The 67,549-nt window shown below is 57.7% G+C and overlaps 3 protein-coding genes, 1 long non-coding RNA gene and 1 other non-coding gene across 9 annotated transcripts in view; 4 read left to right on the forward strand and 1 right to left on the reverse strand.

Moving 5' to 3' along the window:
• The first annotated feature begins 1,182 nt into the window (after nt 1-1,182).
• Nucleotides 1,183-1,256, forward strand: TRNAR-UCU (transfer RNA arginine (anticodon UCU)). The gene has a single exon. It is a non-coding gene; the product is annotated as a tRNA-Arg (tRNA).
• Nucleotides 1,257-9,129: 7,873 nt separating this feature from the next.
• Nucleotides 9,130-26,798, forward strand: GLMP (glycosylated lysosomal membrane protein). Of its 5 annotated transcripts, XM_050306290.1 has the most exons (8): nt 9,130-9,333; nt 11,024-11,281; nt 14,320-14,493; nt 17,341-17,375; nt 18,055-18,238; nt 21,815-21,830; nt 21,873-22,182; nt 25,152-26,798. In XM_050306290.1, the coding sequence occupies exons 1-8, from the start codon at nt 9,259-9,261 to the stop codon at nt 25,318-25,320; spliced, it is 1,221 nt and encodes a 406-aa protein (XP_050162247.1). In that variant the 5' UTR covers nt 9,130-9,258; the 3' UTR covers nt 25,321-26,798. The 5 variants fall into 5 exon arrangements, with proteins under 5 accessions (XP_050162247.1, XP_050162245.1, XP_050162246.1 ...); XM_050306288.1 differs by lacking the exon at nt 17,341-17,375 and adding an exon at nt 16,887-16,922 and having other exon boundaries at nt 18,056-18,238; nt 21,815-22,182; XM_050306289.1 differs by lacking the exon at nt 17,341-17,375 and adding an exon at nt 17,123-17,158 and having other exon boundaries at nt 18,056-18,238; nt 21,815-22,182.
• A 1,387-nt stretch (nt 26,799-28,185) lies between these two features.
• MCL1 (MCL1 apoptosis regulator, BCL2 family member) lies at nt 28,186-37,283 on the forward strand. The gene is made up of 5 exons (XM_050306285.1): nt 28,186-28,433; nt 28,680-28,797; nt 28,830-29,080; nt 33,015-33,262; nt 35,778-37,283. Exons 1-5 carry the CDS (start codon nt 28,253-28,255, stop codon nt 35,892-35,894), a joined length of 915 nt encoding a protein of 304 aa, XP_050162242.1. The 5' UTR covers nt 28,186-28,252; the 3' UTR covers nt 35,895-37,283.
• LOC126635270 (uncharacterized) lies at nt 31,206-33,001 on the forward strand. Its single transcript, XR_007627588.1, has 3 exons — nt 31,206-31,984; nt 32,349-32,566; nt 32,786-33,001. It is a non-coding gene; the product is annotated as an uncharacterized LOC126635270 (long non-coding RNA).
• A 22,417-nt stretch (nt 37,284-59,700) lies between the features above and the next one.
• HORMAD1 (HORMA domain containing 1) overlaps nt 59,701-67,549 on the reverse strand; it is a 9,640-nt gene continuing 1,791 nt past the window's right edge. The window contains 7 exon segments of the mRNA XM_050306283.1: nt 59,701-60,558; nt 61,227-61,310; nt 61,580-61,644; nt 63,743-63,806; nt 64,159-64,355; nt 64,358-64,381; nt 65,835-65,983. Of these exon segments, the coding sequence (XP_050162240.1) occupies nt 60,478-60,558; nt 61,227-61,310; nt 61,580-61,644; nt 63,743-63,806; nt 64,159-64,355; nt 64,358-64,381; nt 65,835-65,983 (664 nt within the window). The 3' untranslated portion in view covers nt 59,701-60,477.

The following is a 67,549-nucleotide window of genomic DNA, read 5'->3' on the forward strand; positions in this document are numbered from 1 at the left end:
GGAAGGGGAGGGGGGGGGGATTTGTGACGGAGCCAGGAGGGGGATGGGGATGGATCAGAGGGATCCCGGGGAGGGATTTGTGATGGATCCAGGAGTGGATTGAGGATGGAGATGGATCAGAGGGACCCCGGGGAGGGATTTGTGACGGATCCAGGAGGAGTTTGAGGATGGGGATGGATCAGAGGGACCCTGGGGGAGGATTTGTGACAGATCCAGGAGGAGTTTGAGGATGGGGATGGATCAGAGGGACCCGGGGTGGGATTTGTGACAGATCCAGGAGTGGATTGACGATGGGGATGGATGGAGGGACCCCGAGGGGGGTTTAGGGGTGGATCCAGGAGCGGATTGAGGATGAGGATGGATCAGAGGGACCCGGGAGGGGATTTGTGATGGATCCAGGAGCGGATTGAGGATGGGGATGGATCAGAGGGACCCCGGGGGGAGGGATTTGTGATGGATCCAGGAGGAGTTTGAGGATGGGGATGGATGGAAGGACCCGCGGGGGGTTGAGGGTGGATCCAGGAGGAGTTTAACGATGGGGATGGATCAGAAGGACCCCGGGGGGGCTCCGGGAGGGGGATTTGGTTCAGGGGTGGATCCAGGAGGAGTCTGACAATAAGGATGGATCAGAGGGACCCGGGGTGGGATTTGTGACAGATCCAGGAGCGGATTGAGGATGGGGATGGATCAGAGGGACCCGGGGAGGGGATTTGTGATGGATGCAGGGATGGGGATGGATGGGAGGACCCCGGGAGGGTTCAGGGGGAGTTCAGGGGGGGATCCAGGAGGAGTTTGAGGATGGGGATGGATGGGAGGACCCCGGGGTGGGATTTGTGACAGATCCAGGAGGAGTCTGACAATAAGGATGGATGGAAGGACCCCGGGGGTGGATTTGTGACAGATCCAGGAATGAATTGACGATGGAGATGGATCAGAGGGACCCGGGGTGGGATTTGTGACAAATCCATGAGGAGTTTGACAATAAGGATGGATCAGAAGGACCCCGGGGGGGGGGGCTCAGGGGGAGATTTGTGATGCAGCCAGGAGGATGGGGATGGATGGAAGGACCCCGGGGTGGGATTTGTGACAGATCCATGAGTGAATTGACGATGAGGATGGATGGGAAGGACCCCTGGGGGGCTGGGGGTTTGGTGTCTCCTCCGCCGGCGCGCTGGCGGTGAGGTCTCTGTGGCGCAATGGACGAGCGCGCTGGACTTCTAATCCAGAGGTTCCGGGTTCGAGTCCCGGCAGAGATGAGCGCCGGGCTCGGGGCCCTTTTGTTTTGGGGGCTTTTCCCGGGAGATTCCCTCGGGAATCTCTCCCAGCAGGAGGGGGATTTGTGTGCCTGGGAATAAAGGGGTTTGTGAGGCGGGAGGGTTTTGTGCATCCTCGGTTTCTGGGAGTCGCCTCGGGCACAGCTCCCTTTCCAGGCTCCTTTTTTTGGGGTCTCTTTTTTTTTGGGATTTCGTTTTTGGGATCTTTTTTTTTGGGATCTCGTTTTTGGGGTCGTTTCCCTTCGGGATTGGGACCCACACAGGGATGGTCCCGTCCCTGGGAGCTCCTGGGGAGGAGGATCCAGGGAAAGGGAATTGGTCCAGGACCTTCTTCCAGGATTTTTCCAGGAGGATCCAGAGGGAGGGAATTGGTCCAGGACTTTTTTCCAGGAGGATCCAGAGGGAAGGATTTGGTCCAGGACTTTCTTCCAGGATTTTTCTAGGATGGTCCAGGGGGAGGGAATTGATCCAGGACTTTTTTCCAGGAGGATCCTGGGGGAAGGATTTGGTCCAGGAGCTTTCCAGGAGGATCCAGGGAAAGGGAATTGGTCCAAGACCTTTTTCCAGGAGGATCCAGAGGGAGGGAAGGGATCCAGGACTTTTTTCCAGGAGGATCCATGGGGAGGGAATTGATCCAGGACTTTTTTCCAGGAGGATGCAGAGGGAAGGATTTGGTCCAGGAGCTTTCCAGGAGGATTCAGGAGAAGGGAATTGGTCCAGGACCTTCTTCCAGGAATTTTCCAGGAGGATCCAGGAGGAGGGAATTGATCCAGGACTTTTTTCCAGGAGGATCCAGAGGGAAGGATTTGGTCCAGGACCTTCTTCCAGGAATTTTCCAGGAGGATCCAGGAGTAGGGAAGGGATTCAGGACCTTTTTCCAGGAGGATCCAGAGGGAAGGATTTGGTCCAGGACTTTCTTCCAGGAGTTTTCCAGGAGGATCCAAGGAAAGGGAATTGATCCAGGACCTTTTTCCAGCAGAATCCAGGAGGAAGGAATGGGTTCAAGACCTTTTTCCAAGAGGATCCAGAGGGTGAGAATTGGTCCAGGACCTTTTTCCAGGAGGATCCAGAGGGTGGAAAAGGGTTCAGGACCTTCCAGGAATTTTCCAGGAGGATCCAGGGGGAGGGAAGGGATCCAGGACTTTTTCCCAGGAGGATGCAGAAGGAAGGATTTGGTCCAGGACTTTCTTCCAGGAGTTTTCCAGGATGATCCAGGGGGAGGGAATTGATCCAGGACTTTTTTCAGGAGGATCCAGAGGAAGAGAAGGTGTCCAGGAGTTTTCCAGGAGGATCCATGGGGAGGGAAGGGGTTCAGGATCTTCCAGGAGTTTTCCAGGAGGATCCAGGGAAAGGGAATTGGTCCAGGAGCTTTTTCCAGGAGGATCCAGAGGGAAGGATTTGGTCCAGGACTTTCTTCCAGGAGCTTTCCAGGAGGATCCAGGAGGAGGGAAGGGATCCAGGACCTTTTCCAGGAGGATCCAGAGGGTGGAAAAGGGTTCAGGACCTTCCAGGATTTTTCTAGGATGGTCCAGGAAAAGGGAATTGGTCCAGGACTTTTTTCCAGGAGGATGCAGAGGGAAGGATTTGGTCCAGGACTTTCTTCCAGGAATTTTCCAGGATGATCCAGAGGGTGGGAAGGGATCCAGGACTTTTTTCCAGGAGTTTTCCAGGAGGATACAGGAGGAGGGAAGGGGTTCAGGACTTTTTTCCAGGAGGATCCAGAGGGAGGGAAGAGGTTCAGGAGTTTTCCAGCAGAATCCAGGAGGAGGGAAGGGATCCAGGACCTTTTTCCAGGAGGATCCAGAGGGTGGAAAAGGGTTCAGGACCTTCCAGGAGATTTCCAGGAGGATCCAGGGGAAGGGAATTGGTCCAGGACCTTTTTCCAGAAGCTTTCCAGGAGGATCCAGGAGGAAGGAAGGGGTTCAGGAGCTTTCCAGGTGGATCCAGAGGGTGGAAAAGGGTTCAGGACCTTCCAGGAATTTTCCAGGATGATCCAGAGGGAGGGAATTGATCCAAGACCTTTTCCAGGAGGATCCAGGGAAAGGGAATTGGTCCAGGACTTTCTTCCAGGAATTTTCCAGCAGAATCCAGGAGGAGGGAAGAGGTTCAGGACCTTTTTTCAGGAGGATCCAAAGGGTGGAAAAGGGTTCAGGACCTTCCAGGAATTTTCCAGGGGGATCCAGAGGGAGGGAAAGGGATCCAGGACTTTTTTCCAGGAGGATCCAGAGGGTGGAAATTGGTCCAGGAGCTTTTTCGAGGAATTTTCCAGGAGGATCCAGAGGGAGGGAATTGGTCCAGGAGTTTTCTCCAGGAGGATCCAGGGGAAGGGAATTGATCCAGGACCTTTTCCAGGAGGATCCAGGGGAAGGGAATTGATCCAGGACCTTTTTCCAGGAGGATCCAGAGGGTGGAAAAGGGTTCAGGACCTTCCAGGAGTTGTCCAGGAGGATCCAGAGGGAGGGAATTTGTCCAGGACCTTCTTCCAGGAGGATCCAGAGGGAGGGAAAGGCTCCAGGAGCTTCCCAGGAGGACCCTGGGACAGGGATGGTCTTGGGGGGGGGGGTGATGGGACCCCCAGAGCAGCCCTGGGAGGGGCAGAGTGGGAAATTCCCGGAAAATCCGGGGGATCACATGGGGTCTGGAACATCCATGGGGTCTGGAGCATCCACAGGGTCTGGAACGGGGTCTGGAGCAGCCACAGGGTCTGGGAAAGGCTCTGGAGCATCCACAGGGTCTGGAACGGGGTCTGGAGCAGCCACAGGGTCTGGGAAAGGCTCTGGAACATCCACAGGGTCTGGAAGAGGGTCTGGAACATCCTCGAGGTCTGGAATGGGATCTGAAGCACCCACAGGCTCTGGAGCATCTACAGGATCTGGAACAGGATCTGGAACATCCACAGGGTCTGGAACAGGGTCTGGAACAGCCACAGGGTCTGGAATAGGGTCTGGAGACTCCACAGGCTCTGGAACAGGCTCTGGAGTGGCCACAGGATCTGGAAAAGGGTCTGAGAGCATCCACAGGTCTGGAATGGGGTCTGGAATGGCCACAGGGTCTGGAACAGGCTCTGGAACATCCTCAAGGTCTGGGATGGGGTTTGGAGAGTCCAAAGGGTCTGGGACAGGGTCTGGAGCATCCAGAGGCTCTGGAGTACCCATGGGTCTGGAAGAGGGTCTGGAACATCCTCAAGGTCTGGAATGGGATCTGAAGCACCCACAGGGTCTGGAACAGGGTCTGGAACAGGGTCTGGAGCATCTACAGGGTCTGGAACGGGGTCTGAAGTGTCCTCAAGGTCTGGGATGGGGTTTGGAGAATCCATGGGATCTGGAACAGGGTCTGGAGCATCCAGAGGCTCTGGAGCACCCATGGGTCTGGAAGAGGGTCTGGAACATCCTCAGGGTCTGGAACAGGGTCTGGTGTGGCCACAGGATCTGGAAAAGGGTCTGAGAGCATCCACAGGTCTGGAATGGGGTCTGGAGTGGCCACAGGGTCTGGAACAGGGTCTGGAACATCCTCAAGGTCTGGAGTGGGTTCTGGAGCATCCACAGGGTCTGGAAAAGAGTCTGGAACAGCCACCGGGTCTGGGAGAGGATCTGGAGACTCCACAGGTTCTGGAGCATCCCCAGGCTCTGGAGCAGGCTCTGGAGAATCCCCAGGATCTGGAAGAGTCTCTGGAGAATCCATGGGCTCTGGAGCATCCATGGGTCTGGAACAGGCTCTGGAGAATCCATGGGATCTGGAAGAGTCTCTGGAGCATCCCCAGGCTCTGGAAAAGGGCCTGGAACAGCCACCAGGTCTGGAACAGGCTCTGGAGAATCCATGGGATCTGGAAGAGTCTCTGGAGCATCCCCAGGCTCTGGAAAAGGGCCTGGAACAGCCACCAGGTCTGGAACAGGCTCTGGAGAATCCATGGGATCTGGAAGAGTCTCTGGAGTATGCACAGGGTCTGGAACAGGTTCTGGAGCATCCATGGGTCTGGAAGAGTCTCTGGAGCATCCAGAGAATCTGGAGCAGGTTCTGGAACAGCAACAGGCTCTGGGAAAAGGTCTGGAGAATCCACAGGGTCTGGAACAGGGTGTGAAACAGCCACCAGGTCTGGAAGAGGCTCTGGAGAATCCATGGGATCTGGAAGAGTCTCTGGAGTATGCACAGGGTCTGGAACAGGTTCTGGAGCATCCATGGGTCTGGAAGAGTCTCTGGAGCATCCAGAGAATCTGGAGCAGGTTCTGGAACAGCAACAGGCTCTGGGAAAAGGTCTGGAGAATCCACAGGGTCTGGAACAGGGTGTGAAACAGCCACCAGGTCTGGAAGAGGCTCTGGAGAATCCACAGGCTCTGGAACAGGCTCTGGAGCATCTCCAGGCTCTGGAGTGGCTTCTGGAGCATCCATGGGTCTGGAACAGGGTCTGGGGAATCCATGGGCTCTGGAGCATCCATGGGATCTGGAGCCGGTTCTGGAACAGCAACAGGCTCTGGAAAAGGTCTGGAGAATCCACAGGCTCTGGAGCATCCACAGGGTCTGAAACAGGTCGTAAATTAAAAATGGAGCCGTTTTTAAAGGGTCTGGAATTAAAAATGGGTCTGAAATTCAAGGTAACCGGTTTTTAAAGGGTCTAGAATTAAAAATGGACCCGTTTTTAAAAGATCTTAAATTAAAAATGGACCCGTTTTTTAAAAGGTCCGGAATTAAAATTGAGTCTGAAATTAAAGATGGACCCGCTCTGGGCAGTGGGTGAGGGGGGGGTCTCTGTAAGACTTGGGGGTCTCCAAATCCCTGGGGATGAATTGGGGGTCTCTCTTAGACTTGGGGGTCTCCAAACCCCTGGGGATGAATTGGGGGTCTTTGTTGCACTTGGGGGTCTCCAAACCCCTGGGGATGGAGGGGGGGTCTCCAAAGCCCTGGGGGTCTCTCTTGCATTTGGGGGTCTCTAAATCCATGGGGATGGGATTGGGGGTCTCCAAACCCCTGGGGATGGAGGGTGGGGGTCTCTGTTAGACTTGGGGGTCTCCAAAACCCTGGAGATGAATTGGGGGGGTCTTTGTTAGACTTGGGGGGGGGTCTTTGTTAGACTTGGGGGTCTTCAAACCCCTGGGAATGGGATTGGGGGTCTCCAAACCCTTGGGGATGAAGGGGGGGGGTCTCTGTGACACTTGGGGGTCTCCAAACCCCTGGGGATGAATTGGGGGGGGGGATGTCTTTGTTAGAATTGGGGGTCTCCAAACCTCTGGGAATGGGATTGGGGGTCTCTGTTACATTTGGGGGTCTCCAAACCCTTGGGGATGGGATTGGGGGTCTCCAAACCCTGGGGATGAATTGGGGAGGGGTCTCTGTTAAGACTTGGGGGTCTCCAACCCCCTGGGGATGAAGGGTGGGGGTCTCTGTTAGACTTGGGGGTCTTCAAACCCCTGGGGATGGGATTGGGGGTCTCTGTTACATTTGGGGGTCTCCAAACCCTTGGGGATGGAGATGGGGGGGGTCTTCAAAGCCCGGGGGGTGAAGAGTGGGGGTCTCTGTTAGAGTTGGGGGTCTCCAAACCCCTGGGAATAAAGGGTGGGGGTCTCTCTTACATTTGGGGGTCTCCAACCCCCTGGGGATGAATTGGGGGGGTCTCTGTTAAGACTTGGGGTCTCCAAGGCCTTGGGGATGGAGGGGGTCTCCAAACCCCTGGGGATGAATTGGGGGGGTCTCCGTTAGACTTGGGGGTCTCCAAACCCTGGGGTTGAAGGGTGGGGGTCTCTCTTACATTTGGGGGTCTCCAAACCTCTGGGGATGGATTGGGGGTCTCCAAACCCCTGGGAATAAAGGGGGTCTTTGTTAGACTTGGGGGTCTCCAAACCCTGGGAATGAACGGTGGGGGTCTCTGTAAGAGTTGGGGTCTCCAAACCCTGGGGATGAATTGGGGGTCTCTGTAAGACTTGGGGGTCTCCAAACCCCTGAGGGTGAGGGTTAGGGGGGTCTTTGTTAGACATGGGGGTCTCCAACCCTCTGGGGATGGAGATGGGGGGTCTCCAAACCCCTGAGGGTGAAGGGTGGGGGTCTCTGTTACACTTGGGGGTCTCCAAGGCCTTGGGGATGGGATTGGGGGTCTCCAAACCCCTGGGAATAAAGGGGGGGGGGTCTCTCTTACACTTGGGGGTCTCCAAGGCCTTGGGAATGGGATTGGGGGTCTCTGTTAAGACTTGGGAGTCTCCAAACCCCTGAGGTTGAATTGGGGTCTCTGTGAGTTGGGGGTCCCAAAGCCCTGGGGATGGATGGGGTCTGCAAACCCCTGGGGATGAATTGAGGGGGTCTTTGTTAGAGTTGGGGGTCTCCAAACCCCTGGGAATGGGATTGGGGGGTCTTCAAACCCCTGAGGGTGAAGGGTGAGGGTCTCTGTGACACTTGGGGGTCTCCAAACCCCTGGGGATGAATTGGGGGTCTTTGTTAGACATGGGGGTCTCCAACACCCTGGGGATGGGGGTCTCCAAAGCCCTGAGGGTGAGGGTTGGGGGTCTCTGTTAGACTTAGGGGTCTCCAAGGCCTTGGGGATGGGATTGGGGGTCTCCAAACCCCTGGGAATAAAGGGGGGGTCTTTGTTAGACTTGGGGGTCTCCAAAGCCCTGGGGATGAGTTGGGGGGTCTCTATAAGAGTTGGGGGTCTCCAAACCCCTGGGGATGGAAGGGGGTCTCCAAACCCCTGGGAATAAAGGGGGTGTCTCTGTTAGACTTGGGGGTCTCCAACCCCCTGGGGATGGGTGGGGAGGGGTCTCCACGGTTGCCATGGTGACCGCGCGGGGTCCCCGCTGTCCAGCAATGCGGGGGAGGGGAGGGGTCTCCACTTCCATGGGGTGATGAATTTGGGGGTGTGTGTGTGTGTGGGGGTCTCTCCTGCCCGATCGGTCCTGGATCGGTCCCGGATCGATCCCAAGGCCACACCGGGGGTCCCGGCTCGGTCCCGTGGAGGGTGGGGGTGGGTGGGGGTGGGTGGGGAGGTCCTGGGGAGGGTCCTGCATCGTTCCCGTGGTGGGTGCGGGGTGGGGAGGTCCCGGGAGGTCCCGGAGCGGGCTGGGGTGGGTGGGGGAGGTCCTGGTGGTCCCGTGGGAGGGTGGGGTGGGTGGGGGCGGTCCCGGGGCGGTCCCCGCGTCGTTCCAGTGACCGGTCCCCGTGATCGGTCCCGTGGAAGGTGGGGGTGGGTTGGGGTGGGTGAGGGAGGTCCCGGGGCGGATCCCGTGGAGGGTGGGGAGGTCCCGGGCGGGTCCCGCATCGTTCCCGTGGGGTTGCAGGGTGGGTCCCGTGGTGGGTGGGGGTGGTTTGGGGTGGGTGGGAGGTCCCGGGGCGGTCCCGGGGCGGATCCCACGTCGTTCCCGTGACCGGTCCCGTGATCGGTCCCGTGGAGGGTTGGGGTGGGTGGGAGGTCCCGGCTCCGGTCCCGTGGTGTGTTAGGGTTGGGTGGGGGCGGTCCCAGGGCGGTCTCAGGGCGGATCCCGTCGTGGGTTGGGGGTGGGTGTGGGGAGGTCCCAGGGGGAGGTCCTGGGGCCGGTCCCAGGGCGGATCCCGTGGAGGGTGGGGAGTGAGGTTTGGGGTGGGTGGGGGGCGGTCCCAGGAGGCGGGTCCGGGGTCGGGGTGTTTGGGGTGGGTGGGAGGTCCCGGGGCGGGTCCCGCGTCGTTCCCGTGACCGGTCCCGTGACCGGTCCCGTGGCCACCCCGGGGCGGGATGCTAGGCGTGGGTTCCGCCTCAGCCCCGCGGTCGGTGCGGGGCGGTCCCGCATCAGACCCCGCTCGGTGCCCCCGGGTCCGTCCCGGGTCCATCCCGGACCTGTCCCGGGTCCATCCCGGGTCCATCCCGGGTCCATTCCGGGCCCATCCCGGGTCCATCCCGGGTCCATCCCGGGTGTGTCCCGGGTCCATCCCGGGTCCATCCCGGGTCCATCCCGGGTCCATCCCGGGTCCGTCCCGGGTCCATCCCGGGCCCATCCCGGGTCCATCCCGGGCCCGTCCCGGTGTCCCCATGGCGGGGCTGGCGCTGCTGGTGGCGCTGCTGGCGGCGTTGGTGGCACCGGCAGGGACCGAGGGGGACAGGAAGGTGAGAGGGGTTTGGGGGGACACCCGGGGGACCGGCTGTGGGATCGGGATGGGATTGATGGGATTGATGGGATACAGGGATGGGATGGGATTGATGGGATGGGATGGGATGGGATGGGATGGGATTGATGGGATGGGATGGGATGGGATTGATGGGATGGGATGGGATGGGATGGGATGGGAAGGGGACGTGGGTTGGGAAGGGCTGTGGGGTGGAGGGGCAAACAGGGAACTCCAGGCACTTCCAGAGGGATGAACAGGGAACTCCAGGCACTTCCAGAGGGATGAACAGGGAACTCCAGGCACTTCCAGAGGGGCCAAAGGGAATTCCAGGCACTTCCAGAGGGGGAAACAGGGAATTCCAGGCACTTCCAGAGCAGAAAACAGGGAATTCCAGCTACTCCCAGTGGGGGATGGAGGGGGAAACGGGGAATTCCAGGCACTTCCAGAGAGGAATGGAGGGGCAAACAGGGAACTCCAGGCACTTCCAGAAGGGGAAACAGGGAACTCCAGGCACTTCCAGGGGGATGAACAGGGAACTCCAGGCACTCCCAGAGGGGGAAACAGGGAACTCCAGGCACTTCCAGAGGGGGAAACAGGGAACTCCAGGCACTTCCAGGGGGGGAAACAGGGGATTCCTGGTTATTCTAGAAGGGGAAACAGGGAACTCCAGGCACTTCCATAGGGATGAACAGGGAACTCCAGGCACTTCCAGAGGGATGAACAGGGAACTCCAGGCACTTCCATAGGGGGGAACAGGGAACTCCAGGCACTTCCAGAGGGATGAACAGGGAACTCCAGGCACTTCCATAGGGATGAACAGGGAACTCCAGGCACTCCCAGTGGGGGATGGAGGGGCAAACAGGGAATTCCAGGCACTTCCAGAGGGGGCCGAAGGGAATTCCAGGCACTTCCAGAGGGACAAAGAGGGAACTCCAGGCACTCCCAGAGGGGCAAAGAGGGAACTCCAGGCACTTCCAGAGGGGCAAACAGAGAATTCCAGGCATTTCCAGAGGGGCAAACAGGGAACTCCAGGCACTTCCAGAGGGGGAAACAGGGAACTCCAGGCACTTCCAGAGGGATGAACAGGGAACTCCAGGCACTTCCAGAGGGGCAAACAGGGAACTCCAGGCACTTCCAGAGGGGCAAACAGGGAACTCCAGGCACTTCCAGGGGGATGAACAGGGAACTCCAGGCACTTCCAGAGGGGCAAACAGGGAACTCCAGGCACTTCCAGAGGGGGGAAACAGGGAACTCCAGGCACTTCCAGAGGGATGAACAGGGAACTCCAGGCACTTCCAGAGGGATGAACAGGGAACTCCAGGCACTTCCAGAGGGATGAACAGGGAACTCCAGGCACTCCCAGAGGGGGAAACAGGAAACTCCAGGCACTTCAGAGGGGCAAAGAGAGAATTCCAGCTACTCCCAGTGGGGGATGGAGGGGGAAACAGGGAATTCCAGGCACTTCCAGAGGGATGAACAGGGAACTCCAGGCACTTCCAGAGGGATGAACAGGGAACTCCAGGCACTTCCAGGGGGCAAACAGGGAATTCCAGGCAATTCCAGAGGGGGAAACAGGAAACTCCAGGCACTTCCAGAGGGATGAACAGGGAACTCCAGGCACTTCCAGGGGTTTTGGGAGGGAGAAGGAGTCAGTCCCACCCTGGAATTGCAGCTGGATCCCCCCTCAGGTGTCCCTGGAGTTCAATCCGGGCTGGAACGGCTCCTCGGTGAACGTCCTGCACGTGCGTGCCGAGGGCCCGGGGGACACCCTGCACTTCGTGTGGGGCAGCCTGGGGGCCCCCTCCGTGCTCCTCGTGGCCTCCCGGAGCCCCCAGAGCCGCCTGGACATCGACTGGCCCCGCCTGCTGTCCCCCAGCCCCGAGGGGGCCCTGAGGATCCTCCCCCCCGGCAGCGTCTCCTACGCCGGCGCCGTCGTCTTCACCAGGGTTTGTTTGGGGGGGGAGGCCCCGGATCGAGCCCTGAAATGGGCTGAAATCACCCCAAAACGGCCGGAAAGCGCCCCAAAATGGCCTGAAATTGCCCCAAAGTGGCCTGAAATTGCCACAAAATGGCCGGAAAGCGCCACAAAATGGCCTGAAATCACCCCGAAACGGCCGGAAAGCGCCCCAAACTTGTCCTAAATCGTCCCCCAAAACTGTCCTAAATCACCCCAAACCTGCCCGAAATCGTCCCCCCAAATCTACCTGAAATCGGCCCCCAAATCTACCTGAAATTGCCCCCCAAACCTGCCCCAAATCGCCCCTCAAAACTGCCTGAAATCACCCCAAACCTGCCCAAAATTGTCCCCCAAATCAGCCCTAAATCACCCCCCGACCTGCCAAAAATTGCCCCCCAAACTTGTCCTAAATCACCCCAAACCTGCCCAAAATCACCCCCCAAATCTGCCCCAAATCGCCCTAAACCTGCTAAAAATCGCCCCTCAAATCTACCTGAAATTGCCCCCTAAACCTGCCCAAAATCGGCCCCCAAACTTGTCCTAAATCACCCCAAACCTGCCCGAAATTGTCCCTCAAATCTGCCCAAAACTGCTCCCCAAACGTGCCCTAAATTGCCCCCCAAATCTACCTGAAATTGCCCCCTAAAACTGTCCTAAATCACCCCCCAAAACTGCCCCAAATCGTCCCCCAAATCTGCCTTAAATCAACCCCCAAATCTACCTGAAATTGCCCCCCAAACCTGCCCAAAATCACCCCAAACTTGTCCTAAATCACCCCAAACCTGCCTGAAATTGTCCCTCAAATCTGCCCAAAACTGCCCCCCAAACCTTCCCTAAATCGCCCCCCAAATCTACCTGAAATTGCCCCCAAATCTACCTGAAATTACCCCCAAAACTGTCCTAAATCACCCCCAAAACTGCCCCAAATCGCCCCCCAAACCTGCCTGAAATTGCCCCCTAAAACTGCCCAAAATCGGCCCCCAAATCTGCCCGAAATTGCCCCTCAAAACTGCCTGAAATCACCCCAAAGTTGTCCTAAATCACCCCCAGACCTGCCTGAAATTATCCCCCAAAGTTGTCCTAAATCACCCTAAACCTGCCCGAAAACGCCCCCAAATCTGCCCTAAATCACCCCCCAGACCTGCCTGAAATTGTCCCCCCAAACTTGTCCTAAATCACCCCAAACCTGCCCGAAATTGCCCCCCAAACCTGCCCGAAATCACCCCAAACCTGCCCAAAATTGTCCCTCAAATCTGCCCAAAACTGCCCCCCAAACCTTCCCTAAATCGCCCCCCAAATCTACCTGAAATTGCCCCCCAAACTTGCCCTAAATCCCCCCAAACCTGCCCAAAATTGTCCCTCAAATTTGCCCAAAACTGCCCCCCAAACCTGCCCTAAATTGCCCCCCAAATCTACCTGAAATTGCCCCCTAAAACTGACCAAAATTGCTCCCCAAAACTGCCTGAAATCACCCCAAACTTGTCCTAAATCACCCCAAACTGTCCGTCAAATCTGTCTGAAATTGCCCCCCAAAACTGCCCAAAATCAGCCCCCAAACCTGCCCTAAATCAGCCCCCAAACCTGCCCTAAATCACCCCAAACCTGTCCTAAATCGCCCCCAAAACTGTCCTAAATCGTCCCCCAAATCTGCCCTAAATCAACCCCCAGACCTGCCTGAAATTGTCCCCCAAAACTGCCCTAAATCACCCCAAACTTGTCCTAAATCACCCCCCCAAAACTGTCCTAAATCACCCCAAAACTGCCTGAAATCATCCCGGAAATTGCCATAAATCAGACCCCAAACCTGCCTGAAATCACCCCCCAAACCTGCCTGAAATCACCCCCCAGATCTACCCTAAGTCAATCCCCAAATCTGCCCTAAATCACTCCCCAAATCTGCCCTAAATCACCCCAAACCTGCCCAAAATCATCCCTCAAACCTGCCCAAAATGATCCCTCAAACCTGCCCTAAATCGCCTCTCAAACCTGACTGAAATTGTCCCCCAAACCTGCCCTAAATTGCCCCCCAAACCTGCCCAAAATTGCCCCCCAAAATTGTCCAAAATCACCCCAAACTTGTCCTAAATCACCCCAAACCTGCCCCAAATCATCCCTCAAACCTGCCCTAAATCACCCCCCAGACCTGCCTGAAATTGTCCCCCAAAACTGCCCTAAATCACCCCAAAACTGACCAAAATTGCCCCACAAAACTGCCTGAAATCACCCTCCAAAACTGCCGTAAATCCCCCCAGACCTGCCCAAAATTGCCCCAAACCTTCTCTAAATCACCCCTCAAACCTGCCCAAAATCATCCCCGAAATCTGCCCTAAATCAGCCCCCAAACCTGCCCGAAATTGCCCCCCAAAACTGTCCTAAATTGCCCCCCAAACCTGCCCTAAATTGCCCCCCAAATCTACCTGAAATTGCCCCCCAAACCTGCCCTAAATCACCCCAAACCTGCCCCAAACCTGCCCTAAATCACCCCAAACCTGCCCTAAATCCCCCCAAACCTGCCCTAAATCCCCCCAAACCTCCCCCAAACCTTCCCTAAATCCCCCCAAACCTGCCCTAAATCACCCCAAACCTGCCCTAAATCACCCCAAACTCACCCTAAATCACCCTAAATCCCCCCAAACCTGCCCTAAAACGCTCCAAACCCCAAACCTTCCCTAAATCACCCCAAACCTGCCCCAAATCACCCCAAACCTGCCCTAAATCACCCCAAAACACCCCAAACCTGCCCTAAATCCCCCCAAACCTGCCCTAAATCCCCCCAAACTCACCCTAAATCACCCCAAATCACCCCAAACCTGCTCTAAATCCCCCCAAACCTGCTCCAAACTCGCTCTAAATCACCCCAAACCTGCCCTGAATCACACCAAACTTGCCCTAAATCCCCCCAAACCTGCCCCAAATCCCCCCAAATCTTCCCTAAATCCCCCCAAAACCGCCCCAAACTCCCCCCCTAAATAAAAACCCCGAAGTTTTGGGTGCCTGAGTTGGGATTTTTGGCCTCCTGCCCCGCAGCTGCTGGAGGAGAAGGCTCCCGGGGAGGGATTTTTCCCCCCGTACGACCTGTCGGGCTTTTCCTGGGAAGATTCCAACGCGACGCTGGAGCCGCGGGCGCTGCGGGGGCAGCTCCGGGGGGCGCCCGAACACGACCCTGGAGGAGCCTTCTCCAACGGCTCCATCGCATTCCAGGTGATCCTGGGGTGGGAATGGGATTGGGATGGGGATGGCAGGGAATTCCAGAGGGATTGGGATTGGGAATGGGGATGGGGATGGGAATGGGGATGGGAATGGGAATGGGGATGGGGATGGGAATGGGAATGGGAATGGGGATGGGAATGGGGATGGGGATGGGAATGGGAATGGGAATGGGAATGGGAATGGGAATGGGGATGGGAATGGGAATGGCAGGGAATGCCAGAGGGATTGGGAATGGGAATGGCAGGGAATTCCAGAGGGGAGCTGGGATTGGGAATGGGAATGGCAGGGAATTCCAGAGGGGAGCTGGGATTGGGAATGGGAATGGCAGGGAATTCCAGAGGGGAACTGGGAATGGGAATGGCAGGGAATCCCAGAGGGATTGGGAATGGGAATGGGAATGGCAGGGAGTTCCAGAGGGATTGGGAATGGGAATGGGAATGGGAATGGGAATGGGGATGGGAATGGCAGGGAATGCCAGAGGATTGGGAATGGGAATGGCAGGGAGTTCCAGAGGGATTGGGAATGGGAATGGGAATGGGAATGGGAATGGGAATGGGAATGGCAGGGAATGCCAGAGGGGAGCTGGGAATGGGAATGGGAGGGGATGCCAGAGGGGATTGGGAATGGGAATGGGAATGGGAATGGGAATGGGAATGGGAATGGGAATGGGAATGGGAATGGCAGGGAGTTCCAGGGGGATTGGGAATGGGAATGGCAGGGAATTCCAGAGGGGAGCTGGGATTGGGAATGGGAATGGCAGGGAGTTCCAGAAGGATTGAGAATGGGAATGGGAATGGCAGGGAATCCCAGAGGGATTGGGAATGGGAATGGGAATGGGAATGGGGATGGGAATGGGGAATGGGAATGGAAATGGGAATGGCAGGGAATGCCAGAGGGATTGGGAATGGGAATGGCAGGGAGTTCCAGAGGGATTGGGAATGGGAATGGGAATGGGAATGGGGATGGGAATGGGAATGGGAATGGCAGGGAATGCCAGAGGGGAGCTGGGAATGGGAATGGGAGGGGATGCCAGAGGGGATTGGGAATGGGAATGGCAGGGAATCCCAGAGGGATTGGGAATGGGAATGGGAATGGGAATGGGAATGGCAGGGAATCCCAGAGGGATTGGGAATGGGAATGGGAATGGGAATGGGAATGGGAATGGGAATGGGAATGGCAGGGAATGGGAATGGGAATGGGGATGGCAGGGAGTTCCAGAGGGATTGGGAATGGGAATGGCAGGGAATTCCAGAGGGGAGCTGGGAATGGCAGGGTGTGCCCTGACTCTGGGGGTCCCTCCCTGACTCTGATGTCCCCTGATTTTGGGATGTCCCCTGATTTTGGGATGTCCCCCTAGGTCACAGCATTCCCATCCTCTGGCCATGCTGGGGTCCCTCCCTGACTCTGTTGTCCCCTGATTTTGGGGTGTCCCCTGATTTTGGGATGTCCCCTGATTTTGGGGTGTCCCCTGATTTTAAGATATCCCCCCAGGTCACAGCATTCCCATCCCGGGGCCGTGCCGGTGTCCCTCACTGATTTTAGGATATCCCTTTAGGTCACAGCATTCCCATCCCTGGGCCGAGCCGGTGTCCCTCACTGATTTTGGGGTGTCCCTCACTGATTTTGGGATATCCCTTTAGGTCACAGCGTTCCCATCCCTGGGCCGAGCCGGTGTCCCTCACTGATTTTGGGGTGTCCCTCACTGATTTTGGGATATCCCTTTAGGTCACAGCGTTCCCATCCCTGGGCCGAGCCGATGTCCCCCCGGGGCTGATTTTGGAATGTCCCTCACTGATTTTAGGATATCCCTTTAGGTCACAGCGTTCCCATCCCGGGGCCGAGCCGATGTCCCCCCGGGCTGATTTTAGGATGTCCCCTGATTTTAGGATATCCCTTTAGGTGACAGCGTTCCCATCCCGGGGCTGATTTTAGGATATCCCCCCAGGTCACAGCGTTCCCATCCCGGGGCCGTGCCAGTGTTCCCTCGGGGCTGATTTTGGGATGTCCCTTTAGGTCACAGCATTCCCGTCCCGGGGCCGAGCCGATGTCCCCCCGGGGCTGATTTTGGGTGTCCCCTGATTTTAGGATATCCCTTTAGGTCACAGCGTTCCCATCCCGGGGCCGTGCCGATGTCCCCCCGGGGCTGATTTGGGATATCCCTTTAGGTCACAGCATTCCCATCCCGGGGCCGTGCCGATGTCCCCCGGGGCTGATTTTGGGATATCCCTTTAGGTCACAGCATTCCCATCCCGGGGCCGTGCCGATGTCCCCCGGGGCTGATTTGGGATATCCCTTTAGATCACAGCATTCCCATCCCGGGGCCGTGCCAGGGTTCCCCCGAGGCTGATTTTGGGATGTCCCCTGATTTTGGGATATCCCTTTAGGTCACAGCATTCCCATCCCTGGGCCGAGCCGATGTCCCCCCGGGGCTGATTTTGGGATGTCCCCTGATTTTGGGATGTCCCCTGATTTTGGGATGTCCCCTGATTTTGGGATATCCCTTTAGGTCACAGCATTCCCATCCCGGGGCCGAGCCGATGTTCCCCCGGGGCTGATTTTGGGATGTCCCCCCAGGTGACAGCATTCCCATCCTGGGGCTGATTTTAGGATATCCCTTTAGGTCACAGCATTCCCATCCCTGGGCCGAGCCGATGTCCCCCCGGGGCTGATTTTAGGATATCCCCTGATTTTGGGATGTCCCCTCAGGTCACAGCATTCCCGTCCCGGGGCCGTGCCGATGTCCCCCCGAGGCTGATTTTGGGGTGTCCCCTGATTTTAGGATATCCCTTTAGGTCACAGCATTCCCATCCTGGGGCTGATTTTAGGATATCCCTTTAGGTCACAGCATTCCCATCCCGGGGCCGAGCCGATGTCCCCCCGGGGCTGATTTTGGGATGTCCCCCCGGGGCTGATTTTGGGATGTCCCCTGATTTTAGGATATCCCTGTAGGTGACAGCATTCCCATCCCGGGGCCGTGCCGATGTCCCCCCGGGGCTGATTTGGGATATCCCTTTAGGTCACAGCATTCCCATCCCGGGGCTGATTTTGGGATATCCCTTTAGGTCACAGCATTCCCATCCTGGGGCTGATTTTAGGATATCCCTTTAGGTCACAGCATTCCCATCCTGGGGCCGTGCCGATGTCCCCCCGGGGCTGATTTTAGGATATCCCTTTAGGTCACAGCATTCCCATCCTGGGGCTGATTTTGGGATATCCCTTTAGGTCACAGCATTCCCATCCTGGGGCTGATTTTGGGATGTCCCCCCAGGTCACAGCGTTCCCATCCCGGGGCCGTGCCGATGTCCCCCCGGGGCTGATTTTGGGATATCCCTTTAGGTCACAGCATTCCCATCTGGGGGCCGTGCCGATGTCCCCCCGGGGCTGATTTTGGGATATCCCTTTAGGTCACAGCGTTCCCATCCCGGGGCCGTGCCGATGTCCCCCCGGGGCTGATTTTGGGATATCCCTGTAGGTCACAGCATTCCCATCCTGGGGCTGATTTTGGGATATCCCCTCAGGTCACAGCATTCCCGTCCCTGGGCCGAGCCGATGTCCCCCGGGGCTGCCCCGTGTTCCAGGGAGCTGTGGGCTGGAGCTGCTGCTGCAGGGGGTGGCTCCCCGTGGGAACAGCTCCCGATTCCTGCTCGAGCTGGCGGCGCTGGAGGCGCCGGGGGCGGCGCGGGCGCTGCGGCCACGGAGGGACCTCGACGATGAGTTCGCCCCTGGGGTGTTCCAGGTGAGCCCAGAGAGGAGAAACCCACACTGAGAGTTAAATCAATCAGAGAAATCCACACTGACAGTTAAATAGGGGCCAGAGAAATCCACACTGACACTGGAATAGGGGCCAGAGAAATCCACACTGACACCTAAATCAGAGAAATCCACACTGAGAGTTAAATCAATCAGAGAAATCCACACTGACAGTTAAATCAATCAGAGAAATCCACACTGACAGTTAAATCAGAGCCAGAGAAATCCACACTGACACCTAAATCAGAGAAATCCACACTGACACTGGAATAGGGGCCAGAGAAATCCACACTGACACTGGAATAGGGGCCAGAGAAATCCACACTGACACTGGAATAGGGGCCAGAGAAATCCACACTGACACCTAAATCAGAGAAATCCACACTGAGAGTTAAATCTTGGCCGGATAAATCCACACAAACACTCAAATCAGGGTCAGATAAATCCACACCAACACCTAAATGAGATAAATCCACACCAACACCTAAATCAGAGCCAGATAAATCCACACCAACACTTAAATAAATCCACACCAACACTGAAATCAGGGCCAGAGAAATCCACACCAACACTTAAATCAGATAAATCCACACCAACACCTTAAATCAGGGCCAGATAAATCCACACCAACACTTAAATCAGATAAATCCACACCAACAGTTAAATCAAATAAATCCACACCAACACCTTGAATCAAGAGCAGATAAATCCACACCGACACTCAAATCAGGGCTGGATAAATCCACACCGACACTTAAATAAATCCACACTGATACTGGAATCAGGGCCAGAGAAATCCACACCAACACTTAAATAAATCCACACTGACACTGGAATCAGGGTCAGATAAATCCACACCAACACTGAAATAAATCCACACCAACACCTTAAATCAGGGCCAGAGAAATCCACAACAGTACTCAAATCAGGGTCAGATAAATCCACACCAACACTGGAATCAGGGCCAGATAAATCCACACCAACACTGGAATCAAATAAATCCACACCAACACTGGAATTGGGGTCAAATAAATCCACACCAACACTCAAATCAGGGTCAGATAAATCCACACCAGCACTTAAATCAGATAAATCCACACCAGCACTTAAATAAATCCACACCAACACTTAAATCAAATAAATCCACACCAACACTGGAATCGGGGTCAGAGAAATCCACACCAACACTCAAATCAGGGCCAGAGAAATCCACACCAACACCTTGAATCAAGAGTGGGTAAATCCACACCAACACCAAAATCAGGGTCAGAGAAATCCACACCAAAATCAGGGTCAGATAAATCCACACCAGCACTGAAATCAAATAAATCCACACCAACACCTTAAATCAAATAAATCCACACCAACACTCAAATCAGGGCCAGAGAAATCCACACTCAACACCTTGAATCAAATAAATCCACACCAACACTTAAATAAAATAAATCCACACCACCACTTAAATCAGGGCCAGAGAAATCCACACCAACATTTAAATCAAATAAATCCACACCAGCACTTAAATCAAATAGATCCACACCAGCACTTAAATAAATCCACACCAACACCTACATCAAATAAATCCACACTGACACTGAAATCAGGGCCAGATAAATCCACACCAACACTTAAATCAAATAAATCCACACCAACACTGAAATCAGGGCCAGAGAAATCCACAGCAACAATTAAATCAAGGCCCTAATGAACCATCGACACTTTAAATCAGGGCCCGGTAAATTCCCAGCGCTCAAGGCCAGGTGAGATGAAACAACAGCACTTAAATCAAAGCCCAGACAAGGGCCTTGAGGTGCTTTGGGGTCTGCAGGGGGGTTTTAGGGCAGTGTCCTTGTCTGCTTTGGGGTCTTCAGGGGGGTTTTAGGGCAGTGTCCTTGTCTGCTTTGGGGTCTCCAGGGGGTTTTAGGGCAGTGTCCTTGTCTGTTTTGGGGTCTCCATGGGGTTTTAGGGCAGTGCCTTTGTTTTGGGGTCTCCAGGGGGTTTTAGGGAGTGTCCTTGTCTGCTTTGGGGTCTCCAGGGGGTTTTAGGGCAGTGTCTTTGTCTGCTTTGGGGTCTCCAGGGGGGTTTTAGGGCAGTGTCCTTGTCTGTTTTGGGGTCTCCAGGGGTTTTTAGGGCAGTGTCCTTGTCTGCTTTGGGGTCTGCAGGGGGGTTTTAGGGCAGTGTCCTTGTCTGGGGTCTCCAGGGGTACTGCTGGGGGTTTTAGGGCCCAGTGTCTTTGCTTTGGGGTCTGCAGGAGGGTACTGTTGGGGGCTTTTAGGGCAGTGTCTTTGCTTTGGGGTCTCCAGGGGGTTTTAGGGCAGTGTCTTTGTTTTGGGGTCTCCAGGGGGTTTTAGGGCAATGTCTTTGTTTTGGGGTCTCAGGGGTTTAGGGCAGTGTCTTTGCTTTGAGGGTCTCAGGGGGTTTTAGGGCAGTGTCTTTGTCTGTTTAGGGTCTCCAGGGGGTTTTAGGGCAGTGCCTTTGTTTTGGGGTCTGCAGGGGGGTTTTAGGGCAGTGTCTTTGTCTGTTTTGGGGTCTGCAGGGGTTTAGGGCAGTGTCTTTGTCTGCTTTGGGGTCTCCAGGGGGTTTTAGGGCAGTGTCTTTGCTTTGGGGTCTCCAGGGGGGTTTAGGGCAGTGTCTTTGCTTTGGGGTCTCCAGGGGGGTTTTAGGGCAGTGTCTTTGCTTTGGGGTCTCCAGGGGTTTAGGGCAGTGTCTTTGGCTGCTTTGGGGTCTCCAGGGGGGTTTTAGGGCAGTGCCTTTGTTTTGGGGTCTCCAGGGGGTTTTAGGGCAGTGTCCTTGTCTGTTTTGGGGTCTGCAGGGGGTTTTAGGGCAGTGTCTTTATCTGCTTTGGGGTCTCCAGGGGGTTTTAGGGCAGTGTCTTTGCTTTGGGGTCTCCAGGGGGGTTTTAGGGCAGTGTCTTTGCTTTGGGGTCTCCAGGGGGTTTTAGGGCAGTGTCTTTGCTTTGGGGTCTCCAGGGGGGTTTTAGGGAGTGTCTTTGTCTGCTTTGGGGTCTCCAGGGGGTTTTAGGGCAGTGTCCTTGTCTGTTTTGGGGTCTCAGGGGTTTAGGGCAGTGTCCTTGTCTGTTTTAGGGTCTCAGGGGTTTTAGGGCAGTGTCTTTGCTTTGGGGTCTCCAGGGGGTTTTAGGGCAGTGTCTTTGCTTTGGGGTCTCCAGGGGGTTTTAGGGCAGTGTCTTTGCTTTGGGGTCTCCCGAGGGTTTTAGGGCAGTGTCTTTGCTTTGGGGTCTCCAGGGGACTGTGGGGGATTTTAGGTCAGTGCCTTTGCTTTGGGGTCTGCAGGGGACTGTGGGGGTTTTAGGGCAATGTCTTTGCTTTGGGGTCTCCAGGGGGGTTTTAGGGCAGCGTCTTGGAGCTGCTTTGGGGTCTGCACATCCAGGAGCTGTGGGGGTGTTTTAGGGCAGTGTCCTCACCTGCTTTGGGGTCAGCAGGACCTGTGGGGTTTGGGGATGTTCTCCTGGGCTCTCCCTCCCTCCGAGCATTCTCCAGACCCTTCCCTGAATGATGTGACCACCCCACGACCCCTCACCCTCCCTTCCCCATTCCCTCCGCAGACGCTGTCCCTGGTGGCCGAATCCCGACCCAACGGCTCCGAATCCCAATCCATCGGCTCCGAATCCCACTCCAATGGTTCTGAATCCCGCTCCAAGGGCTCCGTTTCCCCCCCTGGCACCGTGCTCAGCTTCCTGCAGTGGAGAGCCGTGGCCTACGGCTCGAGCAGCCCCCGGCGCCAGGACGGGATGCGCTGCGGGGCCGGGGGGCTGCGGGAGGGGCTCTGGGCCCCCCAGCCCCTGCCCACCCTGGCCAGGGCCTATTTCGGGGCCGGGCCGGGCACCCCGCTGGGGTTCAGCGCCCTCAACGTGTCCTTCGGGGCCGGGGCCGGCGATGGGGACGTGTACAGGGAGAGGAGATTCCTGCGCTGGTCAGCGGGGACGGCACGGGGGGCAGGGAGGGGGATTGGGGTGGGTCTGGGCACTCATGGGGGCTGAGGGGGCTCAGGGGGTGGTCCTGGGCACTGATGGGGTGCAGGGGCTGAGGGGGTGGTCCTGGGCATTAATGGGGGGCAGGGGGTTTGGGGTGGGTCTGGGCACTGATGGGGGGGCAGGAGAGGGTCCTGGGCACTGATGGGGGCAGGGGGCGTTTGGGGTGGGTCTGGGCACTGATAGGGGGCAGGGGGGTCAGGGGAGGGTCCTGGGCACTGATGGGTGCAGGGGGCTCAGGGGGTGGTCCTGGGCACTGATGGGTGCAGGGGGTCAGAGGGTGGTCCTGGGCACTGATGGGTGCAGGGGTCAGAGGGTGGTCCTGGGCACTGATGGGGGCAGGGGGTCAGGGGAGGGTCCTGGGCACTGATGGGGGCAGGGGGCTCAGAGGGTGGTCCTGGGCACTGATGGGGTGCAGGGGGCTCAGAGGGCTCAGGGGGCTGAGGGGCTCAGAGGGTGGTCCTGGGCACTGATGGGGGTGCAGGGGGCCTGGGGGTGGTCCTGGGCACTGATGGGGGGGCAGGGGGCCTGGGGGTGGTCCTGGGCACTGATGGGGTGTAGGGGGTTTGGGGTGGTCCTGGGTACTGATGGGTGCAGGGAGGCTCAGGGGAGGGTCCTGGACACTGATGGGAGTGCAGGGGGTTTGGGGTGGGTCTGGGCACTGATGGGTGCAGGGGGCTCAGGGGTGGTCCTGGGCACTGATGGGAGTGCAGGGGGTTTGGGGTGGGTCTGGGCACTGATGGGGGGCAGGGGGTTTGGGGTGGTCCTGGGCAATGATGGGGGGCTGGGGGGTTTGGGGTGGTCCTGGGCAATGATGGGGGTGCAGGGGGTTTGGGGTGGGCCTGGGCACTGATGGGGTGCAGGGGGTTTGGGGGTGGTCCTGGGCACTGATGGGGTGCAGGGGGTTTGGGGTGGTCCTGGGCAATGATGGGGGGCTGGGGGGTTTGGGGTGGTCCTGGGCAATGATGGGGTGCAGGGGGTTTGGGGTGGGCCTGGGCACTGATGGGGGGCAGGGGGTTTGGGGTGGTCCTGGGCACTGATGGGGTGCAGGGGGTTTGGGGTGGGTCTGGGTATTAATGGGGGCAGGGGGTTTGGGGTGGTCCTGGGCACTGATGGGGGGCAGGGGGCCTGAGGGTGGTCCTGGGCACTGATGGGGGGCAGGGGGCTGAGAGGACTTAGGGGGTGGTCCTGGGCACTGATGGGGTACAGGGGGCTGAGGGGGCTCAGGGGTGGTCCTGGGTACTGATGGGGGCAGGGGGTTTGGGGTGGGCCTGGGCAGTGATGGGGTACAGGGGGCTCAGGGGGTGGTCCTGGGCACTGATGGGGAGCAGGGGAGTTTGGGGTGGTCCTGGGCACTGATGGGGGGCAGGGGGGGCTCAGGGGGCTGAGGGGGCTCAGGGGGTGGTCCTGGGCACTGATAGGGGGCTGGGGGGTTGGGGTGGGTCTGGGCATTAATGGGGGCAGGGGAGGGCTCAGGGGGTGGTCCTGGGCACTGATGGGAGTGCAGGGGTCAGGGGTGGGTCTGGGCACTGATGGGGGGCTGGGGATCTAAGGGAGCTCAGGGGGTGGGTCTGGGCACTGATGGGGGCTGGGGGGTTTGGGGTGTGTCTGGGCATTGATGGGGGCAGGGGGATCTGAGGGGGCTCAGGGGGTGGTCCTGGGCATTGATGGGGGCAGGGGGTTTGGGGTGGTCCTGGGCACTGATGGGGGGCAGGGGTTTTGGGGGTGGGTCTGGGCACTGATGGGGGCTGGGGGTTTAGGGTGGGTCTGGGCACTGATGGGGGACAGGGAGGGGTTTGGGGTGGGTCTGGGCATTGATAGGGGGCAGGGGGCTCAGGGGGTCAGGGGATGGGTCTGGGCACTGATGGGGTGCAGGGGGCTCAGGGGGCAGAGGGGCTCAGGGGGTGGTCCTGGGCACTGATGGGGTGCAGGGGGATCTGAGGGGGCTCAGGGGGCTGAGGGGGCTCAGGGGAGGGTCCTGGGCACTGATGGGGAGCAGGGGGTCAGGGAGTGGGTCTGGGCATTAATGGGGTGCAGGGGGCTCAGGGGTGGTCCTGGGCACTGATGGGGTGCAGGGGGCTGAGGGGGCTCAGGGGCTGAGGGGGCTCAGGGGTGGTCCTGGGCACTGATGGAGGTACAGGGGGGCTGAGGGGGTCAGGGGAGGGTCCTGGGCACTGATGGGGGCAGGGGGCTGAGGGTGGTCCTGGGCACTGATGGGGTGCAGGGGGTTTGGGGTGGGTCTGGGCACTGATGGGGGTGCAGGGGGTTTGGGGTGGGTCTGGGCACTGATGGGGTGCAGGGGGCTGAGGGGTGGTCCTGGACACTGATGGGGGGCAGGGGGTCAGGGAGGCTGAGGGGGCTCAGGGAGTGGTCCTGGACACTGATGGGGTGCAGGGGGCTCAGGGGGCTGAGGGGCTCAGGGAGTGGTCCTGGGCACTGATGGGGGGCAGGAGGCTCACAGGGAGGGTCCTGGGCACTGATGAGGGCAGGGGGCTCAGAGGGTGGTCCTGGGCACTGATGGGCTGCAGGGGGGTCAGGGGAGGGTCCTGGGCACTGATGGGGGTACAGGGGGTTTGGGGTGGGTCTGGGCACTGATGGGGGCAGGGGGTTAGAGGGTGGTCCTGGGCACTGATGGGCTGCAGGGGGGGCTCAGGGGGAGGGTCCTGGGCACTGATGGGGTGCAGGGGGGTTAGGGGGTGGTCCTGGGCACTGATGGGGTGCAGGGGGCTCAGGGGGTGGTCCTGGGCACTGATGGGGTGCAGGGGGGTCAGGGGGTGGTCCTGGGCACTGATGGGGTACAGGGGGGGTTTGGGGTGGGTCTGGGCACTGATGGGTGCAGGGGGCCCTCAGGGATGCAGGGGTGGTCTGAGTGGGCTCAGGGGGGCTGATTCCTCCCCCTCCCACCCCCCAGGTCGGTGCTGGTGGGCTTTGGGGAGCCCCCCAGGGACTCCTTCTCCCCCCTGATCATCTCCATCATGGCTGTGGCCCTGGGCACCCCCCTGGTCCTGCTCCTGGGGGGCTCCGGCCTCGTCCTGCTGGCCCGGAGGAGACGCTACTCCGAGTACGAGCCCATCAACTGAGGGGACACCCCGGGGACACCCCCAGGGTGACCTCTGGGAGACCCCCAGGATTCCCTGGGACACCCCCAGGATCTGCAGAGACACCCCCAGGATCTACAGGGACACCCCAGGATCTACAGGGACACCCCCAGGATTCCCTGGGACACCCCCAGGATCTGCAGGGACACCCCAGGATCTGCAGGGACACCCCCAGGATTCTCTGGGACACCCCCAGGATTCCCTGGGACACCCCCAGGATTCCCTGGGACACCCCCAGGATTCTCTGGGACACCCCCAGGATTCCCTGGGACACCCCAGGATCTACAGGGACACCCCCAGGGTGACCCCTGGGAGACCCCCAGGATCTGCAGGGACACCCCCAGGATCTGCAGGGACACCCCAGGATCTACAGGGACACCCCCAGGATTCTCTGGGACACCCCCAGGATTCCCTAGGAGACCCCCAGGATTCCCTGGGACACCCCCAGGATTCTCTGGGACACCCCCAGGATTCCCTGGGACACCCCAGGATCTGCAGGGACACCCCCAGGATCTGCAGGGACACCCCCAGGATCTACAGGGACACCCCCAGGATCTGCAGAGAGAGCACCAGGATACTCAGGGAAACCCCCAGGATGCCCAGGGAGACCCTTGGGATCCCCAGGAGACCCCCCAGGAGACCCCCAGGATGCCCAGGAGACCCCAGGATGCCCAGGGAGACCCCCAGGATGCCCAGGGAGACCTTTGGGATCCCCAGGGAGAGCCCCAGGATCCTCAGGGAGACCCCCAGGATGCCCATGGAGACCCCCAGGATCCACAGGAACACCCTGGGACACCCCTGGGATCCTCAGGGAGACCCCCGGGATCCACAGGAACACCCCCAGGTCCCCAGGGAGACCCCTGGGATCCTCAGGGAGACCCCTAGGATCCCCAGAGAGACCTCCGGGATCCTCAGGGAGACCTCCAGGATCCACAGGAACACCCTGGGACACCCCTGGGATTCTTTGGGAGACCCCTGGGATCCTCAGGGAGACCCCCAGGATCCCCAGGAGACCCCCAGGATCCTCTGGGATACCCCCAGGATGCCCAGGGAGACCTTTGGGATACCCAGAGAGACCTTTGGGATCCTCAGGGAGACCCCCAGGATCCCCTGGCTCTCCCCATCCCAGCATTCCCAGCTCCAAGGGGATCCCAAAAGACAAAGGGTCTCTCCCTTTGTCCTTGCTCCTCCTCTCCCTGCCTTGGATTGCACTTTTCTCTCCACGGTTTTTTTTTTTTCCTGATTATTCCAAAGGATTCCAATCCCTGGGGTTTGGACCCTCCTTCTCCTCCTTTTCCTCCTCCTTTTCCAAAGGGATCCAACCACTGCTGTGCAGGGATGCTTGGGAAGGCACCCAGGGGTGCTCCCTGCTCCCTGCTGTGCCGGGAAATCCCGGGAATTCCCAGGCAGGTTCCCTGTTCTCCGGGGGCCTCCCGAGCCAAATAAAAGCGGATTTCTAAGCGGGGTTTCCTGTGGGAAAGGAGGAGGGGTGAGAATGGCATCGACCGAGGGGAGGTGGGCAGGGGGGTGGGGGCAGGAAAAAGGAGGGTGGGGGTCGGGAAAAGGGGATGGGAGAGTTGGGGAAAGAGGATGGGAGTCAGGAAAAGAGGGGATGGGAGTCAGGAAAAGGGGGATGGGGGTTGGGGAAAGAGGGAAGTTGGGGAAAGAGGGATGGAAGTCGGGAAAAGAGGGGATGGGGGTCAGGAAAAGAGGGATGGGAGTCAGGAAAAGAGGGATGGAAGTTGAGAAAGGGGGGATTGGGGTTGGGAAAAGAGGGAATGGAAATCGGGAAAAGAAGGAATGGGGGTAAGGAAAAGAGGGGTGGGAGTCGGGAAAAGAAGGAATGGGGGTCAGGAAAAGGGGGATGGGGGTCAGGAAAAGAGGGATGGAAGTTGGGAAAGAGGGGATGGGGGCCAGGGAAAGAGGGATGGGAGTCAGGAAAAGAGGGATGGAAGTTGAGAAAGGGGGGATTGGGGTTGGGAAAAGAGGGATGGAAGTCGGGAAAAGGGGAATGGAAGTTGGGAAAAGAGGGGATGGGAGTCGGGAAAAGAGGGAATGGGGGTCAGGAAGAGAGGGGTGGAAATCGGGAAAAGAGGGGATGGGGGTCAGGAAAAGAGGGATGGAAGTTGGGAAAGGGGGGATTGGGGTTGGGAAAAGAGGGATGGAAGTCAGGAAAAGAGGGGATGGGGGTCAGGAAAAGAGGGATGGGAGTCAGGGAAAGGGAGGATTGGGGTTGGGAAAAGAGGGATGGGAGTCGGGAAAAGAGGGAATGGAAATCGGGAAAAGAGGGATGGGGCTCAGGAAAAGGAGGGTGGGAGTTGGGAAAGAGGGGGATGGAAGTCGGGAAAAGGGGGATGGAAATTGGAAAAAGAGGGAATGGGGGTCAGGAAAAGGGGAATGGGGGTCAGGAAAAGAGGGAATGGGAGTCAGGAAAAGAAGGAATGGGGGTCAGGAAAAGAGGGGATGGAGGTCAGGAAAAGAGGGGATGGGGGTCAGGAAAAGAGGGCTGGGGGTCGGGAAGAGGCGGGTTCCCCCCTTTCCCCCTCACACCCCCCTCTCTCCCCACACCTCTCGGTGTGTGGCCGGGGCGGGCCCGCTGTGGGCCCTGCCCCCGGAGCCGGGGCCGCCCTCGCCGTGGGCCCTGCCCCCGGAGCCGGGGCCGCCCTCGCCGTGGGCCCTGCCCCGGAGCCGGGGCCGCCCTCGCCGTGGGCCCTGCCCCCGGAGCCGGGGCCGCCCTCGCTGTGGGCCCTGCCCCCGGAGCCGGGGCCGCCCTCGCTGTGGGCTCTGCCCCCGGAGCCGGGGCCGCCCTCGCTGTGGGCCCTGCCCCCGGAGCCGGGGCCGCCCTCGCCGGCCTCGTCAGCGCCGCTCCCGATAAAAGGGCGGCGGCGGCCGCGGCCCGCCCGCAGCCAGCGCCATGTTCTCCCTGCGGCCCCGGGCCGTGCTCGGCTTCAACCTCTACTGCGGGGGCTCGCCCGCCTCGGCACACACAGCGCCAGCGCCGCCGCCAACGCCTCGGCCGGAGCCGCCGCTCGGAGCCGCCTCGGGAGAAGAATCCCCCTCAGGAGAAGAATCCCCCTCATCAGGAGAAGAATCCCCCTCATCAGGAGAAGAATCCCCCTCCTCAGGAGAAGAATCCCCCTCAGGAGAATCCCCCTCAGGAAAATCCCCCTCAGGAGAACCCCCCTCAGGAGAAGAATCCCCCTCAGGAGGATCCCCCTCAGGAAAATCCCCCTCAAGAGAAGAACCCCCCTCAGGAAAATCCCCCTCAGGAGGAGAATCCCCCTCAGGAGCCGCCGAGCGGCCCGGCCGCCCCCCCCGCTCGCTGATTGGCTGCGGCACCGCGCCGCGCTCGCTGATTGGCTGCGGCGCCGCGCCGCGCTCGCTGATTGGCTGCGGCGCGGCTCTTTGGCGCCCCGAGCAGGAGCTGGACGGCTGCGACTCCGAGCCCGAGAAGGGCCCCAGGAGGAGGAGGAGGAAGAAGAAGAAGAAGAAAGGGGGGATTCCCTGCCCGGCACCCCCCCGGGACCCCCCGACAGGCTGCGGCAGGACACGCTGGAGCTCATCGGCCGCTACCTGCGGGAGGCGGCGGGGGAGGCCTCGCCGGCCGGCGCTAAGAAGCTGTTTCCCGGACTGCTGGGGGGGCCCGGCCGGCCCGGAGGGGAGGCCGTGATGGAGAAGGCGCTGGAGACGCTGCGGAGGGTCGGCGATGGAGTCATGAGGAAGCACGAGCTCGCCTTCCAAGGTGGGCGGTGGCCGCGGTGACCCCCGAGCCTTCCCCCGGGTGGGGAGGGAGAGAACCCATCGACCCCCCCCACACCCCCTTTTGGGGCCGAGCCACGGACCCCGGGCCCGGCGTGGGGAGGGTTTTTTTTTGGGGGGGGTCTCCCTGCGAGAGGGGGCACAGGGAGGGGTGGTCCCGGGGTTCTTGGGGTCAGGGATCCACCCTTTGGGTCAGGGATCCACCCTTTGGGTGGGGGATCCAGCCTTGGGGTGGGGGATCCATCTTTGGGGTGGGGGATCCATCTTTGGGGTGGGGGATCCTCCCTTGGGGTGGGGATCCAGCACTGGGGTGGGGATCCATCTTTGGGGTGGGGATCCATCTTTGGGGTGGGGATCCATCTTTAGGGGTAGAGATCCATCTTTGGGGTGGGGATCCACCTTTGGGGTGGGGATCCACCCTTGGGGTCAGGAATCCACCCTTGGGGTCAGGAATCCACCCTTGGGGTCAGGAATCCACCCTTGGGGTGGGGGATCCTCCCTTGGGGTCAGGGATCCACCCTTGGGGTCAGGGATCCACTCTTGAGGTCAGGAATCCAGCCTTGAGGTCGGGAATCCAGCCTTGAGGTCGGGAATCCAGCCTTGGGGTCGGGAATCCAGCCTTGGGGTCGGGAATCCACCCTTTGGGTCGGGAATCCACCCTTGAGGTCAGGAATCCACCCTTGAGGTCAGGGATCCACCCTTGGGGTCGGGGATCCTCCCTTGGGGTCGGGGATCCACCCTTGGGGTCGGGGATCCACCCTTGGGGTCGGGGATCCTCCCCTGAGGTCAGGAATCCACCCTTGGGGTCGGGGTTCCACCCTTGAGGTCAGGAATCCACCCTTGAGGTCGGGGATCCACCCTTGAGGTCGGGGATCCACCCCTGGGGTCGGGGTTCCACCCTTGGGGTCGGGGATCCACCCTTGGGGTCGGGGATCCTCCCTTGGGGTCGGGAATGCACCCTTGAGGTCGGGGATCCACCCTTGAGGTCGGGGATCCACCCCTGGGGTCGGGGTTCCACCCTTGAGGTCGGGGATCCACCCTTGGGGTCGGGAATCCACCCTTGGGGTCGGGAATCCACCCTTGGGGTCGGGGATCCTCCCTTGGGGTCGGGGATCCCCCTCCCACCGTCCTTTTCCGGGTGGGAGAGGAGGAAGCGGCAGGAGCTCCAGTTGGGGGAGGTCGTTCCAGGATATTTGGGTGAATTCAAGGGTTAAATAAAAAAGAATTAAAAAAGGGGCAGCCGAGCGAGAGAGGCGATTAAAAAAACGAAACCGAACTTTGCCCCGCTGGGAGGAGGAGGAGGAGGAGGAGGAAAAGGAAAAGCCACCCCTGGCCTGTGCGGGGCAGATAATCTGGTTACAAATCAACCCCCGGTTCCTCCTGGGGTCCCCGCCGGGCTCAGGAATCCGAAAATCCCTTAGTTCAGGGCTTGGGAATGTTCCCACCCTCAATTTAGGGATTTTTTTTGGAGGTGTAAGGGGAGAATTTTGGGTCGATTCAGGGGGTCGCGGAATCGCGGGGTGGGCTGGGTGGGAAGGGACCTTTTAAAGCTCATCCAGCGCCTGGGCAGGGGACACCTCCCCCTGTCCCAAACTGCTCCAAAAACCGGGCAGGGAAAGAGCTAAAAACGCGCCCGAAGCTTCCCTTCCATCCGCTGGGAGAATCGTGGGGGTTTATTTTTTCCTCCCTCTGTGCCAATTCCCGGACGTGCCTCTGGAATGACTCCCCGGGAGGAAAGGAATGTCCAGGAATGTGACGTTCTGGTGCTTTCCTGAGGAGCAGGAGGAGGAGGAGGAGCGGTTTTAGGGGAGGTTTCCTGCCCGTTTCGAGCAACAACAAGCGGCGCCTCTCGGGGCTCTGGGCGAGGGCACAGCCGGGAATTGGGGGGCTCTGGAAGGAGCTGGGGAGGGGCCCTGGTTTCTGTCCCCGGGCTTGGTTCTGACGCGGGGCTGGAAAAGTTCGGGATGGGGGAGGGAGGGAGGAGATCAGAGTGTGTCCTGGAGTGGATTTGGTGCGTCCTGGGATGGGTTTGGTGCGTCCTGGGATGGGTTTGGTGCGTCCTGGGATGGTTTTTGTGCACCCCGGGATGGTTTTGATGCATCCTGGAATGGTTTTTGTGTGTCCTGGGATGGTTTTTATGTGTCCTGGAGTGATTTTTGTGTGTCCCAGCTGAGCCAGAGCCCTCTGAGGAAGCTCTGCCTGGCCCTGCAGGGTGAACTTGGCTCCATCTCCAGGGGTTGGGCTCAGCCCAGGGTTAGTCCTGACACGGAAAACTTTGACACAGGGGGTGTAATGAGCTCAGGCACCACAAGGGAGGGGGAGGAAGGTCCTCAAGGTGTGTCCTGGAATGGTTTTTGTGCACCCTGGGATGGTTTTTGTGTGTCCCAGCCGAGCCAGAGCCCCCTGAGGAAGCTCTGCCTGTCCCTACAGGGTGTCCTTGGCTCCATCTCCAGGGGTTGGGCTCAGCCCAGGGTCAGTTCTGGTGTGGTAGGATTTGAAAAGCTCGAGGCAGAGGAGTGAGGAAGGAGCTCAGAGTGTGTCCTGGGCTGGTTTGTGTGTCCCAGCTGAGTCAGGGCCCTCTAAAGAAGCTCTGCCTGGCCCTGCAGGGTGAACTTGGTTTCATCTCCAGGGGTTGAACTCTGCCCAGGGTTAGATCTGGGGTGGTGGGACTGGAAAAGCTCGGGACAGAGGAGTGAGGAAGGAGCTCAGAGTGTGGCCTGGGTTGGGCAGAGCCCTCTGATGGTGCAGAATGTGCTTTGCCTGGCCCTGCAGGGTGTCCTTGGTTTGAGCTCCAGGGGTTGGGCTCAGCCCAGGGTTAGATCTGACACGGAAAACTTTGACACAGGGGGTGTGACGTGCTCAGACACCACAAGGGAGGGGGAGGAAGGTCCTCAAGGTGTGTCCTGGGATGGTTTTTGTGTATCCCAGCTGAGCCAGAGCCCCCTGAGGAAGCTCTGCCTGGCCCTGCAGGGTGTCCTTGGCTTCATCTCCAGGGGTTGGGTTCAGCCCAGGGTCAGTTCTGGTGTGGTAGGATTTGAAAAGCTCGAGACAGAGGAGTGAGGAAGGAGCTCAGAGTGAGGCCTGGGTTGATTTTTGGGCAGCAGAACCCTCTGAGGAAGCTTTGCCTGTCCCTGCAGGGTGTCCTTGGCTCCATCTCCAGGGGTTGGGCTCAGCCCAGGGTTAGATCTGACATGGAAAACTTTGACACAGGGGGTGTGACGTGCTCAGACACCACAAGGAGGGGGAGGAAGGAAGTCAAAGTGTGTGCTGGGCTGGTTTGTGTGTGCTGGGCTGATTTTTGTGTGTCCTGGGCTGAGTCAGAGCCCTCTAAAGAAGCTCTGCCTGGCCCTGCAGGGTGTCCTTGGTTTGAGCTCCAGGGGTTGAACTCTGCCCAGGGTTAGATCTGACGTCATGGGGCAGGAGACAGGGGGTGTGACGAGCTCAGACACCACAAGGGAGGGGGAGGAAGGTCCTCAAGGTGTGTGCTGGGCTGATTTTTGCGTGTGCTGGGCTGATTTTTGTGTGTCCCAGCTGAGCCAGAGCCCCCTGAGGAAGCTCTGCCTGGCCCTGCAGGGTGAACTTGGTTTGAGCTCCAGGGGTTGAACTCTGCCCAGGGTTAGATCTGACGTCATGGGGCAGGAGACAGGGGGTGTGACGAGCTCAGACACCCCAAGGGAGGGGGAGGAAGGTCCTCAAGGTGTGTCCTGGAATGGTTTTTGTGTGTCCTGGAATGGTTTTTGTGTGTCCTGGGCTGATTTTTGTGTGTCCTGGGCTGCTTTGTGTCCATCCCAACCTCTTCAGACCCCCTGAAGGAAGCAGGCCCTGCCCTCCATCCCTTTTCTCCCCCAACCCCGGGGTGGATTTTCCCCTCCCTCCAACCCAACCAACCCTTCCCTCTCCTCTCTCTCCCACCCCAGGGATGCTGAGGAAGCTGGAGATCCGGCAGGAGCAGGACCTGCAGGCCGTGGTGGAGGTGGCAGGGCACGTGTTCAGCGATGGGGTGACCAACTGGGGCCGGGTGGTGACCCTGGTGGCCTTCGGGGCCTTCGTGGCGCGGCAGCTGCGGGGCCCGGAGCGCGAGCGCTGCGTGGGAGCCCTGGCCCAGATCCTGAGCGACGCCCTCGTGGGGGCACGGAGGGACTGGCTGATCCAGCAGGGGGGATGGGTGAGTGAGGGGGGGAAATGGGGGTGTTATTGGGGTGTTAATGGGGTGTTAATGGGGTGTTAATGGGGGCTGCTCCAGCAGGGGGGATGGGTGAGTGAGGGGGGACTCCTGGAGGTGTTATGGGGGCTGCTCCAGCAGGGGGGATGGGTGAGAGATGGGGGTGTCATTGGGGTGTTAATGGGGGCTGGGGGTGTCATTGGGGGCTGCTCCAGCAGGGGGATGGGTGAGAGATGGGGTGTCATTGGGGTGTTATTGGGGGCTGGGGGTGTCATTGGGGGCTGCTCCAGCAGGGGGGATGGGTGAGAGATGGGGTGTTATTGGGGTGTTATTGGGGTGTTATTGGGGTGTTATTGGGGTGTTATTGGGGTGTTAATGGGGGTGTCATTGAGGTGTTAATCGGGGCTGCTCCAGCAGGGGGGATGGGTGAGAGATGGGGGTGTCATTGGGGTGTCATTGGGGTGTTAATGGGGGCTGCTCCAGCAGAGGGATGGGTGAGAGATGGGGAAATGGGGTGTTATTGGGGTGTTATTGGGGTGTTAATGGGGGCTGCTCCAGCAGGGGATGGGTGAGTGAGGGAGATGGGTGAGAGATGGGGGCTGGGGGTGTTAATGGGGGCTGCTCCAGCACGGGGATGGGTGAGGAATGGGGGAATGGGGGTGTTAATGGGGGCTGCTCCAGCAGGGGATGGGTGAGTGAGGGGGTGTTATTGGGGGTGTTAATGGGGGGCTGGGGGGTGCTCATTAGGGGTGTTAATGAGGGGTGTCATTGGGGTGTCACTGGGGCTGCTCCAGCAGGGGGATGGGTGAGGAATGGGGGTGTTATTGGGGGCTGCTCCAGCAGGGGGATGGGTGAGTGAGGGGTGTTATTGGGGGGCTGGGGGTGTCATTGGGGTGTCAATGGGGGCTGCTCCAGCAGGGGATGGGTGAGTGAGGGGGAAATGGGGTGTTAATGGGGTGTTATTGGGGGCTGGGGGTGTCATTGGGGTGTCATTGGGGTGTTAATGGGGGCTGCTCCAGCAGGGGGATGGGTGAGGAATGAGGGGGATGGGGGCTCCTGGGGGTGTTATGGGGGCTGGGAGTGTCATTGGGGTGTCATTGGGGGCTGCTCCAGCAGGGGGATGGGTGAGTGAGGGGGTGTTATTGGGGTGTTAATGGGGGCTGCTCCAGCAGGGGGATGGGTGAGTGAGGGGGAAATGGGGGTGTTATTGGGGCTGCTCCAGCAGGGGGATGGGTGAGTGAGGGGGATGTTATGGGGGCTGGGGTGTCATTGGGGTGTCACTGGGGGCTGCTCCAGCAGGGGGATGGGTGAGTGAGGGGGATGTTATGGGGGGCTGGGGGTGTCATTGGGGGCTGCTCCAGCAGGGGGATGGGTGAGTGAGATGGGGCGTTATGGGGGCTGGGGTGTCACTGGGGGCTGGGGTGTTATGGGGGCTGCTCCAGCAGAGGGATGGGTGAGTGATGAGGGACTGGGGGTGTCATTGGGGGCTGCTCCAGCAGGGGGATGGGTGAGCAATGGGGGTGCTGGGCTGGGGAGAGGGCTGGGGGTGTCACTGGGGGTGTCATGGGGGGTGCTGGGTCAGGGGAAGGGGCTGGGGGTGTCATTGGGGGCTGCTGGGTCAGGGGAAGGGGCTGGGGGTGTCATTGGGGGCTGCTGGGTCAGGGGAAGGGGCTGGGGGTGTCATTGGGGCTGCCCCAGCTGCTCCCACAGCCACCGACCCTGCAGGGTGTTCCTGTTGGATCCTGCAGCCCCTACAGGGGTTTGTGGGGATCCTGCAGCTCCTACAGGGAGATTCCTGAGGGAAATGGGGCTGTGGGGATCCTGCAGCTCCTCCAGGGAATTTGTGGGGATCCTGGAGCTCCTCCAGGGAATTTGTGGGGATCCTGCAGCCCCTACAGGGGGATTCCTGAGGGAACTGGGGCTGTGGGGATCCTGGAGCTCCTACAGGGATTTGTGGGGATCTTGGGGCTCCTCCAGGGACTTGTGGGGATCCTGCAGCTCCTCCAGGGAATTTGTGGGGATCCTGCAGCTCCTACAGGGGGATTCCTGAGGGAAACGGGGTTTGTGGGAATCCTGGAGCTCCTACAGGTGTTTGTGGGGATCCTGCAGCTCCTACAGGGATTTGTGGGGATCCTGCAGCTCCTCCAGGGAATTTGTGGGGATCCTGCAGCTCCTCCAGGGGTTTGTGGGGATCCTGCAGCTCCTCAAGGGGGATTCCTGAGGGAACTGGGGCTGTGGGGCTGCAGGAGCTCCTACAGGAGGATTTCTAGGGGAATCAGGGTTTGTGGGGATGCAGGAGCTCCTACAGGGAGATTCCTGAGGGAACTGGGATTGTGGGGATCCTGCAGCTCCTACAGGGGAGATTCCTGAGGGAACTGGGGCTGTGGGGATCCAGGTTGTGGGGCTGGGCTGGGCTGGGCTGTGGGACCCCACTGGGCTTTGCCCTTCCCCTCCCTCCCTCCTCCCTCCTCCCAGCGCACATTCCTGACCTTTCCCCCATCTCTCCCTCTGTTCCCAGGAGGGCTTCGTGGACTTTTTCCGTGTGGAGGACCTGGAGGGGAGCCTGCGGAGCATCCTGGTGGCCTTCGCGGGCGTGGCGGGGCTGGGGGCGGGCCTGGCCTTCCTGAGCCGCTGATCCCGGCCTGGCCTCGCCTCCCGAGGGGCCGGACGAGCTCCGGGCCCTCCTCCCACACGGCAGAATTCCCCCTGGGATGCTCCCTGCGCCACGAGGAGGAGGAGGAGGAGGAGGAGGAGGAGGGGGTGGCCCTGCTCAGCTGGATGGAAAATGCTGGAAGGTTTGGCTGCTCTTCCCCACCCCCCCTCCCCAGAGGATGATGATGATGATGATGAAGCAGGATCAGCCCCTGGGCTCGGACTGAGAGAGGAGGAGAAACCTCAAAGAGGAAAACTCCAGGAACAGCCCCCCCTGTCCCCTTTTCCTTCCTCCTGCCAAAAAATCCTGGAGGTGCTGAGCCCTCCCCCCCGTGGGGGTTTGGTTTTTTTTTTTGGGGGGGGTCCTCAATGAGCAGCCCCCTCTGGAAGGGGCAGAGAGCTTTGGGATCCTCTGCCAGGACATGGAAGTGCTGGAGCCTCTTTCCATTCCCCCCTCCAGGAGGGTCCCAGGGGGGATGAGAAGGAAGGAGAGAATTTTGGATGTGCCCCCCCTGGAAATGGGGGAAATCCGCGGGAAAAAGGACATTTGGAGAGCGGGGGATGTGATTCCATCCCCCAGAAATCCTGGAGTGGCCCAGCCTCGGGGTTGGGGGTTTAAATCTCGGGTTTTTTTGGGTGGTTTTGGCCTCCCGGGGAAGGGGGGGTGGGATTGGGAGGAGCTTGGGAGTCACTTCTTCATCCCTCTTGTCCCTCGTGTGCTTCCAATCCCTCCTCCTGCTCCTCCTATCCCTCCTCCTGCTCCTCCAATCCTTCTGTTCCCTCCTCCTGCTCCTCCAATCCTTCTGCTCCCTCCTCCTGCTCCTCCCATCCCTCCTCCTGTCCCTCCCATCCCTCCTCCAATCCTTCTCATCCCTCCTCCTGCTCCTCCAATCCTTCTGTTCCCTCCTCCTGCTCCTCCCATCCCTCCTCCTGTCCCTCCTATCCCTCCTCCTGCTCCTCCAGTCCTTCCAATCCTTCCTGCCCATGCAAAAATCTCTCCTGCTCCTCCCATCCCTCCTGTTCCTCCAGTTCCTCCTCCTGTCCCTCCCACCCCCTCCTGCTCCTCCAATCCTTCCAATCCCTCCTCCTGCTCCTCCCATCCCTCCTGCTCCTCCAGTTCCTCCTCCTCCTCCTCCCCTCCCTCCTCCTGCTCCTCCAATCCTTCCAATCCCTCCTGCCCATCCAAAAATCCCTCCTGCTCCTCCCCTCCGTCCTCCTGCTGCTCCGATCCTTCCAATCCCTTCCCGCCCCTCCAAAAATCCCTCCTTGCTCCTCCCCTCCCTGTCCTTCCCTCCTCGCATCCCCGGGCTGGACGAGGCTGAGGTTTGAATGTAAAGAACTTTAGGTGTTTTTGGGGGGTTGGGGGATGATTTTGGCTCCCTGGAGGGCTGGCAGGCTGTCCCGCCCGGCCGGATCAGGGACGCTTGGGAGCCCAGGGGCGCTCGAGGATGCTCGGGAGCCCCGGGGATGCTCGGGGGTCTCGGGAGCCCAGGGGATGCTCAGGAGCCCAGGGGATGCTCAGGAGCCCTAGGGGATGCTCGGGGGACGCTCAGGAGCCCTGGGGCGCTCAGGAGCCCGGGGATGCTCGGGGGCGCTCAGGGAGCCCAGGGGGCGCTCAGGAGCCCCGGGGATGCTCAGGAGCCCAGGGGATGCTCGGGGGACGCTCGGGAGCCCCGGGGGACGCTCGGGGGATGCTCGGGAGCCCCGGGGGATGCTCGGGGGACGCTCGGGAGCCCCGGGGGACGCTCGGGAGCCTCGGGAGCCCAGGGGACGCTCAGGAGCCTCGGGAGCCCAGGGGATGCCTCAGGAGCCCCGGGGGATGCTCGGGAGCCCCGGGGGATGCTCGGGGGATGCTCGGGAGCCCCGGGGGATGCTCGGGAGCCCCGGGGGACGCTCGGGAGCCTCGGGAGCCCCGGGGGATGCTCGGGAGCCTCGGGGGACGCTCGGGCGCTCGGGAGCTCCGGGAATGCGCCCGCCCCGAGCTGGGTTTGCTCAATAAACGGCTCTTGGCTCTCGCTGCTCTCGCCGCTCTCCTCGGCCACGGCGCGGGGGGAGTGGGGGATTCTTTTTTTGGGGGGTGGAAACGCCCCCCGGGGGAGGGGGTGGTGGCATTTCTGGGGTGTCCTGTGGCACCTCTGGGGTGTTTGGTGTCACCTCTGGGGTGTTTGGTGTCACCCCTGGGGGGTCTGGTGGCACCCCTGGGTGTCTGGTGGCACCTCTGGGTGTTTGGTGGCACCTCTGGGGTGTTTGGTGGCACCTCTTGGGGGTCTGGTGGCACCTTCTGAGCTCCCTGAGCTGCCTTGGGGGGTTCTGGTGTCACCTCTGGACTGTCCTGTGTCACCTCTGGGCTGTCCTTTGTCACCTCTGGGGTGTTTGGTGGCACCTCCTGGACTCCCAGAGCTGCTCTGGGGATCTGGTGTCATCTCTGGACTGTCCTGTGTCACCTCCTGGGTTCCCAGAGCTGCCTTAGGGTGTCCTGTGTCACCTCTGGAGGGTCTGGTGTCACCTGCTGGACTCCCAGAGCTGCTCTGAGCTGTCCTGTGTCACCTCTGGGGGGTCTGGTGGCACCTCCTGGGCTCCCAGAGCTGCCTTGGGGGGGTCTGGTGTCACCCCTGGGGTGTTTTGTGTCACCTCCTGGACTCCCAGAGCTGCTCTGGGGGGTCTGGTGTCACCTTTGAGGCATCTGGTGGCACCTCTGGGTGTTTGGTGGCACCTCTGGGGTGTTTGGTGTCACCTCCTGGACTCCCAGAGCTGCTCTGAGCTGTCCTGTGTCACCTCTGGGGTGTCTGGTGGCAGCTCTGGGTGTTTGGTGGCACCTCTTGGGGGTCTGGTGGCACCTCCTGAGCTGCCTTGGGGGGTTCTGGTGTCACCTCTGGGCTGTCCTTTGTCACCTCTGGGGCGTTTGGTGTCACCTCCTGGGTTCCCAGAACTGCCTTAGGGTGTCCTGTGTCACCTCTGGGTGTCCTGTGTCACCTCTGGGGTGTTTTGTGGCACCTCCTGGACTCCCAGAGCTGCTCTGGACTGTCCTGTGTCACCTCTGAGGTGTTTGGTGTCACCTCTGGGCTGTCCTGTGTCACCTCTGGGGTGTTTGGTGTCACCTCCTGAGCTCCCAGAGCTGCCCTGGGGGGTTCTGGTGTCACCTCTGGGTGTCCTGTGTCACCTCTGGGATGTTTTTGGTGTCACCCCTGGGCTGTTTGGTGTCACCTCCTGGGGTCCCAGAGCTGCTCTGGACTGTCCGGTGGCACCTCTGGAGCGTTTGGTGGCACCTCCTGAGCTTCCAGAGCTACTTTAGGGTTATTTTGGAGTTATTTCAGGCTTATTTTCGGGGTTATTTTCGGGGTTATTTTGGGGTTATTTTTGGGTTATTTTTGGAGTTATTTCGGGGTTATTTTGGGGTTATTTTTGGGTTATTTTTGTTTATTTTTTGGGGTTATTTTGGTGTCATTTTGGGGTTATTTTGGCGTTATTTTTGGCACCATTTTGGGGTTATTTTGGGTTATTTCATGGTTATTTTTGGGGTTATTTTGGGGTTATTTTTGGGTTATTTCATGGTTATTTTTGGGGTTATTTTTGTTTATTTTTTGGGGTTATTTTTGGGGTTGTTTTGGGGTTATTTTTTGATTATTTTGGGGTTATTTCAGGGTTATTTTTGGGGTTATTTTTTGGGTTATTTTGGAGTTATCTTTGGGGTTATTTCAGGGTTATTTCATGGTTATTTTGAGGTTATTTTGGGGGGGGGGCTCTGAATTTTGGGGTTCTGACGTCCCCCAGATCCCAAGGGGTTGATTTTGGGGGGTTTTTGGTGTCTCCCAGAGCGCGGGCTGCAGTTTTTTTTGGGTTTGTTTTTTATTTTTGGTGCCAGCCCTTCCTGGAAGGCTCCGATGAAGCCGCGAGGTTTCCTTTTCCTCTCCCCTCCCCCTTCCCCTCCCCCTCCCCGGGCTTTTTGGGGTTTTTTTTTCGCCGAAACGGCCGCGACTTCTGCGAATTTTGGTGTAAATAAACTCGGGGTGGGGGAGGGGAGGGGAGGGGTTTGGGTTAAAGATTAAAGATTAAAGAGGAAGATTAAAAATGAAAGATTCAAAATTCAAAATTCAAAATTCAAAATTAAATTACAAATGAAAGCAACTCCCGCTTTGGTTTTTAGGGGTTTTGGGGGGTTTTTTAGGGGTTTTGGTGGGGATTTAGGGGGTTTTTTAGGGGTTTTGGGGGGATTTTGGGCGGTTTTTAGGGATATTGGGGGGGATTTAGGGTTTTTTTAGGGGTTTGTGGGGATTTAGGTTTTTAGGGAGTTTGGGGGATTTAGGGTTTTTAGGGTTTTGGGGGGATTTAGGGTTTTTTAGGGAGTTTGGGGGGATTTAGGGTTTTTAGGGATATTGGGGATTTATGGGTTTTTAGGGGGTTTGGGGAGTTTAGGGGTTTTTAGGGGGTGTTTTGGGGGGGATTTAGGGGTTTTAAGGGGTTTTGGGGGGATTTAGGGCTTTTTAGGGGTTTTTTAGGGGTTTAGGGGTTTTTAGGAGGTGTTTTTGCGGGGATTTAGGGAATTTTTAGGGGTTTTGTGGTGTATTTAGGGGTTTTTTAAGGGATTTTGGGGGGATTTAGGGTTTTTTTAAGGGTTTTGTGGTGGATTTAGGTGGTTTTTGTATTTTTTGGGGGGGGTCAAACCCCGTTCCCGTTCACCGCAGTGTCCCCTGGGAGGGGGCGTGGCTATGCAAATCACCCGTGATTGACACCGCGCATCGACCAATGGGAGCGGATTATTCAATGAGAGGGCGTGGCCTCCACGTCCGGCCCTTCCGAGGCCGCGGGTTCGAGACCCGCGGGGGAAACCCCGGGAATGGGGTGGGATGGGGGGGATTGGGGGGTCCCACGACCCCAAAACCGGGGGGGATCCCGCACGGCGGAGACCCCCGGAGCGCCCCCAGGACTGGAGGTAAAAGAACCGCCCCCCCATATCGGCTGAGACCACGCCCGGCTCACGACACGAGTGGGACCCCCCACCCTGGGGACACCCCCGGGAGGTGCCAAAAAAAAACTAAAAAAAACAATGGGGAGCCACCGAAACACCGACAGAGCCCGCGGGGCTGCAGAGAAACGGCTTTAACGTGAACTACAGGAGGAGGGAAAAGAAGAGGGGGGGAAAAAAGGGGGGAATTTGAGGACAAAAATAATCCCGGTTGGACTCGGCTCCTGCAGGAGGAGGAGCAGCCGAGCCGGGGTGGGGGAGGAAGGGGCATCTGCCTGACACCCCTGAACACCCTCCCACCCCAGGGGGGTCCCCTGAATCCCCTCCCACCCCAGGAGGGTCCCTTGAACCCCCTCCCACCCCAGGGGGGTCCCCTGAATCCCCTTCTCACTCCAGGAGGGTCCCCTAAACCCCTTTCCCACCCCAAGAGGGTCCCCTGAACCCCTTTTCCACCCCAAGAGAGTCCCCTGGGCCCCTTTTCCCACCCCAAGAGGGTCCCCTGAGCCCTTTTCTAGTTCAGAAGGGTCCCCTGAACGCCTTTCCCACCCCAAGAGGGTCCCCTGAACCCCTTTTCTAGCTCAGAAGGGTCCCCTGAACCCCTTTTCTCACTCCACGAGGGTCCCCTTAACCCTTTTTCCACTCCAGGAGGGTCCCCTGGACCCCTTTTCTACCTCAGAAGGGTCCCCTGAACCCCTTCCCAGCCCCTCTCCACCCCAAGAGGGTCCCCTGAACTCCTTTTCCACCCAAGAGGGTCCCTGAACCCCTTTCCTACCTCAGAAGGGTCCCCTGAACCCTTTCCCACCCCAAGAGAGTCCCTTGAACCCCTTTTTCGACCCCAAGAGGGTCCCCTGAACCCCTTTTCCCACCCCAAGAGAGTCCCTTGAACCCCTTTTCCACCCCAAGAGGGTCCCTGAACCCCTTTTCCCACCCCAAGAGGGTCCCCTGAACCCCTTTCCCACCCCAAGAGGGTCCCCTGAACCCCTTTTCCCACCCCAAGAGGGTCCCCTGCCCCCTTCTCAGCCCTCAGCCCACCCCAGGATGCAGCTTTGGGGTTTGTTTTTAGGGGCTGAGTCCCCTCAGAGCAGTCTAGGAAGTTCTTAGGGGCTCCTCACTGGAATCTGGGGAGATTTTTAGAGATTTTTAGGGGCTGAGTCCCCTCAAAGCAGTCTGGGGAGGTTTTCAGGGTCTGAGTCTCCTCAGTGCAGTCTGGGGAGGTTTTTAGGGTCTGAGCGCCCCCAGAGTAGTTTGGGGAGGTTTTTAGGGTCTCCCTGCTACAGTCTGGGGAGGTTTTTAGGGGCTGAGTGCCCTCAGAGTAGTTTGGGGAGGTTTTTAGGGTCTCCCTGCTACAGTCTGGGGAGGTTTTCAGGTTCTGAGTCCCCTCAGAGTAGTCTAGGAAGTTTTTAGGGGCTCCCTACTGCAGTCTGGGGAGATTTTTAGGGGCTGAGTCCCCCCAGAGCAGTCTTGGAAGTTTTTAGGGTCTGAGCCCCCCCAGAGCAGTCTGGAGAGGTTTTTAGGGTCTCCCTGCTGCACTCTGAGGAGGTTTTTAGGGTCTGAGTCTCCCCAGAGCAGTTTAGGAAGTTCTTAGGGGCTCCCAGATGTAGCTGGGGAGGTTTTCAGGGTCTGAGTCCCCCCAGAGCAGCCTGGGGAGGTTTTTAGGGTCTCTCCACTGCAACCTGGAGAGGTTTTCAGGGTCTGAGTCTCCTCAGTGCAGCCTGGGCAGGTTTCCAGGGTCTGAGTCCCCCCAGAGCAGCCTGGGGAAGTTTTTAGGGGCTCCCCACTGCACTCTGGGGAGGTTTTTAGGGTCTGAGCCCCCCCAGAGTAGTTTGGAGAGGTTTTTAGGGTCTCCCCACTGCAATCTGGGGAGGTTTTCAGGGTCTGAGCCCTCCCAGAGCAGTTAGGAAGTTCTTAGGGGCTCCCCAGAGCAGTCTGGGGAGGTTTTTAGGGTCTGAGTGCCCTCAGAGTAGTTTGGGGAGGTTTTTAGGGGCTCCCAGATGTAGCTGGGGAGGTTTTCAGGTTCTGACTCCCCCTCAGAGCAGTCTAGGAAGTTCTTAGGGGCTCCCTACTGCAGTCTGGGGAGATTTTTAGGGGCTGAGTCCCCCCAGAGCAGTCTTGGAAGTTTTTGGGGGCTGAGTCCCCCCAGAGCAGCCTGGGGCGGTTTTTAGGGTCTCCCTGCTGCAATCTGGGGAGGTTTTTAGGGTCTGAGTCTCCCCAGAGCAGTCGAGGAAGTTTTTAGGGGCTCCCAGATGTAGCTGGGGAGGTTTTTAGGGTCTGAGCCCCCCCCCGAGCAGCCTGGGGAGGTTTCCAGGGTCTGAATCGCCCCGTTCCTCGCAGGGTCTCTCTCCCAGCCCCCCAATCCCCCCGGGTCTCTCTCCCAGCACCCCCAATCCCCCCGGGTCGCTCTCCCAGCCCCCCAAATCCCCCCAGGTCGCTCTCCCAGCACCCCTAATCTCGCAGGGTCTCTCTCCCAGCCCCCCAATCTCGCAGAGTCGCTCTCCCAGCACCCCAAATCCCCCCGGGTCGCTCTCCCAGCACCCCAAATCCCCCAGGTCGCTCTCCCAGCACTCCCAATCCCCCGGGTCTCTCTCCCAGCACCCCAATCCCCCAGGTCTCTCTCCCAGCCCCCCAATCCCCCAGGTCGCTCTCCCAGCACCCCAAATCCCCCCAGGTCGCTCTCCCAGCACCTCAATCCCCTGGGTCGCTCTCCCAGCCCCCAATCCCCAGGTCTCTCTCCCAGCACCCCAATCTCTCAGGGTCTCTCTCCAGCACCCCAATCCCCGGGTCTCTCTCCCAGCACCCCCAATCCCCCAGGTCTCTCTCCCAGCACCCAAATCTCGTAGGGTCTCTCTCCCAGCCCCAATCCCCCGGGTCTCTCTCCCAGCACCCCAAATCCCCCAGGTGCTCTCCCAGCACCCCCAATCTCACGGAGTCTCTCTCCCAGCACCCCCAAATCCCCAGGTCTCTCTCCCAGCCCCCCAATCCCCCGGGTCTCTCTCCCAGCCCCAATCCCCCAGGTCGCTCTCCCAGCCCCCAATCCCCGGGCTCCATCCCAGCCCCCAATCCCCCGGGTCTCTCTCCCAGCCCCCAATCCCCCCGGACTCCATCCCAGCACCCCAAACTCCCCGGGCTCCATCCCAGCCCCAATCCCCAGGTCTCTCTCCCAGCACCCCAATCTCTCAGGGTGACTCTCCCAGCCCCCAATCCCCAGGTGTCTCTCCCAGCACCCCAATCTCTCAGGGTCTCTCTCCCAGCCCCCAATCCCCCAGGTGTCTCTCCCAGCACCCCCAATCTCTCAGGGGTCTCTCTCCCAGCCCCCCCCAGGTCTCTCTCCCAGTCTCTCTCTCCCAGCCCCCAATCCCTCAGGGTCTCTCTCCCAGCCCCCAATCCCCCAGGTCTCTCTCCCAGCCCCCAATCCCCAGGGTCTCTCTCCCAGCCCCCAATCCCCCAGTGTCTCTCTCCCAGCCCCCAATCTCTCAGGGTCTCTCTCCCAGCCCCCAATCCCCCGGGTCTCTCTCCCAGCCCCCAATCCCCCGGGTCTCTCTCCCAGTCCCCCTGCCCCCAATCCCTCAGGTCTCTCTCCCAGCCCCCAATCCCCCATCTTAGGTCCGGCTCTCTCCCAGCCCCCCAAATCCCCCAGGTCTCTCTCCCAGCCCCCCAAATCCCCAGGTCTCTCTCCCAGCCCCAATCCCCGGGTCTCTCTCCCAGCCCCCAATCCCCCAGGTCTCTCCCGTCCTCCCAGCACCCCCAATCCCCCAGGCTCCATCCCAGCCCCCAATCCCCAGGCTCCATCCCAGCCCCCAATCCCCGAAGCTCCGATCCCCAGGCGCTGTTGAAGGCGGCCAGCCCCGCCCAGATCATCTCAGCTCCCGCCCCACCGGCCTCGGCTGGTGTTTCCTGGGGAAACAGAGCTCCTGGGAAAATGTCATTTTTGGGAAAATGTCACTGCTGGAAAAATGTCATTCCTGGAAAAGAAGTCAGTCATGGAAAAATGGCACTGCTGGAAAAATGGCATTCCTGGAAAAATGGCATTCCTGGAAAAATGGCATTCCTGGGAAAATGGCATTCCTGGGAAAATGGCATTCCTGGAAAAATGGCATTCCTGGAAGCACTGCTGGAAAATGGCATTCCTGGAAAAATGGCATTCCTGGAAAAGTAATCCTGGAAACATGTCATCTGGAAAAATGTCATTCCTGGGAAAATGTAATTCCTGGAAAAGAAGTCAGTCATGGAAAAATGGCACTCCTGGAAAAATGGCATTACTGGAAAAATGTCACTGCTGGAAAAATGTCATTCCTGGAAAAATGTCACTCCTGGAAAAATGTCATTCCTGGATTCCTGGAAAAATGTCACTCCTGGAAAAATGGCATTCCTGGAAAAATGTCACTCCTGGAAAAATGTCACTGCTGGAAAAAATTTCCTTTTATATTCCTTATTTCCTTTACATTCCTTATTTCCCTTTACATTCTTTATTTCCTTTACATTCCTTTACCTTCCCTCGTCCTTTCCTTGGAGAACCGACCCAAACCCTCCCCCTTCCCCAACCCATCCCTACTCCCACCCCATCCCTGCTCCCACCCCATCCCCATCCCCATTCCCATCCCCATCCCCATCCCCATCCCCATCCCCATCCCCATCCCCATCCCCATCCCCATCCCATCCCCACCCCATCCCTGCTCCCACCCCATCCCCATCCCCATCCCCATCCCCATCCCATCCCATCCCCATCCCCATTCCCCATCCCCATCCCCATCCCCATTCCCATCCCCATCCCCATCCCCATCCCCATCCCCATCCCCATCCCCATTCCCATCCCCATTCCCATCCCCATCCCCATCCCCATCCCCATCCCCATCCCCATCCCCATCCCCATTCCCATCCCCATCCCCATCCCCATCCCCATCCCCATCCCCATCCCCGCCTCCCTTTTCCCCAGCGGGATTTCCCCGGTGTCCCAGCCGGGATTCCCGGGAAAGGCTGGACTGGTCTCATTCCTGGGAAAGGCTGGACTGGGCTCATTCCTGGGAAAGGCAAGGCTGGATGGGGCTCATTCCGGGAAGGCAAGGCTGGATGGGGCTCATTCCAGGAAAGGCAAGGCTGGATGGGGCTCATTCGAGAAAGGCAAGGCTGGATGGGGCTCATTTCCCGGAAAGGCAAGGCTGGATGGGGCTCATTCCCGAGGAAAGGAAGGTTGGATGGGGCTCATTCCAGGAAAGGCAAGGCTGGATGGGGCTCATTCCAGGAAAGGCAAGGCTGGATGGGGCTCATTCCCAGGAAAGGCAAGGCTGGATGGGGCTCATTCCCGGGAAAGGCAAGGCTGGATGGGGCTCATTCCCGGGAAAGGCTGGATGGGGCTCATTCCCGGGAAAGGAAGGTTGGATGGGGCTCATTCCCGGGAAAGGCAAGGCTGGATGGGGCTCATTCCCAGGAAAGGCAAGGCTGGACTGGGCTCATTCCCGGGAAAGGCAAGGCTGGATGGGGCTCATTCCCGGGAAAGGCAAGGCTGGATGGGGCTCATTCCCGGGAAAGGCTGGATGGGGCTCATTCCCGGGAAAGGCTGGATTGGGCTCATTCCCAGGAAAGGCAAGGCTGGATGGGGCTCATTCCTGGGAAAGGCTGGACTGGTCTCATTCCCGGGAAAGGAAGGCTGGATGGGGCTCATTCCCGGGAAAGGCAAGGCTGGATGGGGCTCATTCCTGGGAAAGGCTGGATGGGGCTCATTCCCGGGAAAGGCAAGGCTGGATGGGGCTCATTCCTGGGAAAGGCTGGATGGGGCTCATTCCCGGGAAAGGCAAGGCTGGATGGGGCTCATTCCTGGGAAAGGCTGGATGGGGCTCATTCCCGGGAAAGGCAAGGCTGGATGGGGCTCATTCCCAGGAAAGGCTGGATGGGGCTCATTCCCGGGAAAGGCAAGGCTGGATGGGGCTCATTCCCAGGAAAGGCTGGATGGGGCTCATTCCCAGGAAAGGCTGGACTGGGCTCATTCCCAGGAAAGGCTGGACTGGGCTCATTCCCAGGAAAGGCTGGATGGGGCTCATTCCCAGGAAAGGCTGGACTGGGCTCATTCCCAGGAAAGGCTGGATGGGGCTCATTCCCAGGAAAGGCTGGACTGGGCTCATTCCCAGGAAAGGCTGGATGGGGCTCATTCCCGGGAAAGGCAAGGCTGGATGGGGCTCATTCCCGGGAAAGGCTGGATGGGGCTCATTCCCGGGAAAGGCAAGGCTGGATGGGGCTCATTCCCGGGAAAGGCAAGGCTGGATGGGGCTCATTCCCGGGAAAGGCTGGATGGGGCTCATTCCCGGGAAAGGCAAGGCTGGATGGGGCTCATTCCCGGGAAAGGCTGGACTGGGCTCATTCCCGGGAAAGGCAAGGCTGGATGGGGCTCATTCCCAGGAAAGGCTGGATGGGGCTCATTCCCGGAAAGGCAAGGCTGGATGGGGCTCATTCCCAGGAAAGGCTGGATGGGGCTCATTCCCGGGAAAGGCAAGGCTGGATGGGGCTCATTCCCAGGAAAGGCTGGATGGGGCTCATTCCCGGGAAAGGCAAGGCTGGATGGGGCTCATTCCCGGGAAAGGCAAGGTTGGATGGGGCTCATTCCCAGATGCAGTCGTTCCAGGATGTGTAGCCCTGGCAGAGACAGCGCTGGGAAAACGGGAACGGGAAAAGGGGACAGGACCCGCTCCCGGCTCCCTCCAGAGGGAGGGATTTCCCAGCGAAACAGAGGGATTTTCACACTCAGCAGCACCGATATCCCAATTTCCGACCCCAAAAACTCCTGTTACAGCCCCAATGTCACACTTTCCCCTCCCAAAAACTCCTGTGAACGCTGAGCAATTCCAGTCCCAATTTCCCCAAAAAAGCTGCTCAACACTGAGCAATTCCAGCCCCAATATCCCACTTTTCACCTCCCAAAACCTCCTCTGAACACTAAGGAATTCCAGCCCCAATATCCCACTTTCCCCCCCAAATAAAACTCCTGTGAACAGCAAGGAATTCCAGCCCCAATATCCCACTTTCCCCCTAACAAAATTCCTGTGAATGCTGAGCAATTCCAGCCCCAATATCCCACTTTCCGCCCCCAAAAAAAATTCCTGTGAATGCTGAGCAATTCCAGCCCAAATATCCCACTTTCCAGCAAAAAAAAATTCTCCTGTAAAGGCTGAGCAATTCCAGCCCCAATATCCCACTTTCTGCCCCTAAAATTCCTGTGAATGCTGAGCAATTCCAGCCCAAATATCCCACTTTCCACCACAAAAAAACTCCTGTGAATGCTGAGCAATTCCAGCCCCAATATCCCACTTTCCCCAAAAAAACTCCTGTGACCACTGAGCAATTCCAGCCCCAATATCCCATTTTTCCCCCAAAAAAATTCCTGTGAACACGGAGCAATTCCAGCCCCAATATCCCATTTTCCCCCCAAAAAAACTCCTGTGAACACTGAGAAATTCCAGCCCCAATATCCCATTTTCCGCCCCAAAAATTCCTGTCAATGCTGAGCAATTCCAGCCCCAATATCCCACTTTCTGCCCCTAAAAAACTCCTGTGAACACGAAGCAATTCCAGCCCCAATATCCCACTTTCTGCCCCTAAAATTCCTGTGAATGCTGAGCAATTCCAGCCCCAATATCCCACTTTCCGCCCCAAAAATTCCTGTCAACACTGAGCAATTCCAGCCCCAATATCCCACTTTCCACCCCAAAAACTCCTGTGAACACTGAGCAATTCCAGCCCCAATATCCCACTTTCCACCCCAAAAAAAACCCCTCCTGTGAGTTTCCCAATCCCTCCCACCCTCATCAAACCCATCCACCCGCTCCTGTGGGGGGAGAGGAGATTCCCAGGCAGGGATGAAGGGTGGGAATTTCAAATCCCACCCTCCCCAGGAGCAGGATGGCCCATTCCCGCTTCCACAGGGCTGGGACTGGAGCCAGAGGGTTCAGAGGTGGCAGCAGGAAGGAACAACCACCCGGGCAGGAGAGCCCAGGGAGGGAAATTCCCTGTTCCCTGAGGTTTGACAACCTTCAGCTGCTGCTTTTCCAGAGCTCACCCTGGGCTGGAGCAATTGGAGTGCAGGTGGCCTCTCCCTTCCCCAGCCTTCCCTTCCCTTCCCTTTCCCAAACCTTCCCTTCCCTTCCCTTCCCAAACCTTCTCAAACCTTCCCTTTCCTTCCCAAACCTTCCCTTCCCTTTCCCAAACACTCCCTTTCCTTCCCAAACCTTCCCTTTCCCAAACCTTCCCTTCCCTTCCCAAACCTTCCCTTTCCCAAACCTTCCCTTCCCTTCCCAAACCTTCCCTTTCCCAAACCTTCCCTTTCCCAAACCTTCCCTTCCCTTTCCCAAACCTTCCCAAACCTTCCCTTCCCAAACCTTCCCAAACCTCCCCTTTCCCAAACCTTTCCTTTCCCAAAACTTCCCTTTCCCTTTCCAAACCTTCCCTTCCCAAACCTTCCCTTCCCTTCCCAAACCTTCCCTTCCCAAACCTTCCCTTCCCAAACCTTCCTTTCCTTTCCCTTCCCTTCTTCCACTCGTTCTCCACCCCTCACCCCGACCAAATCCCGGTCATTCCACTGACAGGCAACATTTCCCTTGGATTTCTGGGCAAGTTGGGAACATCCCAAGATCTCAGGGTCAGATCTCCTTCTTCCCGAGCAGAACAAGCCGGGAACTCCCAGGGAAAAGTTTTCCAGCTCCCGGGATCTGTTTGTTCAGGGCATCTGCACGGGGGGGAGCCACAAAATCACCCTCAGGGAGCCATAAAATCACCCTCGGGGAGCCATAAAATCACCCTCAGGGAGCCATAAAATCACCCTAAGGGAGCCATAAAATCACCCTCAGGGAGCCATAAAATCACCCTCAGGGGAGCCATAAAATCACCCTCAGGGAGCCATAAAATCACCCTCAGGGAGCCATAAAATCACCCTCAGGGATCCATAAAATCACCCTCAGGGAGCCATAAAATCACCCTCAGGGAGCCATAAAATCACCCTCAGGGGAGCCATAAAATCACCCTCAGGGATCAATAAAATCACCCTCAGGGGAGCCATAAAATCACCCTCAGGGAGCCATAAAATCACCCTCAGGGAGCCATAAAATCACCCTCAAGGGAGCCATAAAATCACCCTCAGGGAGCCATAAAATCACCCTCAGGGAGCCATAAAATCACCTGAGGGCCAATCACCCTCAGGGGAGCCATAAAATCACCCTCAGGAGCCATAAAATCACCCTCAAGGGAGCCATAAAATCACCTCAGGGGAGCCATAAAATCACCCTCAGGGAGCCATAAAATCACCCTCAGGGGAGCCATAAAATCACCCTCAGGGAGCCATAAAATCACCCTCAGGGGAGCCATAAAATCACCCTCAGGGAGCCATAAAATCCCCCTCAGGGAGCCATAAAATCACCCTCAGGGAGCCATAAAATCACCCTCAGGGGAGCCATAAAATCACCCTCAGGGATCCATAAAATCACCCTCAGGGGAGCCATAAAATCACCCTCAGGGAGCCATAAAATCACCTTCAGGGGAGCCATAAAATCACCCTCAGGGATCAATAAAATCACCCTCAGGGAGCCATAAAATCACCCTCAGGGAGCCATAAAATCACCCTCAGGGAGCCATAAAATCACCCTCAGAGAGCCATAAAATCACCCTCAGGGATCAATAAAATCACCCTCAGAGAGCCATAAAATCACCCTCAGAGAGCCATAAAATCACCCTCAGGGAGCCATAAAATCACCCTCAGGGGAGCCATAAAATCACCCTCAGGGATCCACAAAATCATCCTCAGGGAGCCATAAAATCACCCTTAGGGAGCCATAAAATCACCCTCAGGGATCCATAAAATCACCCTCAGGGCTTTTCTTTGCTCTCCCCACTCCCTCCTGAGGGAGGACAAAGCCACCTTTCATCCCTGGGCTCTGCACAGCTCCCTTTTCCAGAGGGTTTCTCCAGGAAAATAATTAAAAAAAAAAAAAAAAAGGAGGAGGTGGCAGCACCACCTGAAGCCTCAACTCGCCCAGGTGAGCCCAGGGAAGAAATAAAAAATATTAAAGGGTGATTTCAAATCCAACTCCTGCTCCCTGAAAGCCAGGTTGGTGTCCAGGCAGGTTCTCACCCCCCAGGTGGACTCCAAATACCGAAATTCCAGTGGGAATTGGTGAAATTTGGTTAAATTTGGCCAAATTTGGCCTAAAATCGCCCCATTTTTAACGACCCAAAGGAGGAAAGAACCACCTGAGGTGTGGAGAGCTCCGTGCTCTCTCTCTGCAGGTGGAGGAATGTGGAAGGACAGGATGGAGGATAAAAAAAATAAAAAAAAGAAGAAAAGAGTGCCAAGGTGGTGGTTTTTTTATAATCTCTTGTGCTCTCCCAACTTCCTGGTGGCTGAAGGGCCGTTCCCAGGATGGATTCAGCCAGCCAGGAACGTCAAACACGGCCCAGGAATGAGGCAGGACACGCTCTCAAATATTTGCTCCCTGTTCCTGCTCTCCTGCCACTTCCTCCCCAGCCCTGCAGGTCCCAGATCTTTATCTGGGATGGTCAGGAAGGGCAGGCACAGCCTCTGTCACCCTCAGAACCTGAAATTCCCACCGTCCTGGGCCCCTCCAGGTCCCAGATCTTTATCTGGGATGGTCAGGAAGGGCAGGCACAGCCTCTGTCACCCTCACAATCCACAATTCCCACCATCCTGGGCTCCTCCAGGTCCCAGATCTTTATCTGGGATGGTCAGGAAGGGCAGGCACAGCCTCTGTCACCCTCACAACCTGAAATTCCCACTGTCCTGGGCCCCTCCAGGTCCCAGATCTTTATCTGGGATCCTCAGGAAGGGCAGGCACAGCCTCTGTCACCCTCAGAACCTGCAATTCCCACTGTCCTGGGCTCCTCCAGGTCCCAGATCTTTATCTGGGATCACCAGGAAGGGCAGGCACAGCCTCTGTCACCCTCACAATCCACAATTCCCACCGTCCTGGGCACCTCCAGGTCCCAGATCTTTATCTGGGATGGTCAGGAAGGGCAGGCACAGCCTCTGTCACCTTCACAATCCACAATTCCCACCATCCTGGGTCCTCCAGGTCCCAGATCTTTATCTGGGATGGTCAGGAAGGGCAGGCACAGCCTCTGTCACCCTCAGAACCTGCAATTCCCACCATCCTGGGCCCCTCCAGGTCCCTGGGAGAGCTGGAAAAGGAAGTCCAGGCTGGAAAAGGTCCCCCAGGACAATCCAGGGGTGCTCCTGGAGCTGGAAAAGCCCGTGCTGAGGGCTCTGCTCTGCTGCTGTCACCCCAAAAAAAGCACCTGCTCGGCTTCCTGGGGTCAATCCCAGCTGCTGGTGAGGATAGAGCAGGAATCATGGAATGGTTTGGGCTGGGAAGGACCCTAAAGATCATGGAGACCAAGGGCAGGGACAGTTCCTGCTATCCCAGCTCGCTCCAGCCCGGCCTTGGGCACTTCCAGGGGTGGGGCAGGGGTTGCCCAGGGCTTGATGAGCTTTTCCAGCCCAAACCATTCCAGGATTCCAGGAAATCGGTGCAAAACCCCACGAGTTCAAGCACAGCAAGACCCACAAATAAAACCCCAAGCCCAGCTCAGGGCTGGGACAAGAAGGTGTTTTTCTCTTTGTGGATGGTCCTGGCAGATCCCAGTGGATCCCAGTGGGTCTCCTGTGTCCCCCCCTGGCCTTGGAGCAACCTGGTCTGGTGGAAATGGGGTGGAAGAAATGACCTTTAAGGTCCCTCCCAACCCAACCCAACCCATTCCAGGATTCCCTGGGGGAGGAGGAGGAGGAGGAGGGAGAGGAGCTCACCATGGACGTCCAGGCCCCCCCCAAAAAGGGACCCACACCCCAAAAAGGACCCCCCCAAAGTCACCTCCTTGTCCTTGAGCCCCAGCAGCAGCACCTCCTCCATGAGGGTGAGCCAGACGTCCTTGGAGTCACCGGGATCGTCCTCGTCGGGGTCTCTGTCGGGAGCTCCGGCCCCGTCCCCGTCCGGCCTCCTGTCCGAGCCCCTGCCCGGCTCCCCCCGCCGGGCCCGGTGCGTGAGGGTCCTCATGGCCCGGCCTGCTGCACACGGGGGTGAGGGGCTGGGACAGAGCTGGGACCCTGGAGACAGAGCCCAAACCCCAACCCAGAGCCCCAACCCAGACCCAGAACCCAAACCCAGTCCCAGAGACAGAGCTCAAACCCAGAGCCAGAACCCAAACCCAGACCCAGAGCCCAAACCCAGACCCAGAGACAGAACCCAAACCCAGAGCCCAAATGCCAACCCAGAACCCAAACCCCAACACAGAGCCCCAACCCAGCCCCAGAGACAGAGCCCAAACCCCAACGCAGAGCCCAAACCCCAACCCAGAGCCCAAACCCCAACACAGAGCCCAAACCCCAACACAGAGCCCCAACCGAGACCTAGAGGCAGTGCCAGAGCCCCAACCCCAGAGCCCAAAGCCCAACTCAGAGCCCAAACCCAGCCCCAGAGCCCAAACTCAGCCCCAGAGCCCAAACTCAGCCCCAGAGCCCAAACTCAGCCCCAGAGCCCAAACCCAGCCCCAGAGACAGAGCCCAAACCCCAATCCAGAGCCCAAACTCCAACCCAGAGCCCCAATCCAGCCCCAGAGACAGAGCCCAAAACCCAAACCAGAGCCCAAATGCCAACCCAGAACCCAAACTCAGCCCCAGAGCCCAAACCCAGACCCAGAGACAGAACCCAAACCCAGAGCCCAAATGCCAACCCAGAGCCCAAACCCAGACCCAGAGACAGAACCCAAACCCAGAGCCAGAACCCAAACCCAGAGACAGAGCCCAAACCCAACCCAGAGCCCAAACCCAACCCAGAGCCCCAACCCAGACCCAGAGCCCAAACCCAGACCCAGAGCCCCAGCTGAGACCCAGAGCCCCAGCTGAGACCCAGAGCCCCAACCCAGAGCCCAAACCCAGACCCCAACTCAGAGCCCCAACCCAGAACCCAAACCCAGCCCCAGAGCCAGAACCCAAACCCAGAGCTCAAACCCCAACCCAGAGCCCAAACCCCAACCCAGAGCCCAAACTCAGCCCCAGAGCCCAAACTCAGCCCCAGAGCCCAAACTCAGCCCCAGAGCCCAAACTCCAACCCAGAGCCCAAACTCCAACCCAGAGCCCAAACTCCAACCCAGAGCCCAAACTCCAACCCAGAGCCCAAACCCCAATCCAGAGCCCAAACCCCAACCCAGAGCCCAAACCCAGAGACACAGCCCAAACCCCAACCCAGAGCCCAAACCCAGAGACAGAGCCCAAACCCCAACCCAGAGCCCAAACCCAGAGACACAGCCCAAACCCAGAGACAGAGCCCAAACCCAGAGACAGAGCCCAAACCCCAACCCAGAGCCCAAACCCCAACCCAGAGCCCAAACCCCAACCCAGAGCCCAAACCCAGAGACAGAGCCCAAACCCAGAGACAGAGCCCAAACCCCAACCCAGAGCCCAAACCCCAACCCAGAGCCCAAACCCCAACCCAGAGCCCAAACCCCAACCCAGAGCCCAAACCCCAACCTAGAGCCCCACTCCAGCCCCAGAGCCCAAACCCAGCCCCAGAGACAGAACCCAAACCCCAACCTAGAGCCCCAACCCAGACCCAGAGCCAGCCCCAGAGCTCAAACCCCAACCCAGAGCCCAAAGACAACCCCAGGGCCCAAACTCAGCCCCAGAGCCCAAATCCACCCCCAGAGCCTCAACCAAGACCCAGAGCCCAAATCCAGCCCCAGAGCCCAAACCCAGCCCCAGAGCCCAAACCCAGCCCCAGAGCCCAAACCCAGCCCCAGAGCCCAAATCCAGCCCCAGAGCCCAAACCCAGCCCCAGAGCCCAAACCCAGCCCCAGAGCCCAAACCCAGCCCCAGAGCCCAAAGCCAGCCCCAGAGCCCAAACCCAGCCCCAGAGCCCAAAGCCAGCCCCAGAGCCCAAAGCCAGCCCCAGAGCCCAAAGACAACCCCAGAGCCCAAACCCAGCCCCAGAGCCCAAAGCCAGCCCCAGAGCCCAAACTCCAACCCAGAGCCCAAAGGCAGCCCCAGAGCCCAAACTCAGCCCCAGAGCCCAAACTCAGCCCCAGAGCCCAAACTCAGCCCCAGAGCCCAAACTCAGCCCCAGAGCCCAAACTCAGCCCCAGAGCCCAAACTCAAACCCAGAGACAGAGCCTAAACCCCAACCTAGAGCCCCAATCCAGCCCCAGACCCCAAACCCAGCCCCAGAACCCAAAGCCAGTCCCAGATCCAGACTCAGACCCAGGCATAGACCCAGACCCCAAACACAGACCCCAAACACAGACCCGAGTCCAGACCCAAACCCAGACCCCAAACCCAGACCCCGATGCAAACCCAGACCACAAAGCCAGACCCAAACCTAGACCCTGACCCAGACCCCAGACACAGACCTAGACCCTGACTCAGACCCAGAGCCCAAAGCCCGAGCGAGAGCCCAGCCCCAGAGCCCAGGACCAGGGACACGGCCCCTTCCCCCCAGGGACTCCCAGCTCGCCCTCCCCGGGAGGAGGTGACAGGAGCTGGCCGGGACCCAGCCGGGGCTGGAGGGGACGCGGTCCCTTCGCCCGATCCCGGGAGAGGCGGGTCCGGCACCGGGATGGGGGGGGGCACCGGCTGCATCCCACCCACCCCGACCCTGGCTCCATCCCGGCTCCATCCTCCTCCTGGCCCCCTCCCGGGTCCCCCGGTACCTCCCTTCCCCTCACCTGTCCCGGAGAGTCCCTTCGTACCCTTTATCCCCCTCACCTGTCCGGGAGGGTCCCTCTGTACCCCTCATTCCCCTCACCTGTCCCGGTGTCCCCCCGTTCCCCTCATCCCCCTCACCCGTCCCGGTGTCCCCGCTCCTCTCCCGATATCCCCTCACCCGTCCCGGTGTCCCCTCACCCGTCCCGGTGTCCCCGTTCCTCTCCCGGTGTCCCCTCACCCGTCCCGGTGTCCCCGCTCCTCTCCCGATATCCCCTCACCCGTCCCGGTGTCCCCGCTCCTATCCCGGTGTCCCCGCTCCTCTCCCGGTGTCCCCGTTCCTCTCCCGGTGTCCCCGCTCCTCTCCCGGTGTCCCCTCACCCGTCCCGGTGTCCCCTCACCCGCTCCGGTGTCCCCTCACCCGTCCCGGTGTCCCCTCACCCGTCCCGGTATCCCCTCACCCGTCCGGTGTCCCTGCTCCTCTCCCGGTGTCCCCGCTCCTCTCCCGGTGTCCCCTCACCCGTCCCGGTGTCCCCTCACCCGTGCCGGTGTCCCCTCACCCGTGCCGGTGTCCCCTCACCCGTGCCGGTGTCCCTCACCCGTGCCGGTGTCCCCGCTCCTCTCCCGGTGTCCCCTCACCCGTCCCGGTGTCCCCGCTCCTCTCCCGGTGTCCCCTCACCCGTTCCGGTGTCCCCTCACCCGTCCCGGTGTCCCCGCTCCTCTCCCGGTGTCCCCGCTCCTCTCTCGGTGTCCCCTCACCCGTCCCGGTGTCCCCTCACCCGTCCCGGTGTACCCGCTCCTCTCCCGGTGTCCCCGCTCCTCTCTCGGTGTCCCCTCACCCGTCCCGGTGTCCCCTCACCCGTCCCAGTGTCCTCTCACCTCTCCCGGTGTCCCCGCTCCTCTCCCGGTGTCCCCTCTCCTCTCCCGGTGTCCCCTCACCCGTGCCGGTGTCCCCTCACCCGTTCCGGTGTCCCCTCTCCTCTCCCGGTGTCCCCTCACCCGTGCCGGTGTCCCCTCACCCGTGCCGGTGTCCCCTCACCGGTCCCGGTGTCCCCGCTCCTCTCCCGGTGTCCCCTCACCCGTCCCGGTGTCCCCTCACCCGTGCCGGTGTCCCCTCACCCGTGCCGGTGTCCCCTCACCGGTCCCGGTGTCCCCGCTCCTCTCCCGGTGTCCCCTCACCCGTTCCGGTGTCCCCTCACCCGTCCCGGTGTCCCCTCACCCGTCCCGGTGTCCCCTCACCGGTCCCGGTGTCCCCGCTCCTCTCCCGGTGTCCCCTCACCCGTCCCGGTGTCCCCTCACCCGTCCCGGTGTCCCCGCTCCTCTCCCGGTGTCCCCTCACCCGCTCCGGTGTCCCCTCACCGGTCCCGGTGTCCCCGCTCCTCTCCCGGTGTCCCCTCACCCGTCCCGGTGTCCCCTCACCCGTCCCGGTGTCCCCGCTCCTCTCCCGGTGTCCCCGCTCCTCTCCCGGTGTCTCCGCTCCTCTCCCGGTGTCCCCTCCCCGCTCCTCTCCCGGTGTCCCCGCTCCTCTCCCGGGTCCCCCCGGGCAGCAAAAGCCTCGGCGGGGCCGGGCCGGGCCGACCGCGGTTTCCTGGGCTCCGCTGGCCCCGCCCAGGCGGCGGAACCGACCAATGGGAGCCCGCACGGGAGGGAGCGGCCAATGAGCGCGGTCGTGGGCGGGGCGACCGGCTGTCAGTCAAAGCAAGAGGCTCCGCCCCCGCCCGCGTGTCCGAGCGGCGCGTCCCGAGAGAGCTCCCGGTTCTGGGTCTGTCCCGTCCTGTCCCAATCCCATCCCATCCCATCCTGTCCTACCCCATCCCATCCATCCTGTTCTACCTCATCCCATCCTGTCCTACCCCATCCCATCCCATCCCTGTCCCGAGAGAGCTCCCGGCTCTGGGTCTGTCCCGTCCCATCCCATCCCATCCATCCTGTTCTACCTCATCCCATCCTGTCCTACCCCATCCCATCCCATCCCTGTCCCGAGAGAGCTCCCGGCTCTGGGTCTGTCCCGTCCTATCCCATCCCATCCTGTCCTACCCCATCCCATCCATCCCATCCATCCTGTCCTACCCCATCCCATCCTGTCCTACCCCATCCCATCCCATCCCATCCCATCCCATCCCATCCCATCCCATCCCATCCCAGTCCCGAGAGAGCTCCGGCTCCGGGTCTGTCCTGATCCTGTCCCATCCATCCTGTCCTACCCCATCCCATCCCATCCATCCCATCCCATCCCATCCATCCATCCCATCCCATCCATCCTGTCCTACCCCATCCCATCCCATCCATCCTGTCCTACCCCATCCCATCCCATCCCATCCCATCCCATCCCATCCCATCCCATCCCATCCCATCCCATCCATCCTGTCCTACCCCATCCCATCCCATCCATCCTGTCCTACCCCATCCCATCCCATCCCATCCCATCCCATCCCATCCATCCCATCCCATCCCATCCCATCCATCCTGTCCTACCCCATCCCATCCCATCCATCCTGTCCTACCCCATCCCATCCCATCCCATCCCATCCCATCCCCATGCTGTCCCGTGTCCCATTCCCGTCCCATCCCGTGTCCCATTCCCGTCCCATCCCGTGTCCCATTCCCGTCCCATCCTGTCCCGTGTCCCATTCCCGTCCCATCCCGGCGCTGACGGCACCGCAGCCAACGCTGAGCGCTGTTTAATTAACGGAACGACAAACGGACATTCCCAATTAAAAACTCCAACCGCATTCCCAATTAGAAACTCCAATTTCCGCAGGAAACCTCCAGCTCTCCCTGCCCTTCCCTCCCATTCCCGGGAAATTAACACTTATTCAATGGAAAGGGAACTGGCACCGCCTCCAACTCCTGCAATTAACCCTGTAAGTCCTTCCAGTAATTAATTAACCACTTAAGCACTTCCAGTAATTAATTAACTGCTTAAGCACTTCCAGGTTCACTGGAAGAGGCGCTGTCACAGCACTTCGGAATTGCACGTGGATACAGGGTAGGGAATCTGGAGTTAAAGGAATCAGAAATCCCTGGATTTTCTGGCAGGGAATCTGGAGTTGAAGGAATCAGAAATGCCTGGATTTTCTGGCAGGGAATCTGGAGTTAAAGGAATCAGAAATGCCTGGATTTTCTGGCAGGGAATCTGGAGTTAAAGGCAGCAGAAATTCCAGGATTTTCTGGTAGGGAATCTGGAGTTAAAGGAATCAGAAATGCCAGGATTTTCTGGCAGGGAATCTGGAGTTGAAGGAATCAGAAATGCCTGGATTTTCTGGTAGGGAATCTGGAGTTAAAGGCAGCAGAAATCCCTGGATTTTCTGGTAGGGAATCTGGAGTTAAAGGAATCAGAAATTCCTAAATTTTCTGGCAGGGAATCTGGAGTTAAAGGAATCAGAAATCCCTGGATTTTCTGGCAGGGAATCTGGAGTTAAAGGAATCAGAAATGCCTGGATTTTCTGGCAGGGAATCTGGAGTTAAAGGAATCAGAAATTCCAGGATTTTCTGGCAGGGAATCTGGAGTTGAAGGAATCAGAAATGCCTGGATTTTCTGGCAGGGAATCTGGAGTTAAAGGAATCAGAAATCCCTGGATTTTCTGGCAGGGAATCTGGAGTTAAAGGAATCAGAAATTCCTAAATTTTCTGGCAGGGAATCTGGAGTTAAAGGAATCAGAAATTCCTAAATTTTCTGGCAGGGAATCTGGAGTTAAAGGAATCAGAAATCCCTGGATTTTCTGGCAGGGAATCTGGAGTTAAAGGCAGCAGAAATGCCAGGATTTTCTGGCAGGGAATCTGGAGTTGAAGGAATCAGAAATTCCTGGATTTTCTTGCTGGGAATCTGGAGTTAAAGGCAGCAGAAATCCCTGGATTTTCTGGTAGGGAATCTGGAGTTAAAGGAATCAGAAATTCCAGGATTTCCTGGCAGGGAATCTGGAGTTAAAGGAATCAGAAATTCCAGGATTTTCTGGCAGGGAATCTGGAGTTGAAGGAATCAGAAATGCCTGGATTTTCTGGCAGGGAATCTGGAGTTAAAGGAATCAGAAATCCCTGGATTTTCTGGCTGGGAATCTGGAGTTAAAGGAATCAGAAATGCCTGGATTTTCTGGCAGGGAATCTGGAGTTAAAGGAATCAGAAATGCCTGAATTTTCTGGCAGGGAATCTGGAGTTAAAGGAATCAGAAATTCCTAAATTTTCTGGCAGGGAATCTGGAGTTAAAGGAATCAGGAATCCCTGGATTTTCTGGCAGGGAATCTGGAGTTAAAGGAATCAGAAATGCCTGGATTTTCTGGCAGGGAATCTGGAGTTAAAGGAATCAGAAATTCCAGGATTTTCTGGCAGGGAATCTGGAGTTAAAGGAATCAGGAATCCCTGGATTTTCTGGCAGGGAATCTGGAGTTAAAGGAATCAGAAATGCCTGGATTTTCTGGCAGGGAATCTGGAGTTAAAGGCAGCAGAAATCCCTGGATTTTCTGGCAGGGAATCTGGAGTTAAAGGCAGCAGAAATTCCAGGATTTTCTGGTAGGGAATCTGGAGTTAAAGGCAGCAGAAATCCCTGGATTTTCTGACAGGGAAGAACCACAAACAACTCATCAAACCCTCCAAGTGTCCCAGCAGGAAAAGCAAACACTGGAACAGCCAGGAAACTCTGGGAATCACCTCCAGGACTGGGCAGGTTTTGGGGGACCAGGATAAAAATTCCAAAGGCTCTGTGGGAATGAGCTTTGCTCCACCCCCATCAGGACACGGACGTGCCCGGAGTCAACCCCAAAACCCCTTTTAGGGGTTTTCTGGTCCCACCTGCCGGGCCCTGAATCTTCCAGCTGGGCTTTCCTGGCTTTTCCTTCCCTAAAAACACGCTGGGAAGTGCTGAGGGAGCGGAACAGATCCCTGGGGACCAACAGGCAGGTGGGAGAATTCCAGGAGATGTTTGGCAGCTAAAACTGCTCCTTGGGCTCGCTGAGCTTCCTCCTCTTGGGCAGCACGTCCTGGCTGGAGGAGAGCTCGGCCTGGTGCACCTGCAGGGAGAACCACGTGGGAATTACGGGGAATTCCAGGTGCTGGACAGGGAACAGCCCCCCCCAGAGCAGGACAGAGCCCTGATCCAGAGGAGCTGGGCCTGCAGGAACAGCTGGATAGGGATTTTCTGGCAGGGTTTTTCTGAGGGGTTGAAGGAAGGTTGGGATGTGTCCCTCCCTGCTGGGATGTGCTCCTGGGTGGGAATTTCACGGGAGAAATCCTTCCCTGTGGGGGTGGACAGGTTATTCCATGGATGCACCGTCCCTGGAAGTGTCCCAGGCCAGGCTGGAGCAACCTGGGATAGAGGGAGGTGTCCCTGTCCCTGGCAGGGGGTGGGACTGGATGAGCTCCAAGGTCCCTTCCAAGCCAACCCATTCCCTGATTCCAAGGTCTGTTCCCAGCCAGGGTCCCATTCCATGGGTTCTGTCCCAGGAAACCCCCTGACTGTGACATCAGGAATCAAAGAATCGTGGCATGGTTTGGGAGGGACCCAAAGCCCAGCCAGTCCCCACCCCCTGCCAGAATCCCCCCCTCCCAAATTCAGTGGGAATTGAGTGATGAGAATTCCATAATTCCACCTCAGGGGGTTTGTTCCACTGCTTGGGAGAGAAAAAGAACAGGAAACAGGAAGAATAAAGCTAAAAAAACAGCACCACGTGGTACTAACAAGGCAGCTCTGAAATATCTTCCCACTCCTCGTCCTGCTCTCTGACACAACCAGCTCAGACGTTTTTCGGGCCAAATGATCCACCTGAAAGCAGAAAACAAAGGGGTTTTTTCTGGGTTAAATCAAGCTGTTAAGTGGTAACAACGCTCCAGGAGTTTCCTGAAATCTGAAAATGAAGTTTTCTGTTGTGACAGCAGCAAAAAAAAATACATATTTAGAGACCAAGGGAAGTAAAAAGGGATTTTTGTTGCTGGAAGTGGTGACTGCAGCAGATTAATCACTGTTAGGGGAGGAAAAGAAGCTCCACAAAAGCTCCCTAAAGGTTGAAGACAAGGAAGGAGAGTTTTTCCTACCTGAGGGTTACAAACATTGGGAGTGTGGATCCCTCCAGCTTCCTCTCCACAGGTGGAGTTCGTTTCTAAAAGAAGGAAAGAGCTGAGGAGTCAAATCGAGCTGTTTGGTCACCGTTAACAACCAGCCCTGCCCCGAGGAACACGGAAAATTCCGGGAACAGGGAATGCCAGAGGGCTCAGGGGAGCTCCAGCAAGTCCCAAACTCCAGCAAGGATTAAATTCAACCTTAAATTCAGCCATTTTCCAAACTAAACTCCAGCAAGGATTAAAATTGAACCTTATATTCAGATATTTTCCTGCCCTAAACTCCAGCAAGGATTAAATTCAACCTTAAATTCAGACATTTCCTAAACTAAACTCCAGCAAGGATTAAATTCAACCTTAAATTCAGACATTTTCCTGCCCTAAACTCCACCAAGCATTAAATTCAATCTCAAATTCAGCCATTTCCCAGCCCTAAACTCCAGCAAGGATTAAAATTCAGTCTTAAATTCAGACATTTCCTTTCCCAAACTCCAGCAAGGATTAAATTCAACCTTAAATTCAGACATTTCCCTGCCCAAACTCCAGCAAGGATTAAATTCAACCTTAAATTCAGCCATTTCCTAAACTAAACTCCAGCAAGCATTAAATTCAACCTTAAATTCAGCCATTTCCTAAACTCCAGCAAATATTCAAATTCAACCTTAAATTCAGCCATTTCCTAAACTAAACTCCAGCAAGGATTAAATTCAACCTTAAATTCAGACATTTTCCTGCCCTAAACTCCAGCAAGGATTAAATTTAACCTTAAATTCATTTTCCTGTCCTAAACTCCAGCAAGCATTAAATTCAACCTTAAATTCAGCCATTTCCTAAACTAAACTCCACCAAGGATTAAATTCAACCTTAAATTCAACCTTAAATTCAGCCATTTCCCTGTTCTAAACTCCAGCAAGGATTAAAATTCAATCTTAAATTCAGCCATTTCCTAAACTAAACTCCAGCAAGGATTAAATTCAACCTTAAATTCAGACATTTCCTAAACTAAACTCCAGCAAGGATTAAAATTCAACCTTAAATTCAGCCATTTCCTAAACTAAACTCCAGCAAGGATTAAAATTCAACCTTAAATTCAGCCATTTCCTAAACTAAACTCCAGCAAGGATTAAATTCAACCTTAAATTCAGACATTTCCCTGCCCTAAACTCCAGCAAGGATTAAAATTCAACCTTAAATTCAGCCATTTCCTGCCCTAAACTCCAGCAAGGATTAAATTCAACCTTAAATTCAGCCATTTCCTAAACTAAAAACCCAAAACAACCCCAACCTTTGAAATCCTTTCTGGAAAGGAGCTCCAGGGTTGTCTGGGAGTTCCAAAGCTGCCCCAAAACAACCCCAACATCTGAAATCCTTTCTGGAAAGGAGCTCCAGGGTTGTCTGGGTGTTCCAAAGCTGCCCCAAAACAAACCCCAAACCCAACATCTGAAATCCTTTCTGGAAAGGAGCTCCAGGGTTGTCTGGGAGTTCCAAAGCTGCCCCAAAACAACCCCAACATCTGAAATCCTTTCTGGAAAGGAGCTCCAGGGTTGTCTGGGAGTTCCAAAGCTGCCCCAAAACAAACCCCAAACCCAACATCTGAAATCCTTTCTGGAAAGGAGCTCCAGGGTTGTCTGGGTGTTCCAAAGCTGCCCCAAAACAACCCCAACATCTGAAATCCTTTCTGGAAAGGAGCTCCAGGGTTGTCTGGGAGTTCCAAAGCTGCCCCAAAACAACCCCAACATTCTAAATCCTTTCTGGAAAGGAGCTCCAGGGTTGTCTCAGTGTTCCAAAGCTGCCCCAAAACAAACCCAACATCTGAAATCCTTTCTGGAAAGGAGCTCCAGGGTTGTCTGGGTGTTCCAAAGCTGCCCCAAAACAAACCCCAAACCCAACCTTTGAAATCCTTTCTGGAAAGGAGCTCCAGGCTTGTCTGGGTGTTCCAAAGCTGCCCCAAACAAACCCAACCCCAACCTTTGAAATCCTTTCTGGAAAGGAGCTCCAGGGTTGTCTGGGTGTTCCTCCATGGAGCAGAAATTCCCTCTCCAGTGTGAAGAAAATAATGCAGATGGGAATAGAGAAAAATGAGGGGTTTGTTCCAGGAAAGAGGCAACTCAGAGACTTGAAAATCACCCTGAATGTTACCTTGAGCTTCTGAAACGTTCTCGTGGTTCTCCTCCACCACCCTGTTATCCGGGACAGGATCCTCCTGGAGGAGGAAACGGGGCTGTCACTCAGTGCAGGCACAGCAGGAAGGAGGTTTCTCCTCAGATTTTTTTTTTTGGGTGGATTTGGGGTGGAACAAAGTGCAGTGAAATAACGGGTTGGGAAGTGGCAGAGGTTTCATCCTCCCCTCTGCTGCTCCCTGTCCCTGCAAAATGGAGCAGGAAAATCAAGGCACAAACGCCCTGAATTGTTTATAACTTTTGTCCTGCTTAAACCTATCTGGGATCAGAGGGGGTTTTATCAACACCCTGGTGAAATAATGACAGTTGATTTTTGTTTTTTTCTAGGTGATACAGCAAACAAAAAGCTCCACAAAACCCCCTCGTTGTTCTTACATTCATGCCCTGGATCTCCCCTCCTGGCTCCTCCCTCCTTCCCTGCCTCAGGATGTTTCTGTCCACGTTCTCCATGCGCTGCTTCTCGGTGGTGATCTTGAGTTTCAGCAGGTGGAAGGGGGTGGGCACCTCCCCCACGTTCAGGTAGGTGGGCTCCTCGTTAAACATCAGCCCCTCGCACTTGGCCTCCCTGAAGCCGGGGGTTGGTAATCAGGGGGGGTCACTGCAGAGGGGAAGCCACGAGAGGGGTCACAGCCTTGTAAAATTAATGTTCAAACTCTTAAATATAAGAAAAAAATGGGGTGTGGGGAGGGGAATAATCAATACTGAGCTTGGAGTTAAGTGAAGCTCTTTGTGCTGAGCAGGCAAAGGTGTTTGAGAAGGGGTGGGGAGATAAAATTGAGATATAAAATCCTGACTTGTCACGATAAGGAAACGACACACTTCGTAAGCAGGGCCGGAGGTCTGGAGAGTCACCAGCCTCGAACCGGGCTGGGAAAAGTGTGGGGCAGCCTAAATGCAGGGTGGGAAACTCCCGGGGAAATCCCTGCCTCGAGGAAGGCGGGGCCAGGACCGAGATCCTGCAGCAGGATCGTGTTCCTGCAGCAGGATCATCCCCCTGCCCCGAGGAAGGCGGGGCCAGGATCGAGATCCTGCAGCAGGATCGTGTTCCTGCAGCAGGATCATCCCCTGCCCCGAGGAAGGCGGGGCCAGGATCGAGATCCTGCAGCAGGATCCTGTTCCTGCAGCAGGATCATCCCCCTGCCCCGAGGAAGGCGGGGCCAGGGTCGAGATCCTGCAGCAGGATCGTGTTCCTGCAGCAGGATCATCCCCCTGCCGGGCCCGAGGAAGGCGGGGCCAGGATCGAGATCCTGCAGCAGGATCGTGTTCCTGCAGCAGGATCATCCCCCTGCCCCGAGGAAGGCGGGGCCAGGATCGAGATCCTGCAGCAGGATCGTGTTCCTGCAGCAGGATCATCCCCCTGCCGGGCCCGAGGAAGGCGGGGCCAGGATCGAGATCCTGCAGCAGGATCGTGTTCCTGCAGCAGGATCATCCCCCTGCCCCGAGGAAGGCGGGGCCAGGATCGTGTTCCTGCAGCAGGATCGTGTTCCTGCAGCAGGATCATCCCCCTGCCCCGAGGAAGGCGAGGCCAGGATCGTGTTCCTGCAGCAGGATCGTGTTCCTGCAGCAGGATCATCCCCCTGCCCCGAGGAAGGCGGGGCCAGGGTCGAGATCCTGCAGCAGGATCGTGTTCCTGCAGCAGGATCATCCCCCTGCCCCGAGGAAGGCGGGGCCAGGATCGAGATCCTGCAGCAGGATCGTGTTCCTGCAGCAGGATCGTGTTCCTGCAGCAGGATCATCCCCCTGCCCCGAGGAAGGCGGGGCCAGGATCGTGTTCCTGCAGCAGGATCATCCCCCTGCCCCGAGGAAGGCGGGGCCAGGACCGAGATCCTGCAGCAGGATCGTGTTCCTGCAGCAGGATCATCCCCCTGCCCCGAGGAAGGCGGGGCCAGGGTCGAGATCCTGCAGCAGGATCGTGTTCCTGCAGCAGGATCATCCCCCTGCCCCTTGCAATGACATCATTTCCCAGGGCCCAGGAAACACAAAGGTTGGGCAGTGCAGCGTTTCTCTGCTTTGCCAGCAGGGCTGGGGGCGCGGGGGGCAGGGCACGGTACCCTCATCGTAGTAGAGCAGCTTCATGGTGAGGCAGACGTCGCTGGGCAGCGGGCTGAGGTTCTGCATCAGCACGAAGATCTTGCGGATGAGCAGGATGCTCGCCCGCTTCGTGTCCGCGCACGGGATGGGCGAGCCCGAGCGCTCCCTGCTGGGAACAGCCCAGGGGAGAGGCGGTGAGCGGAGCAGGGGGTGCAGAGATGGGGGGTGGATGGGGAGGGGAGGGGAAAGAAGGAGGAGAAGGAGGAGAAGGAGAAGAGAAGGAGGAGAAGAGAGGGAGATGAAGGAGCAGAGAGAAGAGAAGAGAAGAGAAGAGAAGAGAAGAGAAGAGAAGAGAAGAGAAGAGAAGAGAAGAGAAGAGAAGAGAAGAGAAGAGAAGAGAAGAGAAGAGAAGAGAAGAGAAGAGAAGAGAAGAGAAGAGAAGAGAAGAGAAGAGAAGAAGAAGAAGAGAAAGAGAAGAGAAAGAAGAAAGAGAAAGAGAAGAGAAGAGAGAGAAGAAGAAAGAAAGAAGAGAAAGAAGAAGAGAAGAGAAAGAGAAAAGATGGAAAGAGACAGAAGAAGAAAGAAGAAAAGGAGAAAGAAGGAGAAGAAGGAGAGAAAGAAGGAGAAAGAGGAGAGAGGAGGAAGAAGGAGAAGAAGGAGAAGAAGGAAAAGAAGGAGAAAAAGAAGAAGGAGAAGGAAGAAGAAGGAGAAAAGAAGGAGGAAAGAAGGAGAAAAGAAAGAAGAAAAAGAAGGAGAGAAGAAGAAAGAAGAAGAAGGAGAGAAAAGAAGAAGGAAAGGAGAAAAGAAGGAGAAGGAGAAGAAGGAAAAGAAGGAGAAAAGAAGAGGAGAAGAAGGAGAAAAGAAGAGGAGAAGAAGAAGAAGGTAAAGAAGGAGAAAAGAAGAAGGAAAAGAGGGAGAAAAGAAGGAAAAGAAGGAGAAAAGAAGGAAAAGAAGGAGGAGAAGGAGAAAAGAAGGAAAAGAAGAAGAAGACGGAAAAGAAGAAGGAGAAAAGAAGGAAAAGAAGAAGAAGGAGAAGAAGGAGAAAAGAAGGAGAAGAAGGAGAAAAGAAGGAGAAAAGAAGGAAAAGAAGAAGAAGACGGAAAAGGAGGAAAGAAGGAAAAAAAAGGAGAAAAGAAGGAAAAGAAGAAGGAGAAAAGAAGGAGAAGAAGGAGGAAAAGAAGGAAAAAAAGGAGGAAAGAAGGAAAAGAAGTAGAAGGAGGAGAAGGAGAAAAGAAGGAAGAAGACAGAAAAGAAGGAGAAGAAGACGGAAAAGAAGGAGGAAAGAAGGAAAAGAAGGAGGGTAGTGGGTTGAGGAAAAAAGGAGGAAAGGAGGAGGAAAAGAAGGAAAAGAAAGAGAAAAGAAGGAGGAAAGAAGAAGGAAAAGAAGGATAAGAAGAAGGAAAAGGAAAAAAGAAGAAGGAAAAGAAGGAAAGGAGGAGGAAAAAAGGAAGAAAGGAGCAGGAAAGGAAGAGGAAAGAAGGAAAGAAGGAGGAAAGGAGGAGGGAAAGAGAGAGGGAAAGCAAGAAAGAAAGAGAAAGAAAGAGAAAAGTAAATCTGATATTAAGTTTCACCCTCCACACATGGAATATCTCCAAGAACCTGGTGAGAGACATCAGGCTGACACTAAGTGGGTATTAAAACTACCAGCCTAAATCAGACTAAATGATTACTTGTATTTTAATAAGTCTAAGCCAGCTGAAAAAAAAAGAAATCAGCCTTAAGATCCAGACTTTAA

Source organism: Myiozetetes cayanensis, unplaced genomic scaffold, assembly GCF_022539395.1.
Source record: "Myiozetetes cayanensis isolate MyiCay16 unplaced genomic scaffold, myiCay2020 scf119, whole genome shotgun sequence".
In the NCBI taxonomy this organism is placed as follows: domain Eukaryota; kingdom Metazoa; phylum Chordata; class Aves; order Passeriformes; family Tyrannidae; genus Myiozetetes; species Myiozetetes cayanensis.

Coding starts and splice junctions, on each gene's coding strand:
- MCL1 (XM_050306285.1), top strand. CDS start 28,253: ATGTTCTCCCTGCGGCCCCGGGCCGTGCTCGGCTTCAACCTCTACTGC. Junction 29,081..33,014: donor GCACGAGCTCGCCTTCCAAG/GTGGGCGGTGGC, acceptor CTCCCACCCCAG/GGATGCTGAGGAAGCTGGAG. Junction 33,263..35,777: donor TGATCCAGCAGGGGGGATGG/GTGAGTGAGGGG, acceptor CTCTGTTCCCAG/GAGGGCTTCGTGGACTTTTT.
- GLMP (XM_050306288.1), top strand. CDS start 9,259: ATGGCGGGGCTGGCGCTGCTGGTGGCGCTGCTGGCGGCGTTGGTGGCA. Junction 11,282..14,319: donor GCGCCGTCGTCTTCACCAGG/GTTTGTTTGGGG, acceptor CCTGCCCCGCAG/CTGCTGGAGGAGAAGGCTCC. Junction 16,923..18,055: donor CCCTGGGCCGAGCCGATGTC/CCCCCGGGGCTG, acceptor CCGAGCCGATGT/CCCCCGGGGCTGCCCCGTGT.